General features: G+C 37.8%; 8 protein-coding genes across 12 annotated transcripts; 4 read left to right on the forward strand and 4 right to left on the reverse strand.

The window, feature by feature from the left end:
- Positions 1-4,938: 4,938 nt before the first annotated feature.
- Positions 4,939-6,633, reverse strand: LOC117637296 (uncharacterized protein At4g06744-like). The gene is made up of 2 exons (XM_034372149.1): positions 5,802-6,633; positions 4,939-5,706 (listed from the first exon to the last, which is right to left on the reverse strand). Exons 1-2 carry the CDS (start codon positions 6,535-6,537, stop codon positions 5,192-5,194), a joined length of 1,251 nt encoding a protein of 416 aa, XP_034228040.1. The 5' UTR covers positions 6,538-6,633; the 3' UTR covers positions 4,939-5,191.
- A 3,405-nt stretch (positions 6,634-10,038) lies between these two features.
- On the reverse strand, positions 10,039-12,617 carry LOC117637467 (uncharacterized protein At4g06744-like). Its single transcript, XM_034372359.1, has 3 exons — positions 12,232-12,617; positions 11,282-11,958; positions 10,039-10,705 (listed from the first exon to the last, which is right to left on the reverse strand). The coding sequence occupies exons 1-3, from the start codon at positions 12,555-12,557 to the stop codon at positions 10,230-10,232; spliced, it is 1,479 nt and encodes a 492-aa protein (XP_034228250.1). The 5' UTR covers positions 12,558-12,617; the 3' UTR covers positions 10,039-10,229.
- Positions 12,618-19,310: 6,693 nt separating this feature from the next.
- LOC117636349 (cysteine proteinase RD21A-like) lies at positions 19,311-22,064 on the forward strand. Its single transcript, XM_034370816.1, has 5 exons — positions 19,311-20,002; positions 20,659-20,894; positions 20,981-21,121; positions 21,304-21,762; positions 21,855-22,064. The coding sequence occupies exons 1-5, from the start codon at positions 19,504-19,506 to the stop codon at positions 21,948-21,950; spliced, it is 1,431 nt and encodes a 476-aa protein (XP_034226707.1). The 5' UTR covers positions 19,311-19,503; the 3' UTR covers positions 21,951-22,064.
- A 5,676-nt stretch (positions 22,065-27,740) lies between these two features.
- LOC117636348 (phosphatidylinositol 3,4,5-trisphosphate 3-phosphatase and protein-tyrosine-phosphatase PTEN2A) lies at positions 27,741-34,683 on the forward strand. Of its 2 annotated transcripts, XM_034370814.1 has the most exons (13): positions 27,741-28,067; positions 29,010-29,500; positions 29,702-29,803; positions 29,892-29,948; positions 30,788-30,853; positions 31,453-31,629; positions 31,757-31,843; positions 31,956-32,020; positions 32,107-32,183; positions 32,755-32,801; positions 32,939-33,069; positions 33,162-33,231; positions 33,864-34,683. In XM_034370814.1, exons 2-13 carry the CDS (start codon positions 29,090-29,092, stop codon positions 34,398-34,400), a joined length of 1,827 nt encoding a protein of 608 aa, XP_034226705.1. In that variant the 5' UTR covers positions 27,741-28,067; positions 29,010-29,089; the 3' UTR covers positions 34,401-34,683. The 2 variants fall into 2 exon arrangements, with proteins under 2 accessions (XP_034226705.1, XP_034226706.1); XM_034370815.1 differs by lacking the exon at positions 30,788-30,853 and having other exon boundaries at positions 27,811-28,067.
- Positions 34,684-35,553: 870 nt separating this feature from the next.
- LOC117637170 (protein SRC2 homolog) lies at positions 35,554-38,620 on the forward strand. Of its 2 annotated transcripts, none has more exons than XM_034371992.1 (7): positions 35,554-35,926; positions 36,098-36,202; positions 36,345-36,471; positions 36,593-36,664; positions 37,782-37,827; positions 37,939-38,251; positions 38,340-38,620. In XM_034371992.1, the coding sequence occupies exons 1-7, from the start codon at positions 35,812-35,814 to the stop codon at positions 38,381-38,383; spliced, it is 822 nt and encodes a 273-aa protein (XP_034227883.1). In that variant the 5' UTR covers positions 35,554-35,811; the 3' UTR covers positions 38,384-38,620. The 2 variants fall into 2 exon arrangements, with proteins under 2 accessions (XP_034227883.1, XP_034227882.1); XM_034371991.1 differs by having other exon boundaries at positions 35,697-35,926; positions 36,321-36,471.
- Positions 38,621-47,998: 9,378 nt separating this feature from the next.
- Positions 47,999-50,238, forward strand: LOC117612187 (cyclin-D3-1). The gene is made up of 4 exons (XM_034340943.1): positions 47,999-48,781; positions 48,879-49,080; positions 49,220-49,350; positions 49,488-50,238. The coding sequence occupies exons 1-4, from the start codon at positions 48,221-48,223 to the stop codon at positions 49,779-49,781; spliced, it is 1,188 nt and encodes a 395-aa protein (XP_034196834.1). The 5' UTR covers positions 47,999-48,220; the 3' UTR covers positions 49,782-50,238.
- Positions 50,239-58,538: 8,300 nt separating this feature from the next.
- On the reverse strand, positions 58,539-61,342 carry LOC117636341 (DNA-directed RNA polymerases II, IV and V subunit 3-like). 2 transcript variants are annotated; one of them, XM_034370808.1, is made up of 3 exons: positions 60,761-61,334; positions 60,311-60,548; positions 58,539-59,183 (listed from the first exon to the last, which is right to left on the reverse strand). In XM_034370808.1, the coding sequence occupies exons 1-3, from the start codon at positions 61,204-61,206 to the stop codon at positions 58,911-58,913; spliced, it is 957 nt and encodes a 318-aa protein (XP_034226699.1). In that variant the 5' UTR covers positions 61,207-61,334; the 3' UTR covers positions 58,539-58,910. The 2 variants fall into 2 exon arrangements, with proteins under 2 accessions (XP_034226699.1, XP_034226700.1); XM_034370809.1 differs by lacking the exon at positions 58,539-59,183 and adding an exon at positions 59,225-60,166 and having other exon boundaries at positions 60,226-60,548; positions 60,761-61,342.
- A 3,936-nt stretch (positions 61,343-65,278) lies between these two features.
- On the reverse strand, positions 65,279-69,008 carry LOC117636331 (disease resistance protein RPM1-like). 2 transcript variants are annotated; one of them, XM_034370790.1, is made up of 3 exons: positions 68,706-69,008; positions 67,909-68,322; positions 65,279-67,809 (listed from the first exon to the last, which is right to left on the reverse strand). In XM_034370790.1, the coding sequence occupies exons 2-3, from the start codon at positions 68,303-68,305 to the stop codon at positions 65,495-65,497; spliced, it is 2,712 nt and encodes a 903-aa protein (XP_034226681.1). In that variant the 5' UTR covers positions 68,306-68,322; positions 68,706-69,008; the 3' UTR covers positions 65,279-65,494. The 2 variants fall into 2 exon arrangements, with proteins under 2 accessions (XP_034226681.1, XP_034226680.1); XM_034370789.1 differs by having other exon boundaries at positions 65,279-68,322.
- Between the last annotated feature and the right edge of the window lie 431 nt (positions 69,009-69,439).

The raw sequence follows: 69,439 nt of genomic DNA on the forward strand, positions 1-69,439 counted from the left end.
CTTTTCCATTTTCCATGGCAGTCATCATGATCCCCACCACGGTTGTGGCCCTTTCCTTCTTTCCAGTCGTGCAATTATTAATTGGAGTTTTCAAAGATTGTTCCTTTTAACGTTAAATTTATAATACATAAAGATAGAATAATAATTATTTAAAAGATATAGAAAGAATATTAGGATCAACCAAATCATTCTGCCTCTAAAGTATGAAAGGAAATTGAAGTGCGCCGTCCAATTAGAAATCGTGGGAAGTGGAAACTACTGTAATGAGCACTGAGCACTCATCTCCGGCCAATTCAAAGCTGGTCCTCCAAATACACAAAAAGGTACATGCCCTAGAAAACATACATCGAAATCAGTAACTTATCAGAAGCTACACAATTTATTTCAAAACTTTAATCAACACATGTAACATGATGGATTGAATTTTAAACATATATATATATATATATACGGCCATAATCATCTATATACATTAAGCCAAACAACGAAATGATTCATTTGATTCTGCTAAGCCGACCACATTTCAAAGCGTACGGACGAAGCCGAGGGTGGTCCGGCACACAGTGGCTATATGTTGTGCTCAGTGGGGTCAGTTGCCTCCCCACTGAAATGCATGTTTCCTTGTTTCATCCATATACAATGATGTATGGTCTGTTATTGATACAGAGTTGAATTTGTATTTATACAAGCGATAGTTTAAACTACTTTAAATCAAATCTCAACCCAATACGTTCCATTATATACAAATTACAATGACGGCATTTTCATTCACAGATGTGTATATATATATATATGAGCGCTCAAATACTCTCTAGTTGTGAGATCATATGCACAAAACTTTTTTTTTTGGGAGCTCCTTCATAATTTTATTTTCCTAGTGTTCTTTTTAGATCCTCACTCAAATATCATCTTTAAAAAATATATTAAATAAAACAATATTACTTAGTTATTTAACTATAATCCATTACATAGACAACACAATATTTTTAATTAAGACCAAACTTCATCCAAGATCATAAGTGATCAAATGGTTAGTTTTGCTGATATTTTTTTTCTTTTCAACTTAATGAGCTTTGGCAAATCTTGTGTGCTTTTTTTCCTCATCGATCAATTTCTCACTTCTAGTCCTCCACAGAGAATAAAAATGCACTTAATAAAGGAAATATACACTTTACACATAAAAGAGAAAACAAAAGTAGTTTACATTGTCCTTTAATTTATCCACCATGCATGTGAGGTTTTAGATTTGATTCCCCATTCCTTTAATATCACTTGTATTTTTTAAAAAAAATTAAGAAGAAACACGTTATATATATAAAGGAAAATACCCAATAATTGAAAGTATTCGACCTATCCATTAAAGCCTTTTGTTCCTCACACACTAACAACAATTATTATTATTATTTTCTTTATATAAAATAGCTAACTTTGTCTCTTTTTCTTAGTATTGTCATCTTTGTATATTTAGCTTTTGTCATCTTTTTCTTATGTCTCTTCTTATTACATAAATAAAAGTTGTTTAATTAGGCCCACTGGCAGATTAGATTACGAGTATATTCCTTTCTGTGATCATCAAAAAATAAAAAAACCCAAAGAATAATAAAGGTTGCCGCCTATAAATGTCTATGTCCACCCATCCGAGTACAAAAATTCTTTTTACTGACAGTAATCGTAATGTGGTGTTATCAATTCACTTACATCATAATATTATTATCACTTGAATTCGATATCATTTGACCACTCAATTGAGTTATTGAAATTTTAGTATTTTCTTGAAGTACCGTGTTCATTGATTTTGTAGGGCACAATTGGATGTCGAAATTTTCACAAGGATGATCTATAAATGTAAACTTAAAAAATTGATGATTTGGATCGTTGAAATTTTTTTTGTAGAAAACCCTAAAGGGTGTCCCTCAAATAAAATTATTTGAGGGTCCCTCAATAGAAAGGGGTTGTATATATACACATATATATAGATGAGCACTTAACTACTCTCTAGTTGGGATTTCCGACTAGTATTACTATGCCAGTGGACGTACAACTATCTCATTAAACCATAACTCTAGCCCCCTTTCTCCCAAAAAACACTCTTAGAGCCTTTTCCACTTTGAGGGGGGAGGAAGCCATTGTTCTTCCCCCCTCTCCCCTCTTCTCTTCCTCTCTTCTTTATTTCACCTCTTCCCCCATTTTCAGAGACAAAGTGTTTTCCCTATTTGTCTTAGTTTTGTTATGATTTTCATCCAATCATTATAGGCGGCTGCGGCTGCATTTCGGCGTCGGATCTCCACCACCATCTTTTTTGCCATTTCTTTATGTTTGGAATAAGTTGTAGAGACTCTTTGGGTTCTCTGTGTAGTTTTCACCTCTCCTTTGTGAGTGTTTTTCATCTCTCCTTTGTGAGAGCTTTTCATCTCTCCTTTATAAGAGCTTTTCATCTCTCCTTGTTATGGCTTGGTTTTTTCAAGCTTTATCCTTTTTTTATTATTCTAAGTTTGCAATCTTAGTTGGGATGCCTATGCCAGAGTTTCTTCGATCTTGCCTGATCGTTAGTGGAGACATACCTGATTTTCTTAATTTTGATATTAGACCGCTCCGTTATTGTAATGGCCCTTTTGTGGCTAGTTTGTATTGGCTCTTTGTGACTAGTGACTTTTTTGGCTGAATTATGAATGCAATCATAGAATTTCTCCACACAAAAAGAAAAAAATTACTCTCTAGTTGTGAAATCATATGCACTAAACATTTTTTTTTTTAGAGGTCCTTCATAATTTTATTTTCCTAGTGTTCCTTTTAGATCCTCACTCAAATATCATCTCTAAAAAATATATTAAATAAAACAATATTACTTAGTTATTTAACTATAATCCATTAGATAGACAACACAATATTTTTAATTAACACCAAACTTCATCCAAGATCTTAAGTGATCAAATGGTTTGCAAATTTTGCTGATATTTTTTTTCTTTTCAACTTAATGAGCTTTGGCAAATCTTGTGTCCTTTTTTTCCTCATCGATCAATTTCTCACTTCTAGTCCTCCACAGAGAAGAAAAATGCACTTAATAAAGGAAATATACACTTTATACATAAAAGAGAAAGCAAAAGTAGTTTACATTGTACTTTTATTTATCCACTATGCATGTGAGGTTTTAAATTTGATTCCCCCTTTTTTTAATATCACTTGTATTTTTTTAAAAAAATTTAAAAAAAACACGTTATATATATAAAGGAAAATACCCAATAATTGAAAGTATTCGACCTATCCATTAAAGCCTTTTGTTCCTCACACACTAACAACAATTTTTTTTTTCTTCTTTATATAAAGTAGCTAACTTTGTCTCTTTTTCTTAGTATTGTCATCTTTGTATATTTAGCTTTTGCTTGCCTCCAACGATCGAGGTCCATCATGTCTCTTCTTATTACATAAATAAAAGTTGTTTAATTAGGCCCACTGGCAGATTAGATTACGAGTATACTCCTGTCTGTGATCATCAAAACAAAAAACCCAAAGAATAATAAAGGTTGCCGCCTATAAATGTCTATGTCCACCCATCCGAGTACAAGAATTCTTTTTATTGACAGTTAAATCGTAAAGTGGTGTTATCAATTCACTTATATCATAACATTGTATTTAAATGACCCACTAGTATAGTGGTTTGGAGTATTTTACTCCCTCAGTCAAGGTCTTGGGTTCGAGTCCTAGCATCCGTGTTGTGTGTGTGAGTTTAATATGCTATCACCCATTTCAATAGGATAGGTCCTCAAAAAAAAAAAAAAAAAAAGGTTGTTAGGATTTTCCCCCTTCGGGTTTTTAATGACAATGTTTTAACGAGGCCACTTCTTATGCCCTCCTGTTACATATTGATGTAATGGTTATTTGTTCCTGTTGTTGAAGGTTAATGAAATTCCTATTGATAAAAAAAGAAGGTTGTTAGGGGCATATGGCCATGATTCAAAGAACTCTATTTCTGTCTCTTTAACTTCCACCCAAATAGGCCCAGCATAGATAGATATTTGTTCTTTTGATCACACAGTTGTACACAACTAGGTCTATCTTCTATGTCTAATCGTGAATCGTGATAGATAGAAATCCCTCTTTTATATTACCAGCATCACATGATTCATGCTTCAATAAACTTGGAAAAAGAGAAAGGGAAAAGAAAAGGCTCAAGAGTCAGGACACATCTGGCAGTGTACGTTTCTTTTTTTTTTTCACTCTCTTTCAAAAGCATTATGCTTCTTCTTCTTCTTCTTTTTGTTTTAATTTTAATGTTTTGTTTTTGGCGAATTTCAAAAAGCATATGCCAAAGAAGGGTAATGCAAGCATCGTCCTTCTTTCTTGGTTCTCTTTTTCTTTCATGAATAAAGCAAAGCTTGGCTGGTTCCCATTCACGTTCCATTTTATTATAAAGAATGAAGACAAACTATCACATAGACTAACTTAGTTTTTGGTCAAGCATAGACAATAAATTATTAGAGTTAACAATTTTTTATAGAAGTGTATGTCAATGACTCATCAATTTTGTTTATTTATTATTATTATTATTTTTTTTTTGAGTCATTCAGAGATCTCAATGATTTTTCTGAGTCATTTATTTGTCAAGCACCATCCAAACACAGTGAAAGTTGTTTCAACATATTTATTTTGGTTCTTACCAAACTTGATTTACCAACATACAATACCTAATACAATGTCGATATTGTATTAATTTTGATGTTAATGGATGAGCTCTAGATTGTATTAATTTTGATGTTATATTGTTCCGTTATTGTAATGGTCTTTTGTGACTAGTGCCTTTTTTAACTGAATTATAAATGCAATTATGAAATTTCTTTATTAAAAAAAATACAATGTTGATATTGTGTCGGTCACAAAATATGCTGTCCATTCTATTTGAAGGTGATAGGACTAAAAAGTAAGTAATAAAACTCATTATTCTGCAAATTTGCATATGCTTTATTAGGACTGCCTCTCGCAATCAGGGTGCATTGATCCATAAAGTTATAAATTCAGCTTACAACAAATACAAAAAAAAAAAAACACATGCTAGATAATCCCAACAAAAAGAAAAAGAAGCACACATGTAGATAATAAAATTAAAACCAAAAAAAAAAACACACACACACACACATGCAAAATAAGAGAAGATCACGACCATTTATTTTGGATGAGCACAAGTACATGATGCAAATCAATGCCCATGCGGCATAAGAGTAGCATAAGTTCGTGGGGCTTCGGCTGGTGCTTGAATATTATATGCTTTGGTGGTCAATTGGTCTTCATTAATATCTGCGTTCGTCTCATTCAAAGCTGAAAGTGATCTTCTACAAGGAATTATACTCAACCTTGTCCGTCTGGGACAAGTTCTGGGTATAGAGAAGAAGGCAGCACATTGAGCAGCTGTCTTCTGATTTGGGAGCCCCGGAAGGCAGTTCCCTCTGACATCAAGAATCTTCTTCCTGATCAACGTCGTACAAGCTGGTCCTATCCGAGTGAAATAGTTGTTTGCCGCATTAAATCTCTCTAGGTGGCGCAACTTGCACACAGCCTCAGGCACCCTCCCATAGAACTGGTTAGTGGCCAAGCTCAGATACTCCAGCTTCCCCAAGCAAGCAAATGAGTTTGGTATGGGGCCTGTTAGGATGTTGGAGCTCACATCAAACACGGTTGCCTGTTTCAGGTACCCGATTTCGTACGGCAGACACCCTGTAACGAATCAAGGTGTTAAATATCGATGTTAGCGAAAATGTATCGAACCCTAAAAGATATCAAAATTTTGAGGAATTTTGAGGACATTGTACCTGAAAGCCGGTTCCCTAGGAAGAGAACCTCATAAAGGGTGTTCCTAGCGTTTCGAATGCTCCTTGGGATTGAACCAACGAACTTGTTGTTGGCAAAGGTGAGATAATGGGCACGTGTGGAGCCAAGATTGCCTGGAAGTCGCTGCTGGAAATTGTTGTTGTTGAGGAAGAGGAGGTCAACATCTAGGTTAAACACTTTTGGTGGAACCGTGGCGTTGAATGAGTTGAACCGGAGGTCCAAGAAGGTCAAGTTCGTGGCCGCAAGAGTTTCATTTGGGAAGCCTCCAGTTAGCTTGTTGTTGCTGAGATCAAGCTCATAGAAGAATCTGTGCCTGGCAGTGCCTCTAGGGACGGTGCCCGTGAAGTTGTTGGAGTTCGCATGGAAGAACACCAAGTCCTCCAACCTGTCAATGAAGCCATTGAGAGGCAGCCTGTTGTTAAAGCCGCCAAACAAAGCTCCATTGAAGCTGACTCCGATGACAGTTAACTTCTTCAGGTCAGGGACAACTGCGCAGGTGAAGCCCTTATATTTGCAGACGTTGTTGCCCACCCATGTTCCTGTGTAGTTTTTGGGGTCGGATTGGATTCTGCGTTTGAAAGCTTGGATCACATTGAAGGCATTTCTAAGTCGGTTGTTTATAAAGGGGCCTGGCTGGGCTTCAACCTCTTGTTGAAAACACAAATGTAGAAATAGGGTTGCAAGCAGAAGGGAAGCACAGAAAGAAATGGTGCCCATGTTTTTGTTTTAGCTATTGGGATGCTCAAGAGTAGCTAGGAATAGGGAAGAGATGAGAGAATATATAAGTAGGATATAGGAGCATCTTCAAGGAAATGATGGTATGGCAATTACTGGAGCATAAAGTGTCATCCCCTAACTTATGTGACAATCTTCACATAAAAAATTTCTACCTCAAGCATATTTGTCACTTGAAGCCCACGGTGTTTTCTTTTTTGGACCAAGCAAACCCATGTTTGATCGAACTTTGGTACAAGGAGGTGGACACACTATCTTGACCAGCTGAACTAACCTTTGTTTCAAACTGAACGTTTTAAGCCAAATTAAATTCATACCTCACTCTAAATTGATTAAAGACCAAGTTATGATATGTCATGTAATTTCTCTTTCCATCGAGTAATATAATTTAGAGATATTTAGTGATATACCTATTATTAGTACTAATATTATAAATAAATCCTACACAATTGAATTTATATAAACAAACCCAAAAAAAACTCAAAAAATGACAGCTAGTCTTATTGAATTTAATATTGATTATTAAATTACTTTGATGCTCTATTGAGTGTTTTGAGTATTTTTTATGAGATTTTGGGGTTGGGCTTATTTTAAGAAATTGATGGAAATTTTGTAATTTATAAGAAGTTAAAAGCTTTTTTGTTATGTTGTAAATGGGTTTTGGGTGTGTTTCTAAAGTCCATTTCATATGGGGTATTTTTATAATTTGGGCCCCTATATTAAGTATAATAGTGAATCTCCCTATAATTTATATGTCTGTCTTTTGCTTTATATGAAAAAAGTATGGTCTTCCCCACCCAAAGATTAGTCCTTGATTTTGCACGTCATGGGTGTGACCTCACGAAGCAACTCAAAATGTTAAGAGGGATCCTATCGCGACATGAAAGGGCAGATCACTCAACTGCACTCCTGAACCTGATCATGGAAGTTTTTGGTCTGGATTTCAAATTTTGCCCCTATGATTTATCTACTTTTAAAACAATACAAAATGCAATTTAAAAATTATTATATAAAAAACCCCCGAAAAATTATGAAAAATAAAACTAACAATTAACTATTTTATTATCTGCGGCATTTTGTATATATATAGGATTCTTTTTTAATATTTGAAAAAAAAACAATGGTCATATTTTATTTTATTTTCAAGTTTAATCAAAATAAGGTTCTATGTGTTACTAATTTCATGTCACAAGTCAATCACTTTATGACTTTTGAATTTGTAAAATTTTCATTTTACCCCTAAACAACGACTATGTGTCAATTGCAGGCAAAAATTGAAGAACATCAGAAAAAGATAGTACCGGCCATGGGATCCACAAAAGAGTAGTTAGAAACAGTAAGAGATATATAATATATGGAGACTGAGGTTGACTTGTGTTAAGAATAGTCAATACTAATTTTTTTATTTTTTTATTTTTTAAAACAAGTGATAGTTCAAAATTTTTAAATTAACTTAATTTACAGGAATGGAGATTTGAACTTGAGAGTGCCCTAATCAATTGGCCTAAGTCACGTCTACAATAGTTGTTTGTACCATATATGACCCCCCACTCACGTCACGACACGTGGAATGAAAACAAAGCAGAGACCAGCTCGGTGAGCCACGCTGAAAGGACTATTGGCATACTCCACCGATTCATATGTGATCAAGTCGGTAAAGTGCCTACAAACTGACACCCACACCAACCTTCGGCACACTATGCCGAGAGACCAGTCAGCACATTTGGTTGATTCTAACAGATAACCTCGGAACTCCCGCCAGAACCTGTCAGGGCACATGTCGATTGCCAAAGACACTCCCACAAGTCCCACATCAAAACTAAGTACTAAGAGCGACACAAATGCTCTCTATAAATAGAGCCCCTTGGCACAACCAAGAGGTAGGACTGTTTACTTGACTTGTGCTTTCACATTGTCATTAGAACTGCTCTTAGCTACTAACTTTGGCATCGGAGAGTCTTCGGCAGGCACCATACTAGTGTCCTAGACTATACATGTTGTTTCCTCCTCCAGACCGAATCCAACATCATGCCTCAAGGAAAGACTCTATGGACCGAAGGCTTCTCGTCCAAACCATTCACATTACCTGTAAGTTAGCCTTATCTCTATCTGGTTAGATTTAGCATGAACAATAGTCAAACCAAGTTAAATTCTAATATTTCATATTAGCCTATAAAATAATTATAATAATTATAATAATAATAAATAAAAGTAGGTGTACTGTGTGTGTATATCTATATATAAAGCAAAAGGCAGAGAATGGTGAAACATTCAAAATACCAGAAAATGTCCTTGTTAATTCAAACATTAAGAATTGAAATTATTAATTAAATGAGGATAATATGGTAAATTCACATTTTTTCATATTAAAAAAATATAATTAAAAACAAATTAGATAATAGGTCTTACTTTTATGAAACACAACTACCCATGTTGTCTTTTCTTAATTCTAAAAAATAAATAAAAAAGAAAAAAGAAAACCAATTGGCACATGCTCAGGCATGTGCCAAGGAGCTAGTATATATACACAATTACCTGAGCATGTGCCAAGGAGCTAGTATATATATACACAATTACCACACCAACCCAAAAAAAAACTGACAATATCATAATCAATTTTTGTTTTTTGGTTGAAGGACAGCTTAATTTTCAATAGATGAAGGAGAAAACAAAGGGTTGCCAATGGGTCATATCATAGTGGAAAAGTATGTTTGGCCTAAAAGCAATGGTCTTAAGTTTAAAACCCCTAGGCACCACTCACCAGTGTGTGTGTGAGTAAATTTTCCTCCCCCTTCCTACCTTTGACGAAATAAAAAAAGAAAAACTTTGAGGAATACAGGCCGAGTTTGTGCACCTAGTTCATGCCCTTCAAAATTTGATGGTGAAAGTCTGACGAACTCTAAAGCTAAGAAGAAAGAGTAATACTACACTTATCACATTTTTATACCACATGATGTGGCATGTCCATATTATATGCCACATCAATTAAATCAATGAGGTGTATTTTAATTAAGGCAATTAGAAAAATAAATATTGGAATAAATCATAAAAGAAAAAAAAATTAAATAATTTTAATTGATGTGGTTGTCCACCTCAGTTGCCACATAACATGATATAAAAATATGGTATACAAATATGATAAGAGTAGCATTATTCAAGAAGAAAATGATATCGTCAGTGGTGAAAGTCTGGCACATGACAGGCGAACTTTCTCAACTAAAAGTCCTACCACATCCAGCCAGAAATATGTAATCCCTCAACTGCTACTAGTTCTAAGACAGACCAATTGGATAGAACAGGACATAGACAGAGACATGAGTAACCAAAGGTCTTTTCAATTTGATTGAATCTTTTATTTGTGGTGTACAAGCGACCATGGAAAGCAGTTTCAGCGTTCATTTTTTATCACATGACATTAATTCAATAGATCATATAAGAGAGAGAGCCGCCCCAATAAAAATGATCTCATCGAAAAAAATAAAATTCAGAACAAGTAGTAACCTCATTATTCTATAAACTTGCATGCTTAAATTAGGGCTACAAAGCAGGTTATTACATTGCTCCGTTAAATCATTAAGAAAGAAAATATACAAATATATATATATATGCATAAATTAACAAAGGACCCATCTAGCTCATCATCTTCCACGAGCCCAATTCCAGCATGAAATCAATCAAAGCCTGTGTCGCACAAGACTGCCATAAGACAATGGGGCAGAAGCTTGTTTCTGATGCTCAGGCTTCTTCTCATTTGAACGCAAGTATCTTTTACAAGGCACGTAGGTCATTTCCTTCTCGTTGGGGCACTTTCTAGGCTTGGAGAAGAAGGCATTACATTGAGCCTTTGTTTTCTGGTTTGGTTCGCCCAAAATGCAATTCTGCCTAACATCAAGAAGCTTCTTCTTCATCAATTTCCTGCACTCTGGGCCGACCTCTGTGAAATAGTTGTTGGCCAAGGACAAGTTCCCCAGATTAGACAAGGTGCAGACCTGCTCTGGCACTTGCCCATAGAACCTGTTGCTGGCCAAGTTTAGATACTCAATCTTGGCCAAGCAGCTGAATGAGTGTGGTATTGGGCCTGTTAATAAGTTCGAGCTGACATCGAACACCGTGGCCTGGTTTAAGTACCCAATTTCATACGGCAGGCACCCTGAAAAAGCGAGGTATTAAATGTCGGTGTCCAAGATAATATCGAAGGTAATATATATATTGATGGATAATAAATGAAATCAGAATTAATTCGCTAGTACTGGTTACCAATCTATCTTACATATAGGATTACGTATCCGTTTGGTTTGTGTAAGTATATAACCGGATAGGATTCACAATTTAGCTAGAGGTTTGGTGTCCTAAAAATAACATGGATCGGATTATGTCTCGTAGGCCCAAATATAGTATGATTATAAATTCAATCAAAAGGTTAAGATTAAGATAGATGAGATTGAGTCATTCTATAGTGAGGGCCTTATCTCTTAACGTTAGATCAAACTGACTAATTTGATTCAACGGCCAACCAAATTAGATTATGTTTAATCCCATTAAGTTATGTAATAGCATATTTCATTTAATACATTCTTTAATTATGTATAGCACCAAACATATTATTAGATTAGTGTTATTCTATTCAAGCAAAATAATGTTATCCTCATTTTCTTTGTATTTTGGGTACTTAAAACAGAGAAAATGGGGGAAAAGTCCAGGATATTATAGAAATTTCGAAGCATACCTGTAAGTTTGTTCCCAAGGAAGAGAACCTCAAAAAGGGTTTTGGATGCTTGGCCAATGCTTCTTGGGATTGGACCAGTGAACTTGTTGTTAGCAAAAGTGAAGTAATGGGCTGGTGAGGAACCAAGATTGTCAGGAATCTTCTGATTGAAATTGTTGTTGTTGAGGAAGAGCACATCAACATCTAGTTTGAAGACTTCCGGTCTGACTGAACCGGCGAAGTAGTTGAACCGGAGGTCCAAAAATGTCAAATTTGTGGCCGCAAGAACTTCATTAGGGAAGCCTCCGATTAGCTTGTTGTTGCTGAGGTCAAGCTCGTAGAAGAATTCTAGTTTGGAAACGTCTTTTGGGACTGAGCCTGTGAAATTGTTGGAGTTTGCATGGAAGAAAGCCAAGTCCTCTAACTTGTCAAGGAAGCCATCCAGGGGGAGTTTAGCATTATCCCCGGCAAACAGAGCGCCATTGATGTCTAAACCAGCAACTGCTTTCTGCTTGTAGCGAGGATGAATAGCGCAGACAACGCCCTTGTACTTGCAAACATTAGGACCCTGCCATGACTTTGTGAAGTTATTCGGGTCAGACTTGATTAAGGGACGGAAATTTTGAAACACATGGTAGGCAAGTTCAATTCGCTGGCTCTCAAACGGGTATGGGGCAGGTGGTGGCCGCGATTTTGGTTTTGGCGGTGGCGGTGGCGAGGATTTTGGTTTTGGCCGTGGCGGTGGCGGGGATTTTGGTTTTGGCGGTGGCGGTGGAGGCGAATTTGGTTTTGCCGGTGGTGGTGGCGCCGATTTTGGTTTTGGAGGTGGTGGTGATGGGGATTTTGGTTTTGGCGGTGGCGGTGGCGGCGATTTTGGTTTTGGAGGTGGTGGTGATGGGGATTTTGGTTTTGGCGGTGGCGGTGGAGGCGATTCTGGTTTTGGCGGTGGCGGTGGCGGGGATTTTGGTTTTGGCGGTGGCGGTGGAGGCGATTTTGGTTTTGGCGGTGGCGGTGGCGGCGACATTGGTGGCGGTGATGATGGCAGTGATGGTGGTGGAGGTGGCGGTGATGATGACGGTGGTGGAGGGCATGGAGGGGGAGGAGGGGGAGGGCACTCTTCATATTCAGGAGGAGGGGCAGGAGGAGAATTTACACCTCCTCCACCTATAATGATTTCCAAGGCTTCTCTATGTGTGCTGATCAATTGATCATCAACACTTTCAACCTCATGGTACAAACACAAATGTACTAAAAATATTGAGATCAAAAGTGAAGCAAAGAAAGAAAAGGTAGCCATGCCTTTGTTCAAGCATGAGCTGGTAGAAATAGTGAAGAGAGAATATTATGCATATAAAGGAGGAGGAGGAGACTAAGGCAGACTTAGACTTATGCGAAGAATAGTCAAGGTTCATGAGGGAAAAAGACAACATTGGCCCAAAAATGTTTGTCTCTTGGGGATGAGAGTTGAGAGACAGAGAGAGAGTATAGAGGGAGAGGGGCTTGTGAGTTGAGCTCTCGTTGTCAGACACAGAGACACTTTTGTTACATACTATTGTTTGCCACTCTGATTCCTTACATTTTGTATTTTCAAGTCCCTTGGGGCCTACCAAAAGTTTAGAGGCTTGGCCTTACTTTACTAAAATACTTGGGCACAGCTCAGGATTATGAAAACAGTATTAGAATGGAGATATATGTGCAAATGAAGATTCTGTGCTTAAAAAGAGATTTGCAGAAAAAGAAGGGTTTTGCAAAGGTGATTGCAAGGCCAAACGAATGCCCACTCGAGCCTCTAGCTTCAAATTGATTGGGTAAAATAAAGACAGGCTTTTTCTTCTTCCACAAAATGACATCAATAATTGGAATTTCACATGGGTGAGAGAAAGACACCCATGACGCCCTCAGCCCTAGTATCACATGTCCACAAACAAAACAGAAACACCTTGACTTCCAAGTCTATGCCACAAGCCAAGCCATCGTGCAATTTCTACAATTTCTTTTCGAGGGGTACCAAAAGCATGACATAAAGTTTTGGGTTGTCTCAACACTAGGCAGCCAAGTGGGCATAAAGGGATGAAATTGATAGTCAATTTCGTCCCCACATAATAATATCGCAATTGAATATTCATATATGATCAAATGAAATACCATCACATTAGTTGTCATTCAAAGAATTTGAAATGTGTTTTGGGCTCGTAGGACTGTTTCTTTAACTAAAGACAACAATTTCAACCTAGCATAGATTAAACAATAAACGAATTTAATAGTCCTTAGGTTAGGGATAGAGCTAAGGGCTAATTAAGTAGGAATTATGTAATTGTCTTCATAATCAACCAAAAGAGTGTGTACGAAAATAAACTACTCCAATCATTTTAATGGCATAGTAATCTCATATGAAAGTTGTGCAATTATGTGTCCTTCCCTCAATTAATAAGAAAAAAAGAGAAAAGGAAAGCGTACCTAATAAAATGCCAGCTAAAATACCAGTTGGAAGTTAAAGTCCACATTGTAGTTGATGGATTGAAAATAAAAAAACTTATGAATTTGAGATGACCGAACTCAATTAAGAACAATTCTAATAAAGAGGGAAGTCTAATGCCATTAGGTACAAAGTTGTTCTTATTTCTTTTGTATAATATAATGTAAGGAAAGTTGAGATATATTAAGCATTTTCTTTGCATCGTATGGTTAATTATTATAATCAAAGATGAAAATATATGCCGATATACTGGTATATTCTCCGAAATTTTCATTTTTTAAGATATCGATACGGATATATGATAAGGTAAAACAATTTCTTCCCTTGTATATCCTCAAGATTTTCCTTTTATCCCCGATGTTTTAAATCCCTGATAAGAATAAAACTGAACCAAATAATGACATACTTAACATTAATAATGTATTGATATTATCTTCATGGCGTGATATTTTCATCAATAATGGAATGATATTTATTTTTCACGTGAAAAGAAGCATTTTACGGTACGAGCTTGGGGTGCTCGTGTGGCCTGATTTATTTTATTTGTCGGTGTGAAATGACCTGCCTTGCAGTCTCTCTCTGTCCCTGCTACCAAAAGCAAAAGCAGCTGTTTGAGTTCTGCAAAGGGAGGAAGAAAATAATGTTATGTTTTAAGGAGTCTCTGTCACGGATTGAAAGAGAGCTAAAAGACTAATTAAGCCACTTAAGCAGACAAACCAAGCAAGCACTTCAATGTTGTTACATTTTAAATGAATATTCAGTAGTATTATGTAGCAATTGGAACTCACTTACTCCATAAATTATTATGGCCAATTAATTAATAGATACGTCACCGTACGTCATATATAGTGTAATCAGCTATGTGATCAATAAATATGATCCACTTATAGTTATCGTTAACTTTGCTTCTGAGTGCCCAGGACCAATTGATGATGTGAGTGAGAATGACTACTCAAAAAGTGATTTTCATCAGAGCTGGAGATTGTTGGAAGAAGAGAGAAAAACAAGCCACTGGATCAATATCGTAGGCCAATGATACTTCTCAGGATTGCAACAGCATCAGAGGGTGCCAAAATTTGCATTGAGTTTGATTTATGCATCTCATTGGTTGGAGGAAAGATATCCAAAACAGGATTAGCACCTAAACCCCAAATCCCTCCATCTAAAACTAAAAGCACTCACATCACATGAATGTACCTAAATTTCAATTTTCCTATCATTCTCAACAAACAAATAATACAAGCTCTCTTCTGAAAACCTGAAATGGGCTCTTGCAGTTGACAAGACCCCTCTCCATAATCTTGAACCCCATCTGCTATATTATGTTCTTGATCATCATGAGAATTTACAATTAGATGCTTCAAAATCAGTTCACTTTTTTTGTATCTTTTCTCCAATTTTAGTTTGTAGCACTTGCAAATGCGCCATTAACTTTGGCAGTGGAAGCTTCCCCACCTTGTCTGTTTATGTCATCAGATGTGTCATATATACATAGGGCCTCTAGGTAATCTTGTCTTTCCCTTGAAGAAAAACTTGTATGAAACGGGAATAACACTATTTTGTTATTCTCTTCCAATCACAGATTGTCACGTGGAAAATTTATCAGGTGTAGTGTGGGAACCTAATTAAATCAAACCCTAGGTCAAATAATTGCTACCATTTGGGGATTATTTGACCAAATTGGGAATTGATCAACCTAATTGGGAGTTACTCAATTTAACTGGGAATTATCCAATTAAATTGAACGTTACCTAATTAGGTTGAGATTTGATTTGGTTAATTACCACGATTCCCAATTAAATGAGGAGTTACCTAATTGAATCGGGATTTGATTTGATGCCTACCACAATTAGGGATTTGATTTACCCTAATAAATCAAATCCCTAATTAATCAAATCAATCCCAAAAAAGGGAGGAATAATTCCCTTCCATCTACGAAATTATTCCTCTGAAACCCTAGCTTCCGAGATCACTATAAAAGCATAGCCACACATAAGGGTTGAGGTACGTCAGAATTACTACTAAAATCTCTACACTAAATTCCTCTCAAACCCTAGCCACCTCTTTTCTCTCTCTCTTTTACATAAGGCTCCGGCCGCCCGATTTATATTATAAACACATCCTGTACCCTATTTTAGCTATCGTTTCTCTACGGATCGATTGAACTAACTTAGGCATCGGAGGGCCTTTGGCCAACACCCCCCGAGTGTGGTCCTCTTATTTGTTCTATTTTGCAGGGAGAAAGAGGCGGCAAAGAAGAAAAGGGAATCTTCCGAACCGAATATTCTCGTGGGAAAATTTGCTCCCGCAAATTGGTGCTTTCATTGAGAGCACGAGTTATACTCAAAGCGTGCTCAAGGAATCCGTTCCTCCTATTTTCCAATCCACCGAAGCCTTCCAAACAACCATGGTTGGAAGGATGAACACAAGAGGCAAAGCCGCCGCGATGGCTAGATCCGCGACGGCCCAAAACCACTCAACCCACGATCCCGCGATCGACATGGTGGCACCGCCACCTCTCACCACTGCACTGGCCACCGCCGCCGAACATGGTGGAACTTCCCATCAAGGTGGACTCGGTACCACCGCCGACCCAGGGCCGATCTTGGAGCAACTCCAAGCATTCCCTCCATTGCCTCCACGCGCGACACACGCTCCTGCATACACCTCCAATGAAAACCTAGCCCGTGTGCAGTTAGGCTCCACACACTTCTCTCCTCCCGATCCACGAAGTCAAGCAGACCTTAATCTAAGAGTTGACCAGCTAGCTCAGAGAATGGACGACCAAAGCAATCTAATAAGGCAGCTCATCAACCAAATAGGCTTTGCTCAAAACGTTGGCCTTGGACAACCAGGTGAGGAGAGAAGGATGGACGAACGCGCCGGTGGACGACTCGACGTCCGTGCCCGCTTGGGCCCGCAGGGAAATATACATCAAAGGCTAGGCCCCCAATGAGGTCAGCCAAACAACCATCGCAACGAGGATCGCGAAGAAAGGCATTTAGCTGTCTACTCGCAGAGAAGCATTCTCGAAAGGCTAGGCCCCCAAGGGGGCCAGTTGGATAGCCCTCACAACGAGGACCATGAGGAAAGACGCTCTGTTACTCATTCTCGAAGAACCAATTCTCGTCGACAAGCTACAGAGAATCTTTCGCAGGCGCAGTCCACCAACACTCCAACTAGGCAGCGCAGGCGAGAAGGTCGACCCTCGGAGGACAATGGTCCTCGTTGACCTCCCAACGTCTCCAGCTATGTTTCAAGGCATAGACATGCACCCCTTTCAGCTCCCCTCATCGACTAGAAGGCATGATCCAAGCTGCCAAAAATCGGAACAAAGACAAAAAAAATATATATAACCCAAGTCTAATTACCTTGGGAGTGCGGTGAAGACAAGAGCTCAAGAAGAACGGAAAAATTCTCCAAAGCTTACTCTCTCTCACTAATGAAATCGGAATGGATTTTGGATGTGAAGAATAAATTGGAGGAGCCCTATATTTATAAGGATAAAGATTCCTTGACCTACAAGGAATCGCAAACTCTTTCCAACTTGGGAGTTCATAAAATTGGCAAGTCAAACACCTCCTCTACGCGGGAGCCCAAGTCCATGAAGGAAGCCCAGTTACAGCTGGACAGCCCAACGGATAATTTACATCTCCTACATGCCACCACGCGTCATGCAGAAGCTGGGGGGCATTTGTGGGAACCTAATTAAATCAAACCCTAGGTCAAATAATTCCTACCATTTGGGGATTATTTGACCAAATTGTCAATTAGATGCTGCACGTAGCATACAGTGATCGGTAGGGGATAGCAAAATAGTATTATCCCCGTTTCATGTAAGTGTTTCTCCTTGCCTTGAGGAGCCAAAAAATCAAAGTGCAAGATAATGCCTAGCAAGATAATGCCTAATTAATGGGACTAATTAGATTAGGTTAGGTAATTATGTAGTGTATCATTCCCTCCAATACCAACAAATGAGTGCAAGATCTATAGGGTAGTATTGAACAAGATACAATGACCATATAATGAAACAGAACAAACCAAAAAAAAAGTGGTGGATGTTTGCCAAAAGAAATCAAATCAAATCAGTGGTGGATGATAAAATAAAAGAACAAACAAAAGAATATGCATCTGCCAGTCTTAGGCCAGTATGGGTTCCCCTCACTTCAAGGCATTGATGATCTTAACTTGAATCTAATTGTATAATTCACATGTTATGTAACAGCTAAAACATCCACTGAATCTGCACACAAAATATATATAAAAAGTTGGACCAGAGATAATTAAGAACAATCATAGATGCTTTTCCTATCCAAACCAAGTGGAGAATTATAGATCAGAAATTATAGAACATATGTCCCCAACTTAAATTGAATAAGTTTCAGGAAAAATACTAAGACAAAGTACTCAGATTGCCTTTTTTGTTTTTTGTTTTAAAGCCAATAGATTATAATAACCAATTCATATAGCAGAATTTACCTAAAACAAAACATCTAGAGCACAAAGATTGAGAGAGATTCTTATTGCTTAGCAGAATACACACACATGCCAGAGAGGGGGAGAGAGAGAGAGAGAGAGAGTACAAGCAAATACACACACATAGCAGAATACACACATGCCTACCCCAAACTTCTTTACAAACCGTCTTGTTTCTTTTTCATGAATAAGTGAACTCCATCTAGTTGAGTCCGAGCAAATATAAAAGTGTATGTTTCAACTTTCAACCCATTTTTCTTACTCCATTTAATCCAATGTGGGAAAATGGTAACCACAAACACAAATCCTAGAGATAATCACAATTCATGGGAAGAAATTTAAGAAATTTATACATATAAGACGATGGGCAATGCTCAATTGTCGTTAATTAAGGGTAGTGATTTTCACACTCTCATTTTCTCCATATGCATTTCTCTCCTTGTTTTTGTCACTTGATTTTCCTTTGATTTATTCATTCCTAAGGCTAATAAAAGAGAGAAAGTGCATAAGGAAAAAAGAGGAGTGCGAAAATCACTTCCCGTTAATCAATCTTCAAATCTTTAGGAACACTATGTTTCCTACATCTAAGCATGTGCTGCAATGTGCTTACTTCTAAAGAGACCTTCTCCAAATTCTGCCTAATTGTCATCATTTTGAAAGCTTTTGCTGCCTAAATTCTCAGATGGTCACAGATTCCTCGTCATACAATTAATACGTAGCAGCAACCATCAAACTAGAAACTACCTAATAGTCACATATTCTTCGTCATAAAATTAATACGTAGTGGCAACAATCAAACTAGAAACTACCTTAAAACTACCTCTTGTTGCTTCTGCCACAAATATCAGTTTCGTTTTTTGTTTTTCGGATACAGGCAATTGGCCATTTTGGGAATTGTTTCTCGGGAAAACTTAGCTGGCGGATGCTTTGAAGCATGTGGGAATTCGAACCATGACTGTAAATAACTGAGATGCAGATTCAATTGGTGCACGTGAGCGACTTATCCTAAGCACAACTCAAACCGAAAACACGCCTAATCTCACAAACACACAAATTCCCCAAAATTTAGAGGTGGTCACCACCAGTCCTTAAACCAACGTGACTCTTATTCCTATTTCAACGCAACTTCGGTCTTCTGAACCAATCCCAATTCGTTGTCCCATTCATTCTCTTCTCCTTAAACAAACTAAGCCAATCCAAACCCCCTCTCTCTCTCTCTCTCGTCCTATATATATAAAAACCCACCAACCCCAACTCAACCCATCGCATTCTCACAGACATTTTATCAAAAATGAAAAATTCTCCAAGACCTTCTGGGGCCATGGCCTCATTGGCCTGCATGGCCTTGTTCATTCTCGTTGGCCTCTCCACGGCCATGGACATGTCGATCATCGACTACGACGACAAGCACGGCATGGGCGTCCCGTCTGACAGGACCGAGGCCGAGGTGAAGGCCTTGTACGAGTCGTGGCTGGTCAAGCATCGCAAAAATTACAACGCCTTGGGCGAGAAGGAGAGGCGGTTCGAGATTTTCAAGGACAATCTCAGGTTCGTCGACGAGCACAACAAGCAGAGCCGGAGTTACAAGGTGGGTTTGAACCGGTTCGCCGATCTGACCAACGAGGAGTACCGGTCTATTTACTTGGGTACCAAGGTGGACCGCCGGTTCAGGCTTTCCTGGTCTAGAAAGAGTAACCGGTACGCGTACCGGGCCGGCGATGAGTTGCCCGAGTCCGTCGATTGGAGGGCGAAGGGCGCTGTTGCTCCGGTTAAGGATCAAGGCCAATGCGGTGAGCTTTTTATTTTTGTATTTATTTTTGTCTGTATTTTTGTTGTTGCGCATGTTTTTTTGGGGTCATGTTCTAATTGGATCGAGCAGACTTTGACCCTGGAATGTAGTGAAAGCGTTATGGGCCTGTTTGTTTGTCTTTTCTCCGAAAGAAACGATTTTGAGAATAACAAAAATATTTTTCCTTTTTCAGATTTATGAAATTCGTGAGACTCGTTCATAATTGCTTTTTATTTTTGTTTTTGTGGCTGGAGGACTTGTTTGTATGCGTTGTTGTAAATTGCAGTGCCTTTTTGTTCAGCAAATTTGTAATCTTTTACTTTTTTTGAACGGAAACATGTTTCCTAGAAAAAAAGTCTGGAAACATGCTTTGCTCCAAAAGATGGTTGTGCATATTTAAGTGATTGTAGCATGCAGATTAAAAGTCGATAATGCTTTGATTGAGTCCATCTTGATAATCTGCACCTATAAAATATGTGAGCTTTTTCATTAGCATAACGAAACGGTTCACATATGGTAATTGTAGTTTAGGATTATGAAATGCGATTTTCCTGTGTACGATACAGAATTTGTGAACAGAGGTATTGGTATGCCTCATGAAATGCTGCTGCTGCGTTTTGCTTCTTAGTAATAGAATTTATGTGTTTTGGATTGAAGGGAGTTGCTGGGCGTTCTCAACCGTTGGTGCAGTGGAAGGGATAAACAAGATTGTGACTGGTGAGCTGATCTCTTTGTCAGAGCAAGAATTGGTGGATTGTGATAGATCATACAACCAAGGATGCAATGGAGGTCTTATGGACTATGCTTTCCAGTTCATCATCAACAATGGTGGCATTGATACTGAGGAAGATTACCCTTACCATGCTCGAGATGGTTCATGTGACCCTAACAGGGTACACATCCAATTCAACCTCTTTTGGCTTTCATTTATGCACAAAATATTTCATCATTGTGTTAATGTTCTTTTGCGTTTATGTAGAAAAACGCTCGGGTTGTGTCCATTGATGGTTATGAAGATGTTCCAGAAAATGATGAGAAAGCCTTGAAGAAGGCTGTGTCACATCAACCAATTAGTGTTGCCATTGAAGCTGGTGGCAGGGAATTCCAACTCTACCAATCGGTAAGGCCTCTATCCTAATTCCAACTCTACTCATGTGGAGGGTAACCATTACGTTGTTGGATTGTAGGCTTGATTCATTGATCAGTAGAATCTTTTGCGGTCTCAAAATTTAGCCTGATAACGTAATTGGCAAGATCAATACTAGACATCTCTGACAAGTTCTAATTTATCTGTCCATTCAGGGTGTCTTCACTGGACGCTGTGGAACAGATCTTGACCATGGTGTGGTTGCTGTTGGATATGGCACCGAAAATGGTGTAGACTACTGGATTGTGAGGAACTCATGGGGTCCAAGTTGGGGAGAGGCTGGTTACATCAAGTTGGAACGTAATGTGGCTAGCACCAATACTGGCAAATGCGGTATTGCCATTGAGGCCTCATACCCTACCAAGAAGGGTCAGAACCCCCCAAGACCTCCCCCATCTCCACCATCTCCTCCTCCTGTGAAGCCCACCATTGTGTGTGACGACTACTACTCGTGCCCTGTGGGAACCACATGCTGCTGCACCTATGAGTACGGCAACTTGTGCTTCGGATGGGGATGCTGCCCTCTAGAGTCTGCCACCTGCTGTGATGACCATTACAGCTGCTGCCCCCATGAGTATCCAGTCTGTGACCTTGATGCTGGAACTTGCCGATTGGTAACAAATCATAGATCCATATATCTTTATGTTCTTGTTTTTCTGCAGTGACCCTTTTCATCTTTGCTGATACTGTGTTTTTACTGAAACAGAGCAAGGACAATCCACTAAGTGTGAAAGCTCTCAAGAGAACTCCGGCTAGAAGCAACCGGCATTTCCACTTTGCCGGCAAGATTCCAAGTGCTTGAGGATCCAAACCTGTGAAATTGGGTAACCACAAGGAAGAAAGTAAAGTGAGTTTGCTCCGAAGAAAATATGCATACCCCCAAGGAAGAAATTGCTTTTGTGTTCATTGAAATTTCAATGGTTATTGTAGATAAATTATGTAACCAAATCAATTCAAAACAAATTGGCTGCTGTGCTCTGTTGAGAAGTCAACTAAATCCCAATATATTTGGGATTGAGTGATTTGCCAAATTATATGTAATTGATTGTATATGATTTGCTTTCCTTTACTAGTCTCTTGATTGTAGGAAACTTGGGTATAGATACCCTTAACAGTGTAAAGAGAAAACAAGCAAGTAATCAAACATTCTTCTTTTGATTACAATTTTACATGGTATCAGAGCTAGGAGAAAACCTAGCTCTTGTTTTTCTCTTTACCGTCAAAAATCCCAGCTTCCTCCTTCTTTGTTTTCGTTAGTTCTCTGCCATGGCTAATGACAAAGAAGTTGAAACTTTTTCCAAGGATGGAAACAAGTCTGAAGTTTCCAACCCTTTTTTCATTCATCACTCTGACCATCCTGGCATGGTTCTTGTATCCAAACCATTGAATGGAGACAACTATGGGACATGGTGTCGTTCCATGCGAATCTCCTTGAGTGCCAAGAACAAACTTGGTTTTGTTGATGGCACTGTCAAGAAGCCTTCAAAGAAAACCGATCCTGATGAGTTCTCTCTTTGGCAACGTTGCAATGATATGATCCTATCTTGGATCTTGAATTCCCTTGATCAAGACATAGCTGATAGCGTCATCTACTCTGACACTGCTCATGATATATGGGAAGATTTGAAGGAGCGCTTCTCTCAAAGCAACGTTCCTCGAATTTTCCAGATCCAACGTGACATTGCTTCCCTTACTCAAGATCAAATGTCGGTTGCCGCTTATTACACAAGACTTAAGGGACTATGGGATGAGTTGGCATCATACAGTGATGTGCCGACTTGTACCTGTGGTGCCATGAAAGATCATGCTGAACGTGATGAGAGGAATAGGGTGATGCAATTTCTCATGGGTCTGAATGATTCATATGCTGCTGCTCGTGGACAGATTCTTCTTATGCAGCCCCTACCATCCATACGCAACATCTATTCCTTAATTTCCCAAGAGGAGAAGCAACGACAACTGGGGACTCCTCATACTACCTTGGAACCTGCTGCAATGGCTGTTCGCCAACACCAGAGACCTTCGAATTCTAATCGTAAGCCTCTTCACTGCACTCACTGCGATCGGGATCATCACACAATTGATACCTGTTATAAACTTCATGGCTATCCTCCTGGGCATCGACTGCACAAATCCAACCGAAACAAGAAAGGCTCAAGTTCCTCTGCCAATCACGTGCAGAACAATCCCACTATGCAAGAATTGAAGTCTGCCATGCCCAACCTATCTGACAGTGAGTATCAGCAGATTCTTACCATGATGAATGATAAGAAAGAGCCACAAGCAAACTCTGCAGGTTTGTCATATTATCCTTTACCTTTACACCGCTGGCTGATTGATAGTGGCGCAACAGATCATATTACATCCACCTCACATTCTTTTACGTCCACAAATAACAACCCTTCCATTCCACCAGTTGTATTGCCTAGCGGTGAAAAGGCTTCTATTATTTCTGTTGGGAATGCTTCTCTCAACTCATCTCTTTCTTTAAACAATGTCTTGTATGTGCCTAGCTTCAAAGTTAATTTGATGTCAGTAAGCAAACTTACACAAGGACTTCATTGTTCCATCTCTTTTTTTCCTAATTGGTGCATTTTGCAGGACTTGGCTACGAGGAAGACGATTGGTCTGGGTAAACAGCAAGGAGGTCTTTACTACTTGGTTTCTTTGGTGTCAGACAAGCCTTCCCTTCTCCCACCATCTTGCAACCATGCTCATGCCTCAACTCACCTCTGGCACAGCCGTTTAGGCCATCCATCATCTTCTCGTTTACAATTTTTAGCTAAGAATGTTTTACATTTCCCTTTTTCAAATAATGCTTGCGAGGTTTGTCCCTTGGCAAAGCAAACTCGCTTACCTTTTCATTTAAGTTCTATTTCCTCTTCTAAACCATTCTCTCTTATTCATTGCGACATTTGGGGGCCACATAAAATTGCATCTTTTTCAGGGGCTCGTTATTTTCTAACTATTGTGGATGATTTTACTAGGTTCACTTGGTTATTTCTCATGCAAAATAAATCTGAAACACAGAACTTGCTTAAATCCTTTTTTGCCTTTGTCCAAACACAATTCAATACTCACGTACAACAAATACGCGTTGATAATGGAGGTGAATTTTCTTCCATGCGTCGTTTCTTTCACGAACATGGGGTTATCTTTCAACATACTTGTGTCTACACACCACAACAAAATGGTGTTGTAGAGCGCAAGCACCGACATATCATAGAGATGGCTAGGGCTTTACGTTTTCAGGCACATCTCCCTATTTCTTTTTGGGGAGAATGTGTTCTCACCGCCATTTACTTGATCAATCGTCTACCCACTGCCCTTTTATCCAAGATATCCCCATATGAGAAGCTGTACCATAAACCTCCTTCTTATACCCACCTCCGCGTTTTTGGTTGTTTAGCCTATGCCACCATTGTCCAACCTTCCCATAAATTTGATCCTAGAGCCAAGCGATGTGTTTTTCTCGGTTATCCTTTCGGTCAAAAGGCCTACAAATTATTTGATCTTACCACCAAAAAATTTTTTACCAGTCGTGATGTCGTTTTTCATGAGAGTCATTTTCCTTTCCAAACTCTCCCTTCTTCCTCTCTCACGGAACCTCCACCCCCTGTTTTACCTCTTCCTTTATCTGATTTGTCATCTCCTCCATGTATATCTCCTGACTTACTCTCACCACATCCTCCATCTCCTTCTACCCCACCCGATCTCACGGCTTCTTTCGACACCGCTGCCCCCATTTTTCCCTCGGACACCACTGCCATACCAGCCCCATCACCACCTTCCTCTCCTTCTGTACCACCAGCCCCCATCCGCCACTCTCTTCGCCATAAGGTTAAACCAGCCCATCTCCATGATTATGTTTGCTCACAGGTTACTCTACCCACGCTTGACCAATCGTCGGACTCCTTGCCATGTCGCACCAAAGGTACTCGTTATCCCCTTTCTAATTTCCTTTCTTATCACCGTTACTCACCATCACACTTTACTTTCATTGCCAATATTAGTCGGCCAGTGGAACCTAACACTTTTGCAGAGGCTGTTTCTAATCCCCACTGGCAAGAGGCTATGCAATCTGAACTTGCCGCTTTGGAATCCAATCAGACTTGGTCCCTCACTTCTCTTCCACCTGGGAAGCAACCCATTGGATGCAAATGGGTCTATAAAATCAAGCATCGCTCCGATGGCACCATTGAGCGCTACAAGGCTCGTCTCGTGGCCAAAGGGTACACTCAAACTGAAGGTCTTGACTACCATGACACATTTTCTCCTACTGCCAAAATGGTTTCTGTTCGGTGTGTTCTTGCTCTTGCCGCTGCCCACCACTGGTCTTTGCATCAACTTGACGTCCACAATGCATTCCTCCATGGCGATCTACATGAGGAAATCTACATGTCACCTCCTCCTGGTCTTCGGCGACAGGGGGAGCATTTGGTATGTCGCCTTCACAAATCCTTGTACGGATTGAAGCAAGCATCTCGCCAATGGTTTTCTAAGTTCACTGAAGCCATACAAGCTGCTGGTTTCACTCAGTCCAAAGCCGATTATTCGCTTTTTACCTGCAAAAATGGCAAGTCCTTCACCGCTCTTTTGATCTACGTTGATGACATATTGATTACAGGAAATAATTTGCCTGCCATTGATGCTCTCAAGCGATTTCTTAATACTCGTTTTAAGATCAAAGACCTTGGTGATCTTAAATATTTTTTGGGCATTGAGGTCTCACGTTCCAGGAAAGGAATTTCTATTTGTCAAAGGAAATATGCATTGGACATTATTAAAGATGGAGGAGCTTTGGGAGCACGTCCAGTAAGCTTTCCCATGGAACAAAATTCCAAAATTTCTTCTGATACAGGTGAGATACTTCATGATCCAACAAAGTATAGACGATTGGTGGGACGTTTGATTTATCTCACCATAACAAGACCTGATATTACCTACTCAGTACACATACTCAGTAGATTCATGCATGAGCCTCGCAAGCCACACTTAGATGCCGCCATGAGAGTTTTGAGGTATCTGAAAAGTACACCAGGACAAGGACTCTTCTTTCCTGCTGGAAATGAGATGAAGTTGACGGCATACTGTGATTCAGATTGGGCGGGATGTCCAACCACACGAAGGTCCACAAGTGGCTATTGCGTGTTTCTTGGAAATTCTTTGATCTCATGGAGAACAAAGAGACAAAAAACAGTATCTCTTTCTTCAGCAGAGGCTGAATATCGCGCAATGACAGGTGCTTGCTGTGAAATTACTTGGTTGCGTTATCTATTGCAAGACCTACAACTCCCAAACCCAGGACCAGCTACTTTACATTGTGATAACCAAGCTGCGCTGCACATATCTGCCAATCCAGTGTTCCATGACAGAACTAGACACATTGAAATTGATTGTCATTTTATCAGGGATAAAATTCTGGACAGAACAGTGGTTACAAGATATATTTCATCTCAACAACAAGTAGCAGATGTGTTTACGAAGGCCTTGGGAAAAGAAGATTTTTCGGCTATGGTATGCAAGTTGGGAGTTCACAATATTCACTCTCCAACTTGAGGGGGAGTGTTGAGAAGTCAACTAAATCCCAATATATTTGGGATTGAGTGATTTGCCAAATTATATGTAATTGTTACCTGACTTGTATGTGTTGACCGCTTAGAGTCGAACCCTGGAGTTTGATGAGTTTAACAGAAAAAGCTAAAGACGAAAAAAAAAGGAAAAAAAAAAAAAAAAAGAGGAAGGAAAATCATAATATTAATCCATTAAACAAAATTATGTTTATCCTATGGCCAAATCATTTGTTTAGTCTAACATTCTCCCACGAGTCGAAGGACCTATTACAATTTTCAAAATCTATATTCTCAAAACATTTATACTAAATTTAAAACATTGCAAAAAATAATTAAAAAAACAATGTGTGTTTTTTATAAATAAAGAAAAAATATTTTTTATTTAATTATAGCAAACATTGATTTCGAGACCCTGTTTCAGTAGTTGTGAATAATTTTTAGGTGTTTCGGGTACACTATGTGGCTGGTGTACCATCCAATAGACGTAGTATATGAAGAATATTTACAATACAGCCAATCACATGTCATAAAAAGCAATGATTAAATTGGAAAATAATTCCACATATAAAAAAATTCCTTATGAAGGCTTTTCTTTTCTAACTCATACTAGTCCGTGAGAAATTTTCAAAAATTATGTTTTTGGGTTTCAGCACCTATTAAAAAACATGGGAAATAAACTTTTTTTTACGTAAGGATTCTTTTTTATTTTATTGATCTCCACACTTACTGAACCCTTATTCCTATAATAAATAAATAAACTATATAGATACCTATATTATGCATAATGGATTTATTTTTCAATACTCTTTTATATTATTAAAAATTGTATAAAATAAGAATATTTGTTTAAAGTTTTGGTCGAAAGTATTTTTTCGGACTTTGGTCAAGTGGTATTTTTCCTCCAAATGTTCTGATTCCCATCCTCGTTGATTAAAAAAAAAAAATGCCGTAAAAGAAAAAATTATTGCAATTTTATACGTATTTAGTATTTACTAAATAAAGAGTTGGGGGGAGGAATGAAAAATAACAAACGCAACGCAACGCGCCTTACCGTTTTAAGCCATTACTCTGTACAAGCCAACAACATCCTACCGTTTTATTGCCGCGAGATGACGATCTAACCGGAAGATATCAAACAGTCTAGGTCACATCACCACCGTCGATTCGGTTGACCAAAACCGAAGCACGTGAAAATGATAGCACAAAGACCTTGCTAACCAGCCCGATTACCAAGCCTCAGTTTCTCCCTCTCTCTCTCTGTCTCTCTGCGTGTGAAACCCTAGACAGGCTTCAGTTAACTTGTGTGAGATCCTCGGGGCTTCTAAATTCTCGGGCTTTTCATCTCGGTAAGATTGGATCCTATTCGTAGATCTCTAAAATTGCTTTAATTAGTCACTTAGCTCGCGTTTTCTTGTTCATAGTGAGTGTTTTCATTTAATTTCGTTTTATGCGGATCTTGTGGTTATTTCAATTTGACTTCATCAGAATAATCTGATTTTTTTGGTAGTTTTCTTCAATTGAATTCATTGTACATGTATATGCATAGGTTTTTATGTGTAGAAATGTAACTTGAAGAATGGTGCTTGAATTGACAAAATTGTTGTGAGTTGGAGATAAGCTGAAGTTTTGTTTCTATTTGGTTAAGCATGCCAAGGGCTATGTGTTAGACTGACTGTACCCAGAAATGGACCATTCTTTTTATTTAAAGAAGATAGGCTTTAGTTTTGACGGTTGGCTTGGAGAGAGCAAGAACTATTGGAAATGCAGAAACTAAGAATTCCATGTTTCTACTCGCATGATTGGCCGGGAAAGCTTGGAAACAGTTGGTTAGATTTGGGGAAACCTGTTTATAAAACCATTTGTTACATTATTGAAGTTTTAAGCTTGGATATCTCCTATGTTTTATTTTCATTTTGACGTAGATTTATAAAAGGATTTTTTTTACATGGGTAGAGCAATTAGGTCATGTGCTTTTTCTTTTTCTGGTCCCTCTTGTCATTTGAATTTGTGGAGTGATAGTTGCCTGGTTGATCATCAGTGTAATAGTATTAATCGTAAGTGCTTCAGTTTTATGCTACATTAACTGATGGACGTTGTCCATAATTGCACATTTCTGTTTGTCTTTTTCTCTTCTGTTTTAGCCTACGGAGAGAATAAGAATGATTAGAAAGTGAGAAAGAAAACAGAGGAAGATTGGAATATTTTGGTTTTTTCTTATATATTTTTGGCTGAAAATAAAAAGTCCATGGTTTTTGTCTTAAAATAATTGTTCTGTGTGTGCTTTTCAGCTACAGAAAGTTCGTATGCTGGGTTTGTGAACTTCTACTTTCAATACCCATTTCTCCATCAGGGTCGCTGGGGTAATAGGATGGATTCAGAATCGACTGCTCCTCAAACTAAAGCTCCTCAGGCACAACCTCCTGCTGCCACGGACTCTGGATCAGATTCTCAGGATGTGCCAAATAAGCCATTTTCTTCTGGCTTGTCATCATGGGCCAAAAATCTGAAAATTCCTCAGCCATTAGCACCAACACAGGACAACTCTACAACTGGGAATGCTGGACAATCACCCTTTGCACGCTTTACTAGTGGCTTAGGATTGCGCTTGTCTCCAAAAGCTCCATCGGCAGATGAGGGTTCAAGTGGAAGTCCAACAACTCAGCAACCTGGTTTTATTGGAACAATTACAAAAGGCATAGCTGACTCTTCTAAGAGTGTGGTGAAGGCTGTTCAGGTTAAGGCCCGACATGTTGTCTCCCAAAACAAACGAAGATACCAGGTGGGTCTCCTGTGTTACTGATTTCTTGCTGCTGTGGTCTTTTTTTTATTTTTATCTTCTTTATAGGGGTTATAATTTATAAACTGCTTTCCTTTTGCTTACTTGCCCTGTAGTCTCTGTCATTTCAAAGCAAACAAGACGTCTCCGCATGTTATGAATTTTTTAGCATTTGTATAACCCAATTTTCTGCCTTGTGTATAGGAAGGAGGATTTGATTTGGACATGACTTATATTACGGAGAACATTATTGCTATGGGATTCCCTGCTGGTGACATGAGCTCTGGCTTTCTAGGATATGTTGAGGTTAGTAAGTAATATACTCCACATTTGACTTCACTTGTCCTGTTCCTTTGTATCACCAAAATTCAGTCTACCTAAATATGTAATGCAGGGATTCTACAGAAATCATATGGAAGAAGTGATTAAGTTCTTTGAAACTCATCATCAGGTAATAATGCATTTTGGTTCATGATCTTTATATTCATCTTTGGATAGCATTGCCAAAATCCTCTTAATGCTTAATCTTCATTTAGTATTTATTTTACAAGATTTTATATTACCTTATGATGATCCATTCATAATGTTTCTGAGTATACGTAATCACTTAGATAAACTCTCTCTCTCTCTCTCTCGCTCCCTCCCTCCTTTTTGAAGGCTTTGTATAACTGCCTAGTGAGTGATTCCCAAGTTCATTTAGTATCTTTTTACTAAGGTCACTCATGCAGTCTCTACTTGATCATTTGAACTTATATGGAAATCTTTCAAAATAATTTAAGAGACGGAGTGTGCAAGATAGATTTCTTCCTTGATGCACCAAATATGAGTGTAGCAGAGCAAAGTAATTTGGAGCTTCATTCATCTTTTGATTTTGTTGTCCCAAGGAAGTTGTCATGATCTTGTTGCTTCTTGGTTCAGAGTCCAGATAATATTAATTTTAAAACACTCAACAAACAGACACACACACTGACAATCTCCCAAGCATAATGTTTCAACCGTTTATTGTATTTACTCGGATCTGAATTGAGTGGAACTTAACCCTTGTGTATTTAGCTTGTTAGCTACAGAAGTGCAGCTTCTTTCTTTAGCCATTTTATGTATGGTTTTGCTGACATTAGAAATTGTATCCATAAATTTCTTATATAGTGACTGTTTTATATTAATTCGTTGGTTAAAGAAATGTGATTAAGCTTATGCCAATTGCTATGATATATTGTACTGATATGGTAAGAAATATCATTCTCAATGTATTTTGACATATTGGAATATCTGATCTTGGGATATGTGCAGGGCAAGTACAAAGTTTATAACCTTTGTTCTGAAAGGCTGTATGACGCATCCTTATTTGAAGGAAAGGTGAGTCATGATTTTTCACTTGTGGGTGCGCCAACAGTTTTTATTTGAACCATTCAAATTAGTGATCTGTACTGTGGTCGGCTGGAATTGACGCGTGGCTAGGTTATTATTGAGCTTAAACCATGGCATTCAACTAGAACTTCTCACAAGTAGGGACGGGCAATGGGTACCCATTAGGTGTTAGGGATGTAGTGGTGGTTGTGATGGTGGTGACGGTGGTAGTGGAATCCCAATAAATTTACCTTTCCATTTTTGACGAGTGAGTCAATGTTATTTTCAAGAACCATGAAGAACAGAACCATATGTTTAGTTCACGAGACTAGAACAACACAAGTGACAAGTCCTATTTGGTTATATTCTAATGTTCTTTTTGGAACTCCACAATTACTCTATATCCTAACAGATCTGATATAGGCACCCCACTAAGCTGATAGTCTAGATATTGGTGCTTTCTGTTTTTTTATATAATAATTAATAAAGGCCCGTAGTAAACAAAGGATAATCGCTTAAAGTACATGTGCTGTGTGGATTGTAATTATCAAAACAAAGGTGTTCTGTTGTGACAGCTTCCTGTATTTGATTTATCATTTTGTCTACAGGTGGCTAGTTTTCCATTCGATGACCATAATTGCCCACCAATTCAGCTAATAACATTGTTTTGTCGAAGCGCTTATTCATGGTTGAAAGAGGATATTGAGAATGTTGTCGTTGTGCATTGCAAGGCTGGAATGGCAAGAACAGGATTGATGATTTCCAGTCTTCTTCTTTACTTGAAGGTATATTTGTGCATAGTATTTTTCCTGAAAGTGTGAAAAAGATTCTCATGGAAAAATGAGTTAATTTCTCAGTTTCATATTGTATCTTGTTTAGTTATTGTTATAGACTTATTTGCCGTCTCTTCAGTTTTTTCCGACCGCTGAGGAGTCTATTGACTACTACAACCAGAAAAGATGTATTGATGGAAAGGGGCTTGTTCTTCCAAGTCAGATTGTTAGTATTATTTGCTCTATTTTCTTTTAAGAGCTACATATTTTTGATTTCTTACCACTTACCCTTCTTACATTTTATGTGTTGGGCTAATTTTTGTCTGTTGTTTTTCTAGAGGTACGTTAAATATTTTGAGCGTATCTTAACATACTTCAATGGTGAAAACCCACCAGGGCGCAGGTATACTTTTGGCTATATATCCATTTTGTAGTATCTTTATTTTTCACATGGACACTGATGGAATATTTTGTTTGCATCATATGCAGGTGCATGCTTAGGGGCTTCCGGCTTCATAGGTGCCCATACTGGATCAGGCCCTCCATTACTGTCTTTGATCATAATGGTGTGTTCCATCATCCTTGCTGTGTCTGTTACCACCCTTCCACTTTCCTACTATGCTGTCTAATGATAAACCTTCTACCATCACAGTTCATCTGTTATGTTTGCCTTTTGTCTTCTTAGGGTTATCTGCAACTAGATCTTCTTCTACACTTGTTTTTTTATTCCAAGTACTATTGCACATTGTTGAATATGGAAAGATGACCTAACTCAACACTAACAAGTTCTTCACGTTTCTTTTTACTAAATAATCCTCAGAACTCTGAAAAAAATCATTTTATGAAATTATGAATGTGGGATATTTTAAAAAAAATTTGCTACACAGATATCAAAGAGTAAAGATCTCATTGCCATATTCAGAGCTGACCTGATAGTGAGCTTAAAATGTGTCTCACAATTCACTTGGAAGCACATGTATCCATTTTGTTTGTGTTGAACTATGTCATGCCGATGCTTGCAAAGACTCATAAACGCATGAAAACCATGTATATCTTAGAGTTTAAGTACTGCATAGTTCTGAAACTGATGTTTATTAGCTTATTATTATGCTGATGCCTTTGCTTTAATGCTCTCAGGCGTTGTCTTTTCCACGAAAGAGCATCCAAGAACTAAGGGTCTTTCGGTAGGTTTTTTTTGTTTTTGTTTGATAACAGTTAAATATAAGTTTCAATAAAGGTTCTGCCTTTTTCCCGTTAGTAATTTTTAGCTTTCTGCCGTCCTTATGATAACTTGGGTTTTGCATGTAAATTATATTGACAGCCAGAAGATTATTGGTTTTCTGCTCCCAAGAAGGGTGTAATGGTCTTTGCGCTGCCGGGGGAACTTGGCTTGACAGAGTTAGTTGGGGACTTCAAAATCCATTTTCATGATCGTCAAGGAGATTTTTACTGGTATGTAGTCTTCCTTCCCATTTGTTTATGCTTTGTGTGACTTGGAACAGATTCTCTTTTGTTCTAATACTGTTATTGTCGTTTATTCCCAGCTGGTTGAACACAACGATGACTGAAAATAGAAAAGTTTTAACCAACAACGATCTGGATGGGTTTGACAAGGTACATCTCTTGCTGATTTTGCATTTTTATTGCAAGATGTATGCTTTGTGCTAGGAAAATACAGAACCTTGGGAACTTATTGTTGGTGGTCTGCATGTATAGCACTTACAATTGTTGAAATATATTTACTTTGTTTTTACTTTACCATACTCCACAACCTGGATAAAATAACAGATGGTGAGGTTGGTTAAGGGTTGGTCTTATGTCAGAAGTGTTAAGTGGAAAAATGCCCTGGAACTTTAGCTATTTATCAAATATTGACTACAAATTATACCTGTTGGCCGAAACAATGTGAGCCATTCTACACCTTGAGAGCACACTTTTTTGCACTATCACTCAGCTTTTGGTGTTTGCCATCTATCACTGCTCGTATTCTCATCATGTGGTGTGGGAGATATAGCTGGGAGCTTTTAGTGGAGTGGAGCGTTATATGATAGAATTGAGTGCTCGGCTCTTGAGATGGTATTTCAATTGGACTCATAGGACTCCCTCTGCTTCCTTTTTTTGTTTTTTAATTTTGTTTAATACTAAGGCACACATGTCACCCTCCTTTTCTCAATAATTTCTTATTTAGTTAAAAGTTTAAAAAAGGATGGCCAACTTAACGGTAGTTTGTAATGGGTTTTCTGCAGAGAAAACTGCCTTCCCCGGGATTTCAGGTTGAAGTGGTTTTAGTGGATTATAACGGCAATGTTCCTACGGCACCTAACACTGAAACTTCTACTAAGAAACCGGATGAAAGCTCAGGTACCAATCCTTCCTCGGATGACGGGGGTACAGCTGCTCCACAAGAAAGTAAAAGCCCAGGAAATCAAGATAAGGATGATGTGTTTTCAGACAGTGAGGCAGAGGAATCTAGCTCTTCCAAGAGCCGGCAAGGAGAAGCAACTTCGGCAGCAGCAGGTGGAACTGTGGCCAGTACGACCACCAGTTCTGAGTCTAATACCAAACCAGATCAAATTGCAAGTTTAACACATGCGGCTAAACAAGTTTCTATTGGAAACGTGGACTCAAAACAGGTACCTGCTGCGAGTGAGCCAAAAGGTTCTGTTGGTGGTGGAAATGTCCCAGGCCTCGAGGCTCCAAACTCTGAGAGTGAATTTAAGGCAATGGCCGCGGATGCCTCTGTTTTCACGTTTGGAGATGACGACGACTATGAAAGTGAGTAAATCATGGGGTTGACGTTGGTGCCTGGAATTAGAGAATCTGTACATAAAATGGTTTGCAAGCTTTAAGTCCAGCAGTTGCTGATAATAGGTCATGTTCAATCCATTCGTTCAGTTTGTAATTGAAGTATGTCTTTGGTTAGTGGATTGATCAAGCAAAAAAATTTTATTGGATATGCGAATAATGAACATCAAACTGAGATGGGAATTGTTGGAATTCATTTTATTTTTTGTAAAAAGAAAAAAGGAAACCTGTAATATATCATTTCCTGCTTTCTGGGGTATACTTCGAGTCTTTTGTTCTTTTCTTTTTGTATTGCCTTTTTAATGTTATCCTTCATTTGCAGGACAGTGACCGTCCTCTTGCATCCAAGTTCGAGTTCCCAACCCTGTAATTTAGAATAATTTAAACCCTATCCTGCCTGCAACAAGCAATCCAGCAAAGACATTCACAAATTTATGCTACTTTTCAAACCCGAACATTGTGAATTTCAACTTAGTTGCGAAGCCCATTCTGCCTTACTTCCAGCAAATGCCTTGGGGATTTATTTGTATGTTTCTTGTTAACATGTCACTGATTTGGTCTAATGGAGACACTGCCATTTTGGCCTGCTATCAATATTATATATTGTTTCTTAAAGAAACGAAAAATAAATAAATGGAGTATCCAAGTTGGCTAGTTCCCACCACGATGAAGGTGGAGAAAGACTCCAACTATTCTCCAATGTAACATCATGACCTTTTCCCGATAATTGTTGTTCATATATATATATATATATATATATATATATAATACATTGAGCTTGAAACAACTGGGGAAAAACAACTTCAGTGGCATATTGACAATACAATCTAAAGGCATGAATTTATTTTATATGTATTGTCGTGTGACAAGAATAATTCAATCGAACAATGAATTCTTGTAAATAAAATTTTAAATAGAATCATAATATCCAACAAGAGAAAAATAGATTCATAATATCAACCCGAAATTCCTAACGAGAAGGAGCAATCACCCCTATGCCATTGCCTATGGTAAGAAAATCGTGTGTCCAAATTAGAGAGACAAAGATATGCCGCGTTCGGACAGCGCGTCTGCCCGCGCAGCCATATTTGCGGGGAAACCACGCATACGTGTCAATTCCTTAATTCAACCAAAAAAGAAAAAAGGAAAGTCTTGCTAGCTCCACGCGCTTTCCATCGCTGAAACTGATGTTTCATTAATTTCACGGAATCAACCATCGTCTCCTGTTCCTTCCTCGAAGTCCCAGAACTGGAAAAAAATTAAAAACCCTCTTCGAATTACATTAACTGCGGCTATTATTTTAACCAAACCATGTTCTAAATTTTAATTAAAAAGAAAAAACGCGCAATTACATTATTGTATAAAAGGAGAAGACCTTTCAGAGGAGAGATGTCAAGATATCGATTTTCATCCCATTATTCGTCTGCACAACCACACTACTCGTTTCCTAACTATTCGTCTATGTCGATTTCTGGTATTCAAGGGCAGCTTCTTGAGGTCACTGGTATAATTTCTCCTCCCTACAATTTTATTTTACAATACCCATCAACATCTTTTCTATTTTTTCTCGTTTAATTTTCCGTTTTCTGGTTTTGTTCTTCTCAATTCTGAGTTTTTGTGATGTGGGTTCTCATTATCTGGTGCTGCAGTTGTTGCTTGTAACAAGTTGCTGCAGTTGTTGCTTGTAACAAGTTGAAGGATACGGAATGGTTTTCACGGCAAGACCCATATGTTTGTCTGGAATATGCTAACACAAAGCACCGTACCAGAACATGCACAGGTATTTTTCAATTTTTATCCAATTTTACTTGGTGAAATTTGGCTTAAAGTTTTGTTCTTGTTTCTGGGTTTTTGTTCTTTTCTTAATCTAAATCTTCAGATCTGAAATTGGACTTAAGCCCAATTTGATTTTTCTGGTGTAGACGGTGGTAAAAACCCTACATTCCAAGAGAAGTTCGTGTTTCCGTTGGTTGAAGGTCTTAGGGAACTGAATGTTCTGGTCTGGAACAGCAATACTGTCACCTTGGACGACTTTATTGGCGAGGGAAAGTATGATTCTCATCCTTTGTGTTTGAATATCTCAATTTTGGCAATTTTTTAAGACACCCTTTTGCTTGTTCTGGGTTTTTGAGTTTGCTAATTGGATTATTTGGTGTGTGATTATTTTTAGGGTTCAACTTCAGAAGGTTCTTTCACAGGGTTATGATGACAGTGCCTGGACGCTCCAGACTAAAACTGGCAGGTAACTACATAAGTTTGAGCTCATAACTGTTTTATTTTGTTCTATAATAAAATCTAAATGGTTTATAAGTGATACGAATCAGATTACATGTAGGTGTTGTTATTTTTCTTTACAAATTACAATGTTCTAGTTGAATGTTCATATTCCGAAATTCTTAACCTCAATTGTTATTGCTCCCTGTTCCATTTGTACTTAGTCAAAACTCTAGGTGCACAGAGGTTGGTTTTTGTATACCGTGCATGCTAAGTCAATTATCTTTATGTTTCCATCCCTCTGTTGCTTTAACATCACATTGCATCCTTTCGTTAGGTTTTATATTTTACTCTTTTGCATGATGAGACAGCTTAGTTTTGGACCTGCATTGCGTTGGATGAAATAGGTTTTGAAAGTTGGATTATGAATGGACCGTGCTAGTTTATCAGTGGTTTTAGGAGTAAACATGGGGTGAGTTGTGTTAGCACCTTCCATGTTTAAGCTGTAACACCAGTGAGCATCTATTGGTCCAAATAAATCAACTCTAAGTAGACTGATGTCCCTAGCATACAATGACATTTCTGTGTCATCTGATTGCAGAATCTCCACTGAAAATCACTCAAGGAAACAATTAGTTTAAAGTAATACAAATTCAATTGAACGACTTTCATATGACTTTATGGTCCATCTATCGATCCTCACAACAGCTCAAACTTAGGTTGTGTTAATCAGTCACGAGTTTTTCCTTTATACTAGGAAGAAAATGAGGGGAAATCAAAGGAGAGGGAATTGATATACATCCTTATCTGTAATGCAGGGCATCCCTTGGACATGGGGTTAAAATTTTGTATGATATATATCCCTTTTATTAAGTTGTGTTAATTTACAATTTGGGCTAAAGAAGAGAAAACAACTGGCGGGAATGGTTTCATAACTAAAAGTTCTTGCAACACTTTTCTTCCTTCCTGAGTAGCCAATTTTGTCTTACCTTTATAACAGAAGTACAGAATTGGTTTTTGTATCCACAAGTTCATCGAACTAATTGTCCTTTAGCGTCTACATTTCATTTTGCTACGATTATGGGAAATATTCCTTTGTATCAAAAAATTGTTAGACTTCTGACACTAAATCTTTTCCATTGTAGATATGCAGGAGAAGTGAGGCTAATCATGCATTATGCGAAGACCAATGTAAGTTGCACTTTTTCTCACTATAACCGGGTTACTATTGAACAGTATTGTCTTGTATGTATTCATATTAATTACCTATCCAACTGAATTACTGTGTTTGGGTCACTGCAGAAACCAACAGCAAGCTATGCTCCATCTGCTCCTCCATATGCAGCACCACATGTACCACAATCTCATCTATATTCAACCCCTCCGCCCCCCGCTCCTTATGGACCACCAGCATCTGGACCTTACCCACCACCACCAGGAGGCTACCCAGCTCCATCTCCCTATCCTTCATATTCACCTAGTTCAGCAGCATATCCCCCATCCACGTATGGTCCCTCTCCATCTGCCTATCCTCCCCCACCATACCCACCAACTTCAGCATATCCTCCATCAACGTATCCACCACCTCCACAACCCTCGCCCTATTATCCTCCAGGTAACTTCATTTCTTCTTATGTTTCATACTTCTTGCTGCCAATATGACTCATCAAATACTGAGTCTCTGTTTTCTGCTTTTCAATTAGGTCCTTTTCCTGGACTTTATCCTCCTCCGCCACCACCGTACTGAGATAGAGCTCCTCCAGACCCAAGTGAAGAAGCAATTGATAAGATGTTGTGATAGTCATGTATAGACTTTTCCTCTTAGTTTGGCGGCTGTGCTTGTGTTACCCCGTGCACTTTTATTTTTCAAATTGCAAATATGTGCACTTTCTTTTCCCCCCCTGTTGATAAACCGTATATACAGAGGTTTTGAAGGAGAATTTTGTTACATAGATGATTCATTTGGTTACCCTTTGCGTTTTTACTTAATTCCTGAAGGCAGATAAATGTGTTATTTTTATGTTTGTGCTGAAGACATGCAACCAAGGGATAGTTCTCAGAACAAATCAATCTAGCAGGCTTCACTATTAACATGATAGGGGTTTTCAATCTAGCAGGCTTTGAACTTGTTTGAAAACTATGAAGCAATAAAAATGAAATGTAAATCTGAATTTTCATCTGAACTGCAAACAAGATGCATTATTTTCAGCTCATTCCGAACATGCTATAAGAATTGCGATATTTTTCAAGAAGTTCGCGGGAACACCATATCTTATGTTGTATCCTCTCCCTTCTATCGTTAGGTTAAAGCATGTCGTGATCAGAAGTAGGGTTCTGAGTTTTAATGGAGTTTTCAGTTGTATGTTACAGAAAAAGCAGCTCTGTAGAGGATGGTTTACACATGATCATCGCTTGCCCTGTATTCTGAATAAATTATGAAATAATTTCTTTAGCTAGACAAAATCTCTTCGTCCATGACTGGGAATGGAACAGAAATCATATTTATGTTCATAGCTTTCTTTGACGTGTTAAGAGATACAAGCATGCATAGTCTAAATTTTTTATTTATTACATGGCTGGCAAAGCCTAGTGCTGTTATTTAATTTTTATCTTTTATAATGATTAATGCTATGCAATTCAGTGATCTTATTGGGTCTCTGGAGGGTTTTGTCCAAAATTAAAAAAGTCTTACATATAACACAAAGGAGTTTGTAATTCAAGTGGTTAACAACATTTAACCTATATTCGAGATCCTAGGCTCGATTCTTCCCTCCTCAATATCAACTTGTGTCAAAAAAATTCTTGCATACAATAGATGCACATGAAGAAAGTGAGTTGAATCTAGAAATAAAGCAAATAAAGCAAACAAAGCAAACAACGCAACTCCCTAATTAAAGCTCTAGTTTTTAAACAATGCCAGTCATACAAGAATTTTACCTGCAATAGCAAGCATCGAGCTGATCCTCCCTACTTTGTTACATGGCACAACGGATGCTTTTAGTTATAAATTAATCATTCTCACTTAGAATCAATGAGGTTTTACTATTAGAATCAAATTTATGATCTGTTTTGTGTATCTTACCTTCAGGGTGAGCATAAATTGTGCTTCTCCATGCACTGATGATAGATTTCTCATACTGGAGTTAATGTTTTCAAAAGTAAACCGATAGTTTTAAAAAGTTGCCCATTATGAAGATGATGATGAATATCTGGAAAACATGGGTTGGAAGGATTGCTACAACCTGTCAAGTACTTGGCTTCATTAATATGTTTCTCTTCAGATCGACCAAATAAGGTGGGAGCCATGCATGAAGCAAATGCCTCTCCCTTTCACCTTTCTTCTCTCTCTCTCTCTCTCTCTCTTCTCAGATAGAGAACCTTTTTTCAATATGGTGGTTGAGCCTAATTCTGGATTATGGGTCAAAGGAGTCACTTCATCTAGGTTGTGATGAATTGAGAGAGAAGGGGTTCTTTGGTTTTGGTCAAGGCCTTATGAGCTATCATTTGGGAATTTGAAAAGTTTTGTGTTCAGTGGATGACATGATACTCACTCTCAAGTGCTTCCTGTTTGAACCTCAAATTAAAGCATATCCACTTACTTAGCAGAAGACAATCCAACATAATTCTAGTCTACAAAAAGTTGGGTAGTTAGAAGAGCTTTGAAAGTTTTGCACCTTTTGTTAATTCTGTCATTGACTTATTGTTGATTAAGTACTTAGGAGAAGATGATATTTGTTTTCCATTATAAACCAAGATTTCTTTAATTGGTGGTTAGATTCAAGAGACGTTTTACCATATTATAACATCATCACGTGGTGTTATAAATTCATTTATATTATAATCAATATGTATATGTTTATTGATATTATACCATGAAATATAAACATGGAATTCACTCATATTATAACACGTGCGATAGAATTAAAGTCATCTAAAAAAATTTCCCGTCAGACTCTGCTTATTGATTTATTTACATAGATGGGAACCCGAAAACCTAGTAACTCATCGAGCATAATAAACTTACCAATTTACCATGTTCAACATATAGCCAATCAAATTGGCAAGATCTGTCTATATATGTAGCAGATGGGTTCACAGATGACTATATTGTTTGTCCACTCATGGACACCTCAAGATTCAGTGGAAAGGGTCCCCTTTGCACAGATAATATAAGTGGAAGAAATTCATTTGTCATTCGAGTAAAAGTCAATCTGGCCTGTCTTCTGGTTGAACCAGTCTGGATCTTAAACAAAAAAGGTTAAAGGTGGGGCTGTGTGATGACCATGGACAAAGAATTGAAGAAGAACAAAAACAACCAGCTTAATTAATTAATTAATTAATTTGGTGATTTGGGTGTTTTGCTGTACGTTTGTGGTTAATATGTCATTATAAGCCGATGATATATTATTATTTACAGGAATTGAGGACAGTAGAATTACTGTGCTGCAGTCACAAGATACCAATTCTTGGTTGCCACAATAACCACCACATTGATTTTTACCTATCTAACTCTCAAGTCTCATGGGGAACTTCACATTGTTGGTGGCACAGCTCGTAATGTGTGATTTTATATTGTAATGATTCATGCGTAGACTTTTTTCTCCTAAAATCCTAAGTTATATTATGCGAGAGAGACGTGATTGTTATAATTATGTGAGGCACGATCGATAATATTAATAAATATGATACATGTAACATTATTGTATATGAATAAGTCTAAGCATTTTAAGTTGATATTTAACTCGAGAATATGGCCGGATTTAACCTCATGACCATGGGCTGCTTGAGCATCAGTTACAAAACTAGGTTCTCTTAGAACATGATGAACATAACTTTCATTGTTTTGTAGTTCCTGGAAAGTGACTTTGCAAGTAAAACATGAAAACCATAAAAGTAAAGGACACATTGAGCTGGTTACTAAAACCATGAAAAGTAGTAACAAATAAGCATGATTAGGACAGTAATAACTATAAATTATAATCATAGAGCTAGTAAGCCCAACTAACTAAAATTCACCATGTTCCTGGTATATTATTAGCTTGATGACTTTGCATGCTTAGTTATACTGATCAATAATTAGGCTAAATTCTTACACGAAGAAACAAAGCAGAATTGTGGTAATTAGTCTGATGGTCCCAATAACTACTACGGATGAAAATTTCTCTGCACAATCGAATTTGGTGCCATCTAATGATGCTGAACACTTCTGCCTCTTTTTCTTGACTTATCTCACTGTGAAATTTAGACAGAGTGGTTGGCATCTCTTGAAAAGAAACTGCTCTTATAGCTCTGCAGCCTTTGCAAACTGACGGACATGGTGAACGTTTCTGGGCCATACATATTTCTTTTGTTATTCCCCGGTTAAAAAGAAATATAATTTTAGATTATTTACAGGGGTGAAGAGAATTTGATGAATTATTCCAAACTGAAATACAATAAAGTGGAAAATATTCTCTTGTAATATAACATGGTGAATTTTAGTTAGAGTATTTGGATTCTTGATTCCACCCCTGCTATAAAAAAAATTTGTTCCAACCAACTCTAATTCTCCGTTTTTCTTTTTTAATACAACTGAAGCAAAAAATATGCATAATTTAATCTTTTTAACCACTTAAACTACAATCGACCAAAAAAAATCCACTTGAACTATATCTACATGTCGTTTGCACAACCAACTCAAATTTTTAGATTTGACGTAAGGCCTTAAAGCAAAGCTCATATACTTGTAATCACAAATTACAAGAAAATTTAAATGTTTCCAAATTCAAACCTAATACACATGAGATTATGGCTTGTATCACACTTAAATGTTTCCAAATTCAAACCTAAGCCCTCTTTTTTTTTTTTTAAAACCCTTGTGTTAATAATGGATTTATCTTGGGACCCATAGGGGGCATGTGCACCATGGTGACCAGGCAGTCCCACCTATTGATTTATTTTGCTCTTTTACATATGTATTATTTGTAAAATATTGATAACGTCTATGTATCGTTGTCATAATCTATCCTTACAAATATATATTTGAGCTCATTTCATGTGTTCAAAGCTCTAAACTTATATGGTGCATAAGAGTATTTTCACCCCAACAGTTTAGCCCAGGCAAAAGGCCTTTTAGGCTTCAAAATCCATTTCCAGCGCCTAATTCTTGCCAGGGCAAGAGGTGAGCTCCACCAACCCTGGCAAGGCCCAAGGCAAAATGAGCTTGAGCTTATGCTCACGGGCTCTAAGGTCAGCATTGACGCCAGACTGGCATCAGCACATAAAATTAATTTGTTTTACCTTTGACGTGTGACGTAAGCGTGGCGACTGCGCGCGTCAAGCACGCCAAAGGTAAAAAAAGACATAGACACAAATAAGACATGGACAAGAAAGACCGGGAAACCATGGCCATGGATACAAGTCATATGTCCCCTGAAACAAAGGTGTTTTGGAAGCAAGAATAAAGGAATGTTATGAGAAGAAGGCTTTTTCGTGACGATGGACCTAATAGCATGGATTGGTTAAATAACGAAAACCATTAGGTTGCATTGATAGAGTTGCCATTTCTTAATTAGTTGTATTGATTGTCTTTTATTGAATAAACAAAGCATTCAATAATATAGCCATTTATTTAAAACATTGCATAAATCAAAACTAACCACAAACAAAACAAAGCATAATTCAAAACTAAGCATTAAACTTGACTTCATTGACCGTTATTGTCTCTTAGTGCCCATAAGTGTTCGATCAAGTCAACTTGACGTCTTTCGTGAATATAAGAAGATTGCATTTCCATATAATGGTCAATCATACGGTTGTTGTAATGGCCGTCCCTAATCAACGGTTAGTGCTCCTGACGTTTTCCGTTTGCTTTCATGACTCGTTCATAAATTCTTGCCAATGTTGTGTTTATGGAATCAGGTTCGAACAGCTTTGGTTAATCATAATCATACTTATCCTCCAAAATCATGTTATGGTGGACGATGCAAGTCATCATAATGCTCTAAAGCACCTTTTCATCAAACATATGAGCAGCCCCCCTAATGATTGGCCAACGAGCTTGGATGATACCAAAATAACTTTCCACATGTTTCAAATTAACCCTCTTGATAGACAACAAAGTATTTTTCTTTCTCTGATTAGGGATGCGAAGCTGTTTTGACGAATGTCGTCCACCTCAGATAAATTCTGTCTGCTTGGTAGTACTCACCCGAGTAAACAGTATTGTTGATTTGATATGTGATCTTAGAGGAATGTCCTCTCAACACATCATTGAACACCGGGAATTGACCCGAGCATGTTAAGGTCGTTTTGAGATCTTGCAACACCCAAAAATGCATGCCAAACCCAGGTATCGAATGATCCTTTTTTTCCCTTTCCTATTCCCATAATTCTCATAATCTCATTGCCATGCAATTGGGAAATTCTTCCATTGCCAGTGTATGCAGTCGATGCTTCCACTCATGTTTGGCAAACCTCGAGCCCCGGATTTTTACAGAAGCCTTTGGAGGTCCCTAGATGTAGGTTTGCGGAGTTAATCCCTTGTGAAGATAGATTCAATTGCATCACATAATCTGACCAAAAACCCTAGGATAATGGATTTCCCCATCCTAGCAATCTCATCCATCTGGTCTGCAAATGTGCCATATGCTAGTAGCCGTAAAGAAGTTGTAAGTTTGTGCTCCGGAAGAATACTAAAAACCCCAAGAGCATCATACTTCTGAATAAAGTAAGTGTTTTAATTGCAAATATCATGTATGATTTTATTGAACAAATGAGGGTGCATTCTATATCGCCCTCGAAAATCAACACTAGAGTACAACGAATTTGGGATAAAGTAATCTTCCAAAAGATTCTTATCTAGATAGTGCCTACGTCTATCCACGTTCGGGCCACAACGAGGTTGTGAACCACGGTGGTGTTGGCTTGATTGATCAAGCATACACACCGCTAAAAGAACTTGAGGCAAAATTGTAACAATGGTCCATGGACTAAGACCAAACTTTACTTTTCGTCCCTTAAATTGCTAAATTGTTACGGTGGTACTTTAATTATGCCTCCACTTTGTCTTTTCATGTGCTGGATTAAACAGAGACAGCCATATAACATCTCATGTGATTTTAATCCAAATTTGTCTTTTTAAATTGGATTGTAAGAAGGTCTATTGGAGGATTTGCCTTTTTAAAATCCAGATTTGGTTTCATGTTTTTTTAAAATCACTTTTCTTTATTTTATTGTTTGGTTTCATTTTCGATTCCATTTTCAAGATCTCATGTGTTATCTCATCAAATAGACGGGTGTGGGGTAGAGTAATTCGCTGGGAGGGAGGGAATTGTGGCTGGGGAGAAGTTGGTGGGGGAGGGGGGAGAAATCGGGGTTGGGAAAAAATATGGGTGGATAGGTTGTGGGGGGGGAATCATGTGGGAGAAGTTGGCAGGGGAGGGGGGGAAGAAATCGGGGTTGGAAAAAAATATGGGTGGATAGGTGGGGGGGAATCATGGCTGGGGAGAAGTTGGTAGGGGAGGGGGGGGAAGAAATCGGGGTTGGAAAAAAATATGGGTGAGGGAAGACAATTTTGCCCATGCCACGTCATCATTTTTAATGGAAAAGTTGATTGAGATGACGGAAATGGCGATTTCTAAAAGTGGAGGCATAATTAAAGTACCACCGTAACAATTTAGAAATATGAGGAATGAAAAGTAAAGTTTGGTCATAGTCCAGGGACCATTGCTACAATTTAGCCAGAACTTGATCATCATCTGCTTCCCACTCCCTTTCTTCTTCAGCATGTTTTCGCATTCTTTCTTCATTTTCTCTTTTGGCCCTCTCCAACAATCTCCTCGTATAAGACATTGAAAGTAGAATGTGTTTTGTAAAATCTGAGAAAAGAAAGGATGAATAGGGTATGGATGATTGGTGTGAGTTGAGGGTATGGTTTTATAATAGGATTTAGAAGATATAGATGACACATGGCGCAATAGTAGCAATCGAAAATCTTATCCCATATATGAGATGTGAATTTTATAATAAATATGGACAAGTGTCAACCGAAAATCTTATCCGAATATTTTATGCAAAATCTGAGATGTGAATTTTATAATAAATTAGACACGTGGCAACCGAAAATCTTATTTGAATATTTTATCTAAAATATAATAAGTAAATAATATAATAAATATGAACACGTAATAACCGAAAATTTTATCAAAATTAATATCATAAGTATAAAAAATAAAATTAATTTGTTGTAAATAATAATTGCCTTTTACCATGATAATGGGAGGAAAAGCAACAACAAATTGCTACTTTGTATACTGTGTAAATAATTCTTGGCTCAAACACTACTTTGTGCCATCCATTGTTAAATTTGAAGAGTGCTATTATTAGTCGTGTGTAAGCTCAAATACATCCATCCACACACCAAAACACAACTTAGCATAGTAATGGTCCTAAAAACACTACGGTAAGAAATATTTATGTAATTGAATAAAAAGTATTTTGAAAAGAAGAAAAGAAGAGGGTAAAAAATAAAAATTTAAAAGTGAAAGTGGGGCGTTGCGCCTAAAGATGAGTAGCAGAGTGGTGGTGGGCAGTGGGCACTTCACTTATAGGCTTATGAGAGCACGTCAAAGGAAAAAGCGTACGACTCTCTCTCTCTCTCTCTCTCTCTCTCTCTCTCTATTTCTCTCTGAGTCTGCGTGTAGTAAAACTGGCTCGCACAGACAAGACAGCATTATTTATGACTTTCTAATGAGACAGAGAGAGAGAGAGAGAGAGAGAGAGAGAGAGAGAGAGAGCAAGTCAGCCTCACCCTTTCCAATCCACCCACTCTCTCGCTCCTTGGACTTGTTCAAGACGCGCCCCTCTCTCTGTTTTTCTTTGTCTGGTAAAACCAGTCTCTCTCTCTGATCATTTCAAAAGCAAAAGCATGTTTGGACATTTGCTTGTATGTCGCGTGGTGGATGCCATGTTATGTTAAGTCGATCCATCGTCTTGTAAATCTTGTTTTGTTTTGTTCTCTAGTCGACGTCGTGGCCTGGGCTGGCCAAGGGTTTTGTCAATGGCAGATCTGCTTCAACTCCATCCCCAGCTTTTTTTTAAAACACATTTCTTTCTCTTTTGTTTTTTACTTTTACAACAAGGAATGTGAAGGTATACATGAATCATGACTTGTAGTAAAAGGTAAGTAGGAATTAAGCTGTAAATTTATGGGTGCATGGTGGGAGTTTTTCTCTTCACTCCAGAAACAAGAAAACCAAGAAATATAAGTAAATTTTGATATGTAGAATTATGAGAGAAATTTAGACAAGAATCAACGCGATAAATGTTCTAGATTCACAGTCATGCAATCTAAATATCTCGTGTTGATAGACGGTGTAGTAAAAGAAAACTTCCTTGTATGAGAAGAATTATTGTTTGCAATGAGGCAAAGAAAAGATGCAAAGCAGGTTCTCATTTTGTCAACAAAGCAAGATCGACATGAATGTATCAACAAATCATATCAAACTCTAGATTAGAAGTGAGATTTATTCAACTCAAAAAGGAAAAAAAAAGAAAGAAAGAACACAACTCACTCTCAAATAAGTGGGAGATTTGTTACAGACTGTTTGTTTGTTATGTCAAACACTAACCCAAAGCAAAGACTTGTTAATTTGCCTATACTTTCTTCTACTGCCTTTCTAATTAATAATTGTTCCTAACATGACTTTAATATATATTTTTTAATACAATTGATATATTACTTTAATATAATTTAACTACAGAGATGAGAATTTGAACTCGGAAGTAAAATAAACAGCACATTCATTTTTGCCAACTTAACTAACGACTTTAATATTACATACTATGCATTATTATAATATCATTTGTTGGGTAATGAATGCATTATAAATTGTTGGGTGTTTCTAAAATCCTCCAAGACTTTAATATTACATACGGATATATGCATTATCATAATATCATTTGTTGGGTAATGAATGCATTATAAATTGTTGGGTGTTTCTAAAACCCTCCAAAATCAATGAAGAGTCCTAGACACATAAATGCTTGGAAGCATAAACCCAAAAGTCTATGAACTATACAACCCCTACTACTTACTTCTTTCTACTACTACCAAGAGAGTCTATAGGCTTTGTTTCTCTTTCTCTTTCTCTCTCTTTTGAGTCTTCTTGAGTAATGAGCACAGTGACTCTTTATTTAGGCTTCTGTAATAGGTTGTTTTCAATGGGTCCGGCTCGGTGTGTGTGCCGTTGCATTTCTGCCCGCCAACGAAACACACCGAAAGCACAAAAGAAAAGAATGAAAGAAAAGAAAAGAAAAGAAAAGAAATTCCAAAACCCAATATATATATAAAAAAGGACAAGCGTGAAACCCACTCTGCTCTAAAATCAATCTCCCTACCCCCTCTTTTTCTTCTTTCCCAGTCACTCTCTTCCCTTCCCCCCCTCCCCTCTCTCTCTCTCTCTCTCTCTCTCTCTCTCTCTAGCTATACTCTATTCTCCACACCACAACCCAAAGCAAAAATACAGAGATATGGGTGTGAGACTGATGAGCTTTTCTTTTGTATAATGAGCAGAGGACTAAAACCTCTTCTTCTTAGAAGAAGATGGCAATGAAACAAAATGAACAAAACCACCAAGAACAACAGCAACAACAAAGCCATTCACTTTTGTTGGACGCTTTGTTGTGTGAAGAGGAGAAATGGGAGGAGGATGAAGGAGAAGTAGTGCAAGATTCTTTAGAGGAAGTGACCAGTGAGAACTACAAAAATGACATTAATGGGCACAACCCAGCCGGCCCTTCTCTGTTCTTGTTGGAACAAGATCTGTTCTGGGAAGATGAAGAGCTTGTCTCTCTCTTCTCCAAAGAAGAGCAGCAGCAGACCCATTTCATCAAACACTTGGAGGACATGGGAAACGAAGCAGCAGAGCACTCTTTGATCTCTGTGTCTCGTAGTGAAGCTGTCTTGTGGATGCTCAAAGTCAATGCCCATTATGGGTTCACTGCTCTCACTGCAATCCTAGCCATTAACTACTTTGATAGGTTCATCTCCGGCCTCCATTTTCAGAGGGACAAGCCATGGATGGTGCAGCTTGTGGCTGTCACCTGTCTCTCCTTGGCAGCCAAAGTGGAAGAAACCCAAGTGCCTCTTCTTCTGGACCTTCAAGTACGTTTAGCCATTTTGAATTCAAAGTATTGGCCTTTATTTTCGTTTTTGCTGATTAAATTCCAAAATCTGACATTTGGGTTTTGTTCTGTTTCAGGTGGTGGACACAAAGTATGTGTTTGAGGCCAAAACGATTCAAAGAATGGAGCTTTTGGTGCTCTCAACTCTCCAATGGAAGATGCATCCAGTGACCCCACTTTCATTCCTCGACCACATCACAAGGAGGCTTGGATTGAAAACCCTTCTCCACTGGGAGTTTCTCAAGCGCTGTGAGCGTCTTCTTCTCTCTGTGGTCTTTGGTAAGCAAAATCTTTAACTAATCACATTGATATTTGAACCAAAGCTTAGATTTTTTTTTTCGATAAGAACAAAGAACAGAGCATCACCCTTATGATTTCTCATCATTTTGTTTGCTTTTTCTTCATGGGTTTCTCTCAGATTCAAGATTCATCGGTTATTTGCCTTCTGTGTTGGCCACTGCAACAATGATGCGCGTTATAGAACATGTTGAGCCTTGTAATTCCATGGAATATCAAAACCAGCTTCTGGGTGTTCTCAAAATAAGCAAGGTTTGTACTTTCATGATGTTCTTCATCAGTTTTCATGCTTCAAACAGAACATCAGTTAAGGCACATTATTAGATATATGATTTACTTAATTAATGTTGATTAATTATTTCTTAATTAAGTGCTGCATTGTGAAACAGGAAAAGGTGAATGATTGTTACAGTCTCATCCTTGAGCTGTCCAAGGCCTATGATTGTGGCTACAACAATCCCCACAAGCGCAAGCATGAACAAATCCCAGGCAGCCCAAGTGGGGTAATTGATGCATATTTCAGCTATGATGAAAGCTCAAATGATTCTTGGGCAGTGGGCTCATCAATTTCTTCATCCCCGGAGCCACTCCTCAAGAGGAGCAGAGCAGCAGAGAAGGACCAACAGATGAAAATGGCTTCACTCAACAGGCTCTTTGTGGGAATTGTGGGTAGCCCTCCTTAATAAAAACCATCATCAATTTATCTTCCTCTCTCAAGAAAAACACAAAAAAAAATTTGAAGTTCAAAAACTCCATGTCTGTTATGGTAATTTCTCTTTTGGTGCAAAATCTAAAGTGCTGCTGCTGCTGCTGCTGCTGCTGCTGCTGCTGCTGCCATACATGCATAGTTTCGGTGCCTTAATTTTCAAAACAATGCCCGCAATCCTACAGGTCATGTCCTGGAGACTTGGAGATGAGGGGGTTTGTGGGGATTATTATTGATGGCAATTTGGCAATTCACAGCAAAGAGGAGGGACAAGATTGGAAAGTTAAGAATTACTCTCTACAATGAAGTCTGCTTTTCTGTATATTTTGAAATATGGAGAACTCTTATATATTTCCATATATCTCTATAAGTCTCTCTTCGGCCCATTTGGACATATTATATTAATAAATAAATTTAAACACCAATTTTGTTCATTTGTGTTCAAATATTATCTGTTGACTTCTCATTAGCTCGATCCCTTTATTATCTGTTCAATTTGGTATGTCAGATGTGTCAGGCATCAAAATCTCTATTTAGTGTCTGGTCATTGAAAATGGATTATATTTTGTTCAGGATGCTGTTTACCTCTTATTGAGTAAGGAGATGTGAATCACAGTTTAACGCTTATGTAAAAATAATTCATTAAAAATATAAAGAAAAATTTATGCACGCATGTTACATTGTTATTGACAGGAATGTAAGAGTTCCTAGTATTTTTCTTTTGTTTATGATATAAATTGCAATTTTCAACTTCATAATTAAGATTAAATCTAGAAATTAGATTAAGTTAAGTGGGGTTTTTTTTTTTTTGAAAATTTGTTTAAGGGGAGATAGATTTGCATGTGAAGAGAGGAAGAGACTGTCGGGGAGTAGTGGATTTGGTGGAAGTTAGACTTTTGGATTGGGGAGTTTGACCTTGTTGGAAGAGCCACTTTCTTTTCCTCGTGACCAAAAATAAAATAAAATTTGTGATGTTGGTGTAACATTGAGGTAACCGTAATCTTCTCTGTATGAACCTAACCCCGCACCTAGTGGCCTACACTTAAAAAAAAAAAAAACACCATATATAATGCTCTTTTTTTAGATCTTCTTCACTTTTTGGCTTCAAGTGTTGTGTTGGATTGGTCATGCAATGCAGCTGTCCTTTCCTTTACGTGCCTATGGAGAGAGTGTGCTCAGTTGCAAGACTGTCATTTGAAGTGGTCAATAATAAACCATTTTATTTGGTAAGTCTTTGTTTTGTTCATCAATTAGGGAAAAGGGTTTTTTATGGTCAATTGATAATGAAATGAAGATTAGCTTTCTAAATTCTAAAAGAAATAAAAAAAGAGAGCATTTATGTAGGAAGATGTGATTCAAACTCCCCCTTAGTTATTTTGCACACTTTAGGAAATTTTTATTATCGCTTCGAAATAACAGTTATGCACTTTTGTTACAGAATACATGATGACTAATTTGGAGTCTCTATAATGGTACTAAAAAAAAAAGTACAAAATTTGAGAGGGCTGAAAAATGAATAAATAAATAAAGAGGGCTAATTAGGCCTAAGCATTAAGTCAATGATTATAAGTATATATGGGTTAGATAATAAGTCTTTGATGTGTGTGAATTCCAACTTCCAACAAGGGTGGGGATTTTATAGGTCACTCAGTGAAAAAAATAACAAAGCGTTTCTTTTTGCTGGGTGTTTTTCATTGGAATCTTGGTCATTTAGTTGGTGAATGTTTGAAAATGTTGCGAGGTAAAAGCTTTTGTTAATATAAAAGAGATGGAGTGAAAATGAAATGCCCATACAGAATGACATCATTGTCGTACAATTAGTGCCTAAATTATTAAAATAAAAATATTTTACATGTCAAAGCAGTCATTATATTTAAATCCTACTGGCTCCTTGCAGTAAAACTGTGAAACTGATGCCTCTGTGTGTGTGTTCTTGCTTAGGTGTGTGCATGTGCGTTTTATAGAAAAGATGTTATGAAAATCTCTCTCTCTCTCTCTCTCTCTCTCGGATTTGCATCTACACTGCCCCATTAATCTTGCCTAGGGTTTGTTTGATGTGGTTGTCACTAACTCCAGAGCCATATAGAAAATACCCAAATTAAAGATTTTCTTTTTCTCTTTACAAACAGGTAAGAACAAAAACTGCACACATACTTAACTAGTTTAGTTTGCAATTTTGGAAAACTGAAGGTATTTCTTCCATCTAAAAATTACCTAAAGAGTCAGAATTGTAAAATTTTCAAACTTGAAGACAAGATAGTTAAATTGGTGAGAGAAGTTGTTTTGTCTTTTTGTATTTTTGAAGCAAGAGTACTACTTTGGCTTTACCATTGAAGAATCTTTAGAAAACACTACATGGTTATCCCCTAACCTCCAATAGTTTGTTCTCTTTTTTGCACTGTCAAATCCTTCTTCATACTTTTTCTCCCTAATTACGATGAGGCAACAAGAATTTCAATAGAAGGGCATGAAAAATTGTTGGATAAAGTTCTTTTTCTGCTTCACAATGTGTAGATCAGAGTAGGATATAACTATCACAAATCAAACTAAGTGGAGAGATTGCCGCCGCATCACACTAAAAAGATTGGTGGTGCAATGTAAACGTTAGTGGTTGAAATGTGTGAGTTTCACATAAATCAACGACCAGAAGTCGCCCAAACATACATGAGCGACTGACTGTAACATAATTTTTATTAATAATACGTTTTTTTTATATAGTTATTCCGTGTCCTGTTTATGTTTCTGCTGAGTAAGCCCTACATAGCTAGTTGCCTTGATTACTCAATTTATAATGCCTGCGACCCTTTATGATATCCCAGCTTTTAGGCATGTTGGATATGCATCCTATAGCTAGCTCTAATTTAATCCAATCTTTCCCTTATGTAGTACTTAAAAAAAGGATTAGACCAACTTAGATATAACGTTAGCCCCATAATCTTTTCAAGCTAAAGCAATGTGAAAGTTTTGTGATACCCATTACCATATAAAGTGTACATTCCCTTGACCATCCCCCTTTGCGTGGAGATTCATGATGCTTCAATTGTAGTGGATTCTTAATAGTGCATGCCTCACCCTTTTGTTTATTCTCTTTGCTTTTTATTTTATTTTCAAATTTTTTTCCCTGGTAATAACAAAAACAAAAAAGGAAAAAAAAAAAGTTCATTTTGCTTTTGTCACATGTTATATGGTAGCAATATTTTATTTTTATAAGATCGATGAGTCTAAGTAGTGCATGCAAGCACATTGAAGAAATGATTTTCTAGTATATGATGCATATTAAAGCAAATGTGTTGCTTTGTTCCTAGGGTTTGCACAAAATTTAGCATTTCAAATTAGGGCAATAGCTGTGGATGAAAAGAAAACAAAAAACATTGGTCAAGACTTGTATTTTGAATAATGGCTATCACTATCTTGAATAATGAACATTAGGCATTATGTTTCCATAATCTACCAAAGAAAAAGATAGTCTTCCCACTACATATAGAAAAGCAAGAGGGAGAGAGATATTTTTGGTGTTTAGAGGGAGAGAGATTAAACTGGTTTATGGTTTTGGGTAAGTAATTTTGATGGAGCTAGCACTCACTCAACTTATAAAAGGCAAAAAGACAAAAGGTGGGTTGATTTTGAATTTGGGAGACAAAATCCTTGATTTTGTGGGAGATTGTCTTTGGTTTGGTTTGGTTTTTTTTTTTTTTTTTTTTGGGGGGGGTCTCTACTTTAAGGTTGGTAGAATGTGTAGATGGCATTAGATGCATGCTAGTGATCATGATTCATGAGAGAGAGAGAGAGAGAGAGAGAGAGAGAGAGAGAGAGAGAGAGATGTGTTTTGGAAGGGAAACAGCTTGCTCCCAAGGAGTAGTGAAGATGATGAGGTCAGTTTGTCCCTACCCCAATAATTGTAGAATAATATGATGGCTTGGATTGAGGCTTATAGCTTGGCGATCTTAAAAACTTTCTTTTTTTGACCTAGTCTCTCTTCTCTTCTGCTTTATTAATTGCTGTTTTCATTAAACAAAATCACATGAATTCAAATTGGAACCACAAACTCAAAACCCTTTGGCTTTGAGTAAATTTTTCTTCTTTCTTTCTTCTCTTTTCTCTGCTCACAGCTGTAAAGTTTCAAAGGACAACAAAGGAGAGGACCATTCAGAACTGTGGGCCTCTGTCTTTCTCTCTCACACACACATGCATGACACACATCTATGGCTCTTCTCTCAGTCTCATCTCATGTCCCAGCCAGGGGGCTTTTTGTTCTTTGTAGAACGTGGAAGCAACTTCCATAGGATGTGCCATTGAAACATGCAAGTGATACTTTTTATAGCCACTGCCATCTTCAGCTCTACATAATTAATGATATCTTTTGACCCAAAGAAAATAAAAAGAAAGTATGGTCTCTCTCAACTTTCAATAATATCTCCATCAAGTATGAACTTTGATATTGGAGGGCCATATCTCAATGCCTGCATTTTTTCTCTCTTTTCTTTGGGGTTTAAAATAAGACTTCATATTAGGAACTAATCAGAGTCCACAAGAACTAATCTTGAGGTAAACTGCCTCAAGACTAGTTGGTATCTATAATATTCTGCATAACTTATAAAATAGTAACCTTATTTTGACTTCCTTTATTATTTCTAGGGACATCACTAATTCTGTCTGGATGCAGTAAAACATGCCAAATCATCCATGGAAAATCCTGCAATCACACACAACCTCAAAGATTACTAGGTATTGATGTTACATAATTTGTCTCACAAACTCACAAAATAAGATGAAGATGTGTTCCATATCCACACATATGGATTGTTCATGGCCCGATGCCAAAGGAGAGCTTCAGAAAGCTGATGCAGCATTTCCAATGACCCCCCCCATAGAAAATCAGAAGTAGAAGGTCCCCAAAAACCACTGTCAAGTAGCAGCAACCTCATCAGCCTGCATTGCACATCCAATGCGTGACCCGAATTATTGTGCCAATGCCCTTCAGATCTCTTCTGTTAAACAGTTAATATATTGACACTGGAAAAATCAGGATCCGATGTCTCCTTGGCTACACTTACATAATTGAAAAGGGTCACCATCAAAAAAATCTCATCAAATAATGCCAAAACCAAAAACCAATTTAGCTCAAGTGGTTCCATATAAAATAAAATAAAATAAAAAATGTTCATGTTGTTGACCTTGTACAATCATATTCATTAAAATGTGAAAACATGATATTGCTTTTATGTTGGACTCAACACATTGTAGGCTCTACCAAGTAAATTCATTGAAAAGGGGGTTTGATTTATGAGGAAGCTAGCTCAACAGACATACTAATTGAACTGAGCTCCATGACCACTTGGGTTGTTTTCCATTTAATGAGTCATGTCCTCAAGATTCAATAAGTAGTGGAAGTTGATGAAACTTTACACACCAAAATCTTCATGTAGGACCTTTCTCCTTCAATGATCCCAAAATGGCTACCCTACATGTGTCACTCACATTATACCCATAGAATTTGTGCTAGGACACGTGTAACGTTTCGGGTGGTTCATTGTTGATTTTATTTTTGGGGAGAATAAGAAAATAGTTACTGCAAATACTAAATAGGGGTTTATTTACCACAAATGAGTGAAAATGGTTTTACATTCTTACATTGTTGAGAAGGGTTATTCAGGCAAGTACTCATTACTAAATCATGGATGAAACAAGTTGTGTAACAAGAATAATTTTTGGTCCATTTTTCATTCTATGTATGCATTTACCTATGAAAATTGAGCAGTACATTTCCATGTAACCACATATGTACAAAAAAAAACCTTCTAACAACATTGCATATTTCTAGACAATGGACATGAGTTGGTATCAATATCAAAATAAATACTTTAAAATGGGCTATCTAAGGAGAATGTGGTATACAAAAGTGATAAATTTTTTTAATATATAAAAAAGGGTTTTCAAAAATAAATTCATTCTAACATGATATTTTATAATATAAAAAAATACCTTAAAGAGCCTATTTGAATAGAAAAACTCTGAGCTGGCCACTTGTTATTTTCCAATTGGTTCTTAGTATATAACAATTTTCTAAGAACCCAGTTTGGCATTACTGTGCTGTAAAAATAATTGCTGTGAGAGAAAGCAGTTTGGCGTTTGGTAAACTTTTTGTTAAGAGTATTGTTGGTACTGATTCCTCGTACAATCAAAAAATGATTGCCACATAATCATTAAACACAACGCCTCTTCAAAATTGATTCCTACATAATCAGAAAATGAAAGCACCTCATTAGCTGCTTTCCCTTGTAACTTTCTCTCACATCAATTTTTAACAATACGTGATTTTTTCATAGTTTACCAAATGGGGTGAGCTTCCAAAATTTTTTTTAAAAATCACTTATCACCTCAAATAAGTAATACCAAACTAGCACTTAGAAAATAACAAATGACTAATTGAAAATTTTTGTATAAAATGTCATATTAAAATGAGTCTATTCGTAAAAAGCTAAAAGGGTGGGTTAATAGATTAGAGAGTAAATACTAAATGGTTCCTATTTATTATTTTCTTCGGTATAGTAGGAGGTGAAATTAAATACAAAGCCAAATAGGTGACCTTTAGGGGCTCTAGAGTCCCTTTACAAAGTCAGAAGAAAAGGACAAGAGAAGTTTGAGAGGTCATGAGGGCCCAGCCATGGCATGTCCCAGAACTGTGAAACTTGGCTGCCAACCTGCAAGCATGTCTGGCTTCTCAGACAAAGATTTGGGTATCTTTCGACAGGGCTGCAATTACCATAACCCCTATCAACAAATGTTTTCAAAGGGTCTTGGACTTTACAAATTCTATGAGGCTGCTGGGTCTAGGAGTAAAAGGTGTTAGGTGACAACCCTATCCAATACAAGGCCCACTGGTCTAATGTATTTACATTTTTAGGGTCCACATAGAATAAATTGACAGCTATTTTGCTGATATCCTTCATTAATTTTACTCCCAACTTATTCATAAGATATTAAAGATGGAATTTTTTTTTTTTTTTTTTGGTATTAAATTTTTTCTCCTTATTTATAGAAATTTTTTTATTTTCTCAGACAATGTAACGCGTTACGTTTTCAAACTATCAAATTAAACTATTGATCAAGTGAATTATTGTCTAAGTACACAATTTGAATTAAAATTTGTCATCACAAGTTTCACAAGATATGACATAACGTGTGGAGTAGTCAACCCCCATCCCCACACACATGTAATGTCTTAGTCATTTCTTGCTGGGTGGAGCTGTGCATATGGTATCTTTTTTATGTGCCGACGCGTAATTGAGTGTGTTAGTCTGATATACATTGTTGATAAATTATTAAGTTTTTAGAGTCAAATAGTCGTCGAACATGATATACATGAGCTCTCATTCCTTGAGGATTTACTAGAAAACTATATAGAATTCATTACACTTGAAATAGCAGGAGAGCCTATTGCATATATATATATATATATATATATATATATACACAATTGCAATTGCATATATTTAAAAAGAGACGGGTGAAAATGTTGACATTTACAATTGCAATGTTTTGTAATGTGACATAGGCAGTTGATCCCAGATGTAAAATTTAACAACGTAAAACCATATGCATCTATTTGCATCATGAAATAACCTCACACATACCACAACCTAAGGCAAAGCCAAGAGCCTCTGGCCTTTATGGCCTCATACAAACCACAACCTGCAACTCCAAAACGATATAAATTATTTGGCCCACAAATTTTTATTTTTATTTTTTAAAGTTTTTATTTTGTTCATACAAAAACAGAGCCCGTGACTATTGTCATAGATTCATAGTACACAATTAAAAGTTGGTGTGCCATCAACTCTTTCCTTCCACATCCACTTTCCCCCCAAAACAGAAAAAAAAAAGAAAAAAAAAGAAAAAAAAGAGAGGAAAGAATGAAGAAGAAGAAGAAGCTTCACACACGCGATATCCTGAATTAAACCGTGAATCATAAATAAGGTAATGGCAGAAATCGCAATGAATTACTATTAACTCTACTGCTCTGCACCTACAGCTTGAGGTTAGACAAGTCCTTTGAGCTTTGTATTTTTTTTCTTTATACAAATAACATTAGAGCAATGAGTATCGAATACTGGATCTCGGATGCATCTAGGTAGTTGCTTTTAACCTATGATCCCGTTGCAACCTTGAGCTTCTTTAATGTGGAGTTTTGCAGCTTCAATAGTGCATCTCCATACTAGGCCTCAAAAGTTTGATTTATAGTTGGAGTTACAAAATAATTGTATCTTCATAGGACAACAGTTCAATTCTAATTCTTCCCTTCCAACTTGTAGGGTAAGAACAAATATGAAGCATTTTCTCACAAAATAACGATATTTTAGGGCTGGCTTCGGGTGTTTTGGGTTGGACTGCTTGGCTTTTTAGGCCTCTATATTTGTTCGAATTGTAATGGCTCACTTCCAATCTACCTTTTATTTGTTGGGCCCTTTTTCTCTTTATTTTGTCCATTTGTACTTTTCCTTTGCTTTTCAATGAATTTTATTCTCTAACAACGGCTAAGTAATGAAACGCTGTTTTGACGTCTAATGCCTACCAATTATGCCCTGCAAAGGCGAACATTGGATTGAAGACATAAAATGCAAAATGCTCAGAGTAAATCATTTCCAAAATTTTGTTCTGGAGGTGAGATATTTCTACCAAATTCCAAACGTCAAATCATTTCCGGTATGATCTTTCATCCCAGCACCCAATTTTCTTTAAATTTTGAATTCAAGCTTCAAGTTTTCACACAGAATATATGTGGAGATTCTGCAAAAGCGAATCCTTGGTGTGTAACTTGATAACTACAACAAAGGGTAAATATAAAATGAAAGCTACACTAGAGTTAAGCATTGTCTGTGTTTTGCTTAAACATTTGCTACGACATGGGACTCCGACTCCGACAACAAACACAGATGCGAATGGTCTGGCATATATCCAAAGACATGCATAGCAGATAATAGATTAGCATCCACAGTAGAGTGAAATTAGTAAAGGCATATAAACATGTCCCACCAAGTAAATGGAAGTCAATTGTCCCATCGAAATCTATGAAAGATCCATTTAGGAGCTCTGCTTACCAATTGGATCATCCTCCTCGCATATGAGCACCTAATTCACCAAACTGATCATCAGCTTCTACAGTATCCTCAGAAAGGCGCACTGCATCCAGTTTCTGTTTCAGGATTTCAATGGCATTGAGTAACAACTGAGAAGCTTTGACAGCACCAGTAGATTCCACTGTGAAAATAAAACTATCTTCTTTTGCAATGATATCCACAAGCCCAGGCTTCCCCATAGCTTCTGCTTTCTTGATCACTTCATCATCATAGGTGTATGCTTCAGGATCAACCACCACGACCTTTCAAAAGGAAAAGTTCAAAAAAGGAAACAAAAAAAGAATGAAGATTAAGATAGGGCATCAGGAATTATGACACAGAATTGAAACAATGGTGATACAATCACATCAGGGAAAGAGCACTTGCAAGAGAATCCCTCTACTATTGGTGACTATAATTCAAACATACACAACATCATTTATCTGAAAGATGGGCAACTCAGAGACTTTTTGGCTGTCATATGAAATTTGAATGAATAGCTTTCATTTAAATAGGATTTTTATGAACTCCCTTTAATGGAGCCAATAAAAACATATTTGGTATTCAGATGAGATATTCCACATAAATCAATATGCAGCAATTCAAATATCATGGAATGACCAGAGATACAATAAAGGACTGCAAAATCTAGAGACATGAACCAGAACCTGAAAACTAGGTCCAAAATCAAGCCCTGTAACTGCCAGTATAATCATCACTTGCATTCTACAGTGCCTCGATTACCCCTACCATCATGACCTGTGACTTCCCTCCTAGAAACCACATCTTGCTACAAACAGAACTTTCAGACGCACAATTTTAACAGAAGTAGTAAACATCTACCCATCTATACCTCATGCTATTGTATAACTACTGTCTACAATCTACTTAAGACAAAAACCTTTTGGTGATTGGCTCTTCATTGGGGAGCTTCCCCATTTCCAGAAGTTAAGCAGCATTAGGATAATACACAATACAAGATTTCTATCTATCTAATAAAAAGGCTGATAACTAGAGTAAAAGTCAATTATTAATACAAATCGGGGAAAGGTGAACTCTAGACCCCTCCTGAGATTAAAAAAAACTGCTATAAACAAATGTACTATAAGATGAAGTACCAATTAAACACATTCAGTGTCACCCCTGAGGAGAGGCAGTACATTTACATTTCCCTTAAGAAGCACCAAGATACTTGATTACTTAGTAATATTCCATTAAATGTGTCCTCATGCTTAGTAAGACCAACTGAGAAGCAATCAAATTATGTATGATTGAACCACTAAGATAAGGATTCAGATAACCAGCACAGCAAGCATCTAAAGCAATGACCTTTACAAAATCAGATTATCACATCCATTAAAAAGAAGTACAAACGTAAGAAACAACCAACCTTCTCGGTTTTAGGATCAAAGTCAAAGACTTTGGTAGGACTACTTTCAACCCAAGCCTTCTTCTCATCAAGAGTCAACATATCCATCAACTCCTCATTGATTCGAATATCGGGTTCGTACATGAAAGTGACAGTGGCTGCAGGTGACCACTTGGCATGATCTTTGCCAATCCCCTTTCTGGCAATGGCCCTTAGCCTCAGCTCTTGCCCCCTTCGCAACTTCACGATGATAATCCCTCTAAAACCACACCAAAAGTAAAGTAACCCAATATCAACAGCAAAACCATTCAACCATACCCAAATAACAATTCACATTACGACGTCAAAAAAAATTAGGGGAAAAGGACACATTACAATCTATTCCAAGAACAATACCGAAATCCTAAAAAACCCTATGAGAGAGAGAGAGAGAGAGAGAGAGAGAGAGAGAGAGAGAGGGAAGGTACATACTTTTGTTCGGAAGATTCCATGCCGGCGGAATCGGAGAAATCGACGGGGACGACGGTGTGGTCAGAGCTGAGAAGGTCCTTGCTAGTGACGTCTAGGGTTTGGTCGGAATGGCACTTGGCGCGAAGATGAAACTCGACGGAGCAGAACTCGCACTGGCCGTCGCCGTCGCAGGCGTCGCAGTCACGTGAGAAGCGCATGCTCATGGCTCGGTCGGATGTCAATGGGATGAGGCCGAGTCTGTGGGCTATGAACTCGTCGTTAAGCACGGACGAGTTGATCTCGATCTCGACGAGGTCGATGGCGACGGTGGGGACCTCGGCGATCATCACTCGCCGGAGCGCGTTGGCGACGCTGGCGTCGGTGTCGCGGAGCTCGAACTTCATGTAGTCGTCGCGCATTTCACGGATTTTGACCCGCGGTAGCCTCTGGTACGATTTGCCTTCCATTTCTCTATGTCTCTCCGAGTTTCTCACAGCACCGTCTCAGAGCTTAACTGTCTCTGAGAGAGAGAGAGAGAGAGAGAGAGAGAGAGAGAAGGGGTTTGGGTGAAGAAGACGGAGTGGCTGTGGAGAGGGTTTTGGGCTTTTTGTTTTTATTTTTTATTTATTTAATTTTGCTATAGATGGTTTTGGCTCTTGGGCCTATGGTGTTTTATGTGCTGTGCCCGCCATGGGCCGGCCCGGTCCATTGGACGTCATTTTTTGATCCCAATTCAGTCCAAGTTTTCGTGCCCAGTCAAGCACAGCCTATTAATATTTGTGCTCGTGTCGTGCCGTGCCTCATTTAAACGGACTGGGCTTGTGTCGTGCTGGGCCGGCCCGTCCCATCCCTGTTGACACCTATATTATAGATCACTTGCCCTTCAATTTTAAGTCTAGGAAAGATCAATTTAAATTAAAAGCTGCTTTTCAAGATGATTTGTGAATCCCTTATGTTTTACATACATAAATATAATGAATTTTTTTTATTTTTTATTTCTTTGTTTTGGTGCATTCATGGAGGACAGCTCCCTCCACAAAGAAAAAAGAAGTTTTTCTTTTCGAGTACTCGGGGAATGGGGCTTACACAAATATTCATTGGGTGCTTAGAAGTTTTGAAATTTTGCTCACATGGATGGAGGTGGAAGAACTTAACCAACTGAGAAAATAAGTTTTTCTTTTCGAGTACAAGGATTGGAAAAGGGGGCTTACACGAATATTCATTGGGTGCTTAGGAGTTTCGAACCTCTACCTACATAAATGGAGGTGGAAGAATTAAACCAACTAAGTTATATATCTTACTACAGAAAAAATGTAAGAACCCAAAACAAAATATCTTAAAAAGAAGAAAATATCTAAAAAGTAAAGAAAATATCTTCTAGCAAAAAGACAATTTTGCCCTCGCATTATTTATTGGGGGAAAATTTGACTTTTTGATCGAGAAAGAATTTGGGAATGCCGCTTGCACCATTGCGTAGAGCGCGGCGAAACGAATTCGTAGATACGGAGTCTACCCGAATCGAAGTGGTAACGAAGAAATTATGGCCAAAATACTCACGAGGGCAAAATGGGAATTTGGGAGATCAGTTTTTTTTAAAAAACCTGTTTTCTTCTCCCTCTCTCTCCCTCTCTCTCTCTCTCTCTCTCTCTCTCTCTCCCTCCCGACAGTTCCAGAAAACCAGTCGGGCAGCCACCTTCCAAGCCACCCCAACGCCGCCTCAAGCCCCCCCGACCCTCCGGACCGGACCCAGCAGCACCGGCCAGCTCCCGCCATCAACCCCAGCCCGTCCGCCGCCCCTGCTGCTGTCTGGAGCCGCTGGAAACTGCTGGAAAACGCAGCAGTTTTGGCCGATTTTCCAACCTCAGTTTCTCCCTCATCCGGCCACCAAATCAGTCGTGTGAGGCACTAGGAGCTCGGCAGAAGTGCAAAAGAGATCTTCGAGGGGTCGAAGTAGCTCGGACCATCTGTGAGTGGACCTTCTTTCCTAAATCAGATTTCTTAAATGTTTTGATGTGTTTATATATAAATAAGTTCTATAAATGAGTTTATATTGATTTTATATAAATAAGTTTTCAGAATGAATTTATTTGAATAAGTTTCTTTATTTAGTCTTTGAGTAAGTTTTATTACGATTTCGAACATGATCAGTACAGTAATAGTTCTATAAGTTGGTGTTGCTTATTTACCAGTTATAGAAACAGAGTTTGAATTTCGAATCAGTTGAGACCGCAGCACGACTTGAGTTTTACAGTTATTCTTCAGATAGTTCGTTTTAAAGGAATTTAATTTAAAACCACCTCGTACCCATTTTCTTTATGGTGATTACCCAGAGTCGGACCGATGTCTACGGACATCTAGTCTGATTATAGTTCAGTCAGTGCACTTGACTTGCCTCACGAGTTTCGGGGACGCTCGGACCGTGAGTGCCAGAATTTGCGGCTCGGCAGACTTGGTGTCCCGAGACCTGCCAGGATTGCAGCTCGGCTGACTTTATGTCCCCGAGACTTGCCAGGATTGCGGATCAGGCTGACTACGGTCCCCTGCATCCTGCCAGAGCGACTCGAGTTGATTTGGTGTCATCGAGGAATCTGCCGGCGAGACAGGCTGATCATAGTCCCCTGATTTCGCCAGTTTGCGGCTCGGGTAAGTCTGTGTGACGCCCGAGACCTGCCAGGGAATTGACGGAAAGGACAGGGGTACATACTGGTGGTATTTTCAAAGGATTCTGAGTTTCTTTATTAAATGTTGATTTTCAGCCATTATAAATCAGTTTTTCTAATTTTTTTGGACATAGATCCCTTTATATTTATTCAGTTATGAAAGTTCTAAGCACAGAGTTTTTATATGCGTTTGACTTCAGTACTTTTATGAAAGCTTTGAATTCAGTGGTTTTTGTATGAAACTTTCGAGCTTGAATATGACTGATATAGAATGCCTTGAATTGACTATTCGTGATGTAGAAAGTAAGTATTCAGTTTTATTTACTTAAATTTCTTTTTTACAATGGGGGATATTATGTTTATGAGAATTATTTTTGAAGAACATTATTTTTGGTCCACTCACATTTTCAACTTGTTTTTCGCCCCCAGGCCGTAGAAGTACGCGGGATTCACCACCGGGCCAATTATAGTTTCCGCGCCAAGGTAAAGTTTTGCAGAAAATCCTTGCAACCTTGAAAACCCTAGAAAATGCTCTGATATCATGTTGAACATAAGGAACCGAGGTTGGAATCTGTTTGTTGACTTAGTCTGGCTGTTGGTAGGGTTTCTGAGATTGTTTGACAGGTGAAAATTTTGGGATAAGTCAAAAATACAGGGGAGACTCTGCCGAATTTTCGGCAGAAGTCTAAGGCAATTTTAAGAAAAAGTTGAAGTAAAAAGGGTAAAAAGGACAATTGTGCCCGACATTCGCCAGGTGTCGGACACGCACAGGACTTGGCTCGAATTTCAAAGTGGAAATTGGGTTGGGTCCTGTCAAAAAAGAAGTTAATTTTCTGGCGAATATCCAAAGACTAGTTCATATATATTTATATATGCTAAGCAGATAATAGATTAACATCTAGAATGCAATGAAATTAGTATTAGCATAGGAATATATAATATAAACATGACGTTGGAAGGAAATGCATTTAAATGTTTGTATTAGTTAAAAAATATGGGACCTGAATCTGATATCTAGAAAGATGTATTCGTGTTGTGTGTGTGAGTTTAATATGTTATCACCCCTTTCAATAAGAAACGTCCTCAAAAAAAAAAAGAAAAAAAAAAAGAAAGATGTATACGTGTATAAAATGCAAGCCAAAGACTTGCAAGAGAATCCCTCATCATTTATCTGAAAGATGGACAACTCAAAGACTTTTTGGCTGTCATATGAAAATTGAATGAATAGGTTTCATTTAAATAGGATTTTTATGAACTCCCTTTAATGGAGCCCATGAAAACATAGTTGATAAATTGCGTCAAGATATTCCACATATATATTTAACTTCCATCTCCTATTTGCCTCAAGAAGCACCAAAGATACTTGATTACTTAGTAATATTCCATTAAATGTGTCTTCATGCTTAGTATAGTAAAGACCAACTGAGATGCAAACGAATGATGCTTATATAATTGAACCACTAATGTATGTGATTCATGTCAAATACTTTGGTAGAACTACTTTCAACCCAAGCCTTCTTCCCATCAAGAGTAAATGTATCCATCAACACATTGATTCAACTATCTGGTTCGTACATAAAAGTGACAGTGGTTGCAGGTGACCACTTGGCATGATCTTTGCCAATCCCTTTTCTGGGGATGGCCCTTAGCCTCAGCTCTGCCCCTTTCGCAACTTCACAATGATAATCCCTTTAAAACCACCAAAAGTAATGCTACCCAATTTCAACATACCCAAATAAAAATTCACATTACGACGTCAAACAAAAGTTAGGGGAAAAGGACACAGTACAATCTATTCCAGGAACAATGCCAAAATCGTAAAAAACCCAATAAATAAAAGAGAGAGAGAGAGAGAGAGAGAGAGAGAGAGAGAGAGAGAGAGATTAACATCCAGAATATAATAGATTAATAGATTAACATCCATTACCATCTTTTATTACATAATAAGAAAAGGAGAAAATAAACTAATCTTCTTACAACTTGGAAAAGAAAAATGAAAAATAATAAGGTTTGTTGAAAGCCATATATCCATCCATCCACTTATGAATGAGTGCTACTGTACCTGCTGCTTCCTTCCTTGCAAAGGTCTCGCCCATTACACGAAAATCGCTGAATCTATTACTTTGACGGTTCTGAATGTATTAGTACCTATAATGCTCTGAATAAAAAATACTTTGGGACCTACGCGATGCTCTGTTTCTTGGACATGAATCCCATCCATGAAATGAGAAGGCATATCAACCAATAATAGAGATTTAAGATTTTCAAGGTGGCGAATGCCAGAGGGCACCTGTTGCAGTTGCGGACTAGGTCCAATTTCCAAAGTTTCAAGAAGGGGCAATGCTCCATTGTGTATTGTCATCAACTTCAGGCCTTTCAAGTGTCTGAGCCTGAGGTCCTTCAGTTTCAGAAATCCTCTTTCAAAGTGCAGCTCCTCACAACTAAACGCCTCATGGATCACAAGCTGCATTAAATTGGGTAGAACTTGTAGGACTTTTAAGGGATCCTGATCGCCTGCTAGTCCCGACCAACATAAACTTAATCGAGTTAAAAGACAAAGTCCTGCAATCCAATCAGGTAGCTTTTCTAGACGCCCCATCAAATAGAAACCTTGAAGACGTTGAGGTGGATTGGACATATGCTGTATATCAATAATTTCATCACTATTTATTGCTTTTACTTCCAATGATTGCAAGTGAGGCATCTTTCCAATGGACGCGCATAGATCTTTCCCTTGTTTTCTGGTCAGTTTATGAATTCCCAACGTTCTTAACTGCGTCGAATTCCCTACTTCTTTAACAAGGCTATTTGATGCCTCCACATCATATAGCTTTTGCAGGTTTCCCCAACTCTCGATCCCATCCTGAATCACCACGGCTCGTCGACTAGTGAAACTGAACTCTTTGTTCTTTTCCTCAGTGTATGCTAAAAGACTTCTAAGCTTAGGAAGCTTATTGATTTCAAGAGGTATTTGATGCACTAGGGAATGCTTCAAATCTAGAGTCTCAAGGTTCACAAGCTTCCCCATGGATTTCGGAAGAATCTTCACTCTTGTATTCCTCAAGCTCAAATACCTCAAGTGGTATATGTATCCAACTTCCTCAGGGAGATTGTCAAGTAGACTATCTTCAAAATCCAGTACTCTCAACAACTTGAATCTTTTGTACAAGTTGCTACAAGCAGTAAGAGGATTTTGTGGCTCACCTATGCCATTGGAAAAACACAAGGAATGGGCATGAGAGCTTTCGATGCTACCAAAAATATTGTATGCACTGCTATAAACACACAGGTGCCTGGAATTTTCGTTGAAACTTGAATCTTCTTCCAAAAATTCAGAAATGCTTATATCTTTAGCCTTTAAAAGGATCACGGCCTCCCGCATGACATCATGGACTTGACATTCTCTGAGTTTCCCACTAAAATCATCAACTAATGACACTTGAACTAGGCTTCTTTGGATAAGCTCGGTCAAGTATTCTTCCGCAACCTCTTCCAATGTTTTCCCTCTCTGCTCCTTTATAAACCCTGCAGCGATCCATTGCCGAATTAATCTAGAGCATCTGACGGTGCGATTTTCTGGATATGTCCCAAAGTATAAGAAGCAAGGTCTGAGTTGGTATGGTAAATCATAATAGCTAAAAGAAAGAATTTTTGTAATATTTGTCAAATGAGGATTAGACTCCAGCTCTGAGGTAAGACTATCAAGCAATTTTCTCCATTGAGACACATCCCCGCCTTTGGTTTGTAGAAGTCCACTTATAGCCACAATTGCAAGAGGCAATCCTCCACATCTGCTAACTATTGTAGTAGCAAATTTCTTCAACTCTGGCGGACAATATCCCCCGGAAACTCGGAATGTCTTCTTGCAGAAGAGTTCCCACACCTTGTCTGGAGACAATGGTTCAACGTCGTACACTTGATCAGAAAAAGCTTCTCTGCAAGCAGCAGCAACCTCATTCTTGCGAGTTGTGATAATTATCCTACTGCCATTGTTGTTATCGGGTAATGCAAGCTTTACACAATGCCACAAGTTTGTGCTCCACACATCATCAAAAACAACTGCGTATCTCTTTTCCTTGAGATATTCTCGCAGGGTGTCAATCAACAATTTCAAATCCATTGTTTCAATTCCCTCTGGTACAGACTCCTTCCTCACCCTGTGGAATTCTGCAATCATGTTTCTGAGTATGTCTTCGTTCTTGTATGATTGTGACACTGTGATCCAAGCGCGCCAATCAAACCATTCCGTGAACCTTGGGTTGTCGTAGACTTTGCTTGCAAGAGTGGTCTTTCCGAGACCTCCAATGCCAACCAATGAACTGACTGAGCGTCTAGATGCTACCTCTCCTCCTATGGACCAACCTATCAGTTTATCTCTCAAAGTTTGAATACCAACGAGTTCGGCTTCCTCTGTGTAAATGGAAGCCATTCGCGGGTCAAATAACATATCATCTCTTCTTGAAAAGCTGAATGAAATTTGCTCTGTTGAATTGAAGCGATATACTTTACTTGTTTGCTGGATTTGGAGGACACGTTTTTTGATAAGTTGAATCTCCGAGGCTATATCATGGCGTGCAAATAGCCCTCCCAAAAAGTTACTGGTTTTATGAATGAAACCAGTAAATCCACGTTTATTACGACGGTCTGCTACATGATGTAGGTATTCATCAATGGCATCTTCTATGTGAGTGGCCATCTCCACTGTTTCCTTCACCCAAATTTTCACACCGCTGCCCATGTATGCCCTTTCTGCTTTTGCATCTGCATCCTTTAGGAAAGACTTCATGCTCTTTAGGAGATCTTTTATGCTTGTAACGTCGCCATGGATGCCTCTCAACAAATTCCCTTCTTCCCTTAATAGTAGAACCAACTTGTCAATGACAATGTTCACTGCAGTCTCTGCCATCACTTAGCTAGTTTGGTCTGAGAAAACAAAAATAAAGACAAAAAAATAATGTATTAGAGGATAAGTCGTTGAACTAATTCAAGAAAAATAAAATAAATAGTTATATATATATATACATACCCAGGTCTTGACTTTGAGCTTGACTTGCATATAAAAAAAATTGTCTTCAGTAGCACTGCAGTCAATTTATCACTAAATTATCTGATGGTGTGGGGATGATGTTATCAGTTTAGGTAGAGGCAAAGCCTAATCACTAAATTACATAATTCGCCAAAGAAATTTGAAATATAAAAAACTGATAAGAAAATTAAAGATAGAACAAAATGGATATTTGAGAATACTAAGAAAAATCAACAAAATAATAAAAGAAATAAGAACAGAGAAAATTAACAGCACTTACGAGAAGAGAGAGATGAAGCCAGGAGAGGATGAGTGGTGGAATTTAAGGCCTTTCCTCTGCCCACTGCTACAAGTAATTGCGTTTTCAACCAAACCACCCAACAACTTCTGCAATTGCTTTACTTTTCTTACTCAAAATTATTAGGGTTTAAATTGATATGTTTATTATTCTCTCAAGGAGTAATATATATACTCCATACAGAGTAGGTACAAATAGGAAATATCTACAAAATTTCCTAATTCTACTCAAAATTCTTGATAGGAACAAATTCTATTTCTAACAGGAACAAATTCTATTCCTAATAAGAACGTTGACTTTGACTCATACCAACATTCTTATGGGTCAAAACATAATAGGAAATATCTACAAAATTTCCTAATTCTACTGAAATTAGATTTTTTTCCTCCTTATTTATATAATTTGGTATTAAATTTATTTAGAAGGAATTTATTTTTATTTGGTATTAAATTTTTTTTTCCTCCTTATTTATATAATTTTCTATTTTCTCAGACATGCAACAAGTTATGTTTTCAAACTATCAAATTAAACTATTGATCAAAGTGAGCGTGTTAGAGCGTGTTAGTTTGATATACATTGTTGGTCAATTATTAAGTTTTTAGAGTCTAATAGTTGTCGAACATGAGATATGAACTCTAGTTCCTTGAGTATTTACTAGAAAACTATATAGAATTATATACATGTATGTATATATAACAGTCCCGATCTCTTGGACC

This window comes from Prunus dulcis, chromosome 8 (genome assembly GCF_902201215.1).
Source record: "Prunus dulcis chromosome 8, ALMONDv2, whole genome shotgun sequence".
Taxonomy (NCBI): Eukaryota; Viridiplantae; Streptophyta; class Magnoliopsida; order Rosales; family Rosaceae; genus Prunus; species Prunus dulcis.

Bases quoted from the DNA above. Each gene is read 5' to 3' on its own strand.
- LOC117637296 (XM_034372149.1), bottom strand. From the start codon at position 6,537: ATGGGCACCATTTCTTTCTGTGCTTCCCTTCTGCTTGCAACCCTATTT. The intron at 5,707-5,801 runs GTACAATGTCCT...GATTCGTTACAG, and splicing joins CCTAGGGAACCGGCTTTCAG to GGTGTCTGCCGTACGAAATC.
- LOC117637467 (XM_034372359.1), bottom strand. From the start codon at position 12,557: ATGGCTACCTTTTCTTTCTTTGCTTCACTTTTGATCTCAATATTTTTA. The intron at 11,959-12,231 runs AAAACCAAAATC...GCCACCGCCAAA, and splicing joins TCGCCTCCACCGCCACCGCC to ACCAAAATCGCGGCCACCAC. The intron at 10,706-11,281 runs GTATGCTTCGAA...TCGCTTTTTCAG, and splicing joins CCTTGGGAACAAACTTACAG to GGTGCCTGCCGTATGAAATT.
- LOC117636349 (XM_034370816.1), top strand. From the start codon at position 19,504: ATGAAAAATTCTCCAAGACCTTCTGGGGCCATGGCCTCATTGGCCTGC. The intron at 20,895-20,980 runs GTACACATCCAA...GCGTTTATGTAG, and splicing joins GTTCATGTGACCCTAACAGG to AAAAACGCTCGGGTTGTGTC. The intron at 21,763-21,854 runs GTAACAAATCAT...TTACTGAAACAG, and splicing joins ATGCTGGAACTTGCCGATTG to AGCAAGGACAATCCACTAAG.
- LOC117636348 (XM_034370814.1), top strand. From the start codon at position 29,090: ATGGATTCAGAATCGACTGCTCCTCAAACTAAAGCTCCTCAGGCACAA. The intron at 29,949-30,787 runs GTAATAATGCAT...GGATATGTGCAG, and splicing joins TCTTTGAAACTCATCATCAG to GGCAAGTACAAAGTTTATAA. The intron at 32,802-32,938 runs GTAGGTTTTTTT...TTATATTGACAG, and splicing joins CAAGAACTAAGGGTCTTTCG to CCAGAAGATTATTGGTTTTC.
- LOC117637170 (XM_034371991.1), top strand. From the start codon at position 35,812: ATGTCAAGATATCGATTTTCATCCCATTATTCGTCTGCACAACCACAC. The intron at 36,203-36,320 runs GTATTTTTCAAT...ATTGGACTTAAG, and splicing joins CCGTACCAGAACATGCACAG to CCCAATTTGATTTTTCTGGT. The intron at 36,665-37,781 runs GTAACTACATAA...TTTCCATTGTAG, and splicing joins CTCCAGACTAAAACTGGCAG to ATATGCAGGAGAAGTGAGGC.
- LOC117612187 (XM_034340943.1), top strand. From the start codon at position 48,221: ATGGCAATGAAACAAAATGAACAAAACCACCAAGAACAACAGCAACAA. The intron at 48,782-48,878 runs GTACGTTTAGCC...GTTCTGTTTCAG, and splicing joins CTCTTCTTCTGGACCTTCAA to GTGGTGGACACAAAGTATGT. The intron at 49,351-49,487 runs GTTTGTACTTTC...ATTGTGAAACAG, and splicing joins GTGTTCTCAAAATAAGCAAG to GAAAAGGTGAATGATTGTTA.
- LOC117636341 (XM_034370808.1), bottom strand. From the start codon at position 61,206: ATGGAAGGCAAATCGTACCAGAGGCTACCGCGGGTCAAAATCCGTGAA. The intron at 60,549-60,760 runs GTATGTACCTTC...GTGTGGTTTTAG, and splicing joins ATGGAATCTTCCGAACAAAA to AGGGATTATCATCGTGAAGT. The intron at 59,184-60,310 runs GTTGGTTGTTTC...TCCTTTTGAAAG, and splicing joins TTGATCCTAAAACCGAGAAG to GTCGTGGTGGTTGATCCTGA.
- LOC117636331 (XM_034370789.1), bottom strand. From the start codon at position 68,305: ATGGCAGAGACTGCAGTGAACATTGTCATTGACAAGTTGGTTCTACTA.